This window comes from Phodopus roborovskii, unplaced genomic scaffold (genome assembly GCF_943737965.1).
Source record: "Phodopus roborovskii unplaced genomic scaffold, PHOROB, whole genome shotgun sequence".
In the NCBI taxonomy this organism is placed as follows: domain Eukaryota; kingdom Metazoa; phylum Chordata; class Mammalia; order Rodentia; family Cricetidae; genus Phodopus; species Phodopus roborovskii.
Window position 1 is genome coordinate 2,799,284 of NW_026126517.1, and position 72,089 is coordinate 2,871,372.

Genomic DNA, 72,089 nt, shown 5'->3' on the forward strand with positions numbered 1-72,089 from the left:
CTTTAGGGTAAAATAATGGAAAAGTGTATTAAAAGTGAATGGAATTAAGAAACAATATCTTGTAAAATAAACTGAAAGCCAAAACTAATCATAAGAGTTAAGTGAAGGACACTTCATACTCATTAAAGGAGAAATTTGCAGCAGGATATTGCAATCCTACACATGAATACACCAACCACATGGGCTTCCATTTTCATGAAAGAAACATTATTAGATCTAATAACAGTGACTCCAAAACAGTAGGAGTAGAATATTTCAATATCTGCATTCACTAATAGACATGTTATCCCAAAATAAAATAAATGGAGAAACCATGAAATTAAGTGACTTTATAAGTCAGTAGATCTAATAGCTAGCTGTTTATAGGAGATTCTACCCAAACACCAAAGGATACACTTTCTTCTCAGCAGCTCATGGAACTTTCTCTAAAACTGACTACATACTAAATACATAGTAAGACTGAACAGATACGGCATAATTGAAATCACATCATGAATGCATTCTATATGGAATAAAGCTGAATATCAACATATCAACATCAATAGAATCTATGGAAAACATATAAACACACAGAAACTAAACAATTCAATAGTGGATGATTATTGCTCTAAGGATAAAATAAAGAAAGTAAAATGTTCCTAGAACTGAATAAAAATGAAAGCACAACATAACCAAAATCTAAGGGACACAATGAAGATACTCCCAAGAGAAAGTTCCTAGCAGTAAGTGCCTACATAAAAAACTTTGAGACTTAAATTTATTATTGATGCACTTGAAGACCTTGAGGGAAAAATGAGAAAACAGCTCTCCCGGCACCAAATAGACAGAGACAATTAAAGTAAGAGCTGAAATCAATAAACAGAAATGAAAACAACCAATATACAAAAAAATTAATAAAACAAAGAATTTGTGCTTTGAGAAAAATAACGTTTGACAAGCCTTTTACCAAATTAACCAAAAGAGAAAGGATTAATGAAATTAGAAACAAAAAGGAAGACATTACAACATACACCAAAGAATCATGAGGACAAATGGAAAAAAATGTATCTTACACCACACTGGAAACAAATCTAAAACAAGTAGATCTATTTCTAGACATGTATGGACTGTTAAAGCCAAGTCAAGATGAAATAAACAATTTAAATAGATCTATAGTATCCATTGAGACACAAGCAGTAATTAAAAATCTTCCAACTAAAAAGAAGGTTGCCCTGGGAGGTGGTGGCCCACATCTTTAATCAGGAGACAGATGCAGGTGGACCTCAACGAATTCAAGACCAGCTGGTCTACAAGAGCTAGTTCCAGTACAGCCTCTAAAACCACAGAGAAACCCTGTCTCAAAAAACAACAAACAACAAACAAACAAAAAACCCCAAAAAACAAAAAACAAAACAAAACAAAAAAGAAGGTTGCCGATGGATTCAGCAAAAATTCTACCAGATTTTCAAAGAAGCATTTTCAACAATCCTCCTCAAATTATACTACAAAATAGTAAATGAAGGAACATTTCCAGTTTTGTTTATGAAGCTAGCATTACCTGATGCACAAAACTAGATAAAGACTAATGGAAGGAAGGAAGGAAGGAAGGAAGGAAGGAAGGAAGGAAGGAAAGAAGGGTCCAGTATCTTTAATGAACAGGGGCATAAATTCTTAATAAAATACTTGCAAACCAAATTCAAGAATACATAAAAAATTATTCACCAAGATCAAGTCAATGTCATCCCAGAGATGAAGGGTGAATCATTATATACAAATCAATCTGGCAAGACTGGCACACTTTTGCAATAACGGCATGACTCCAAATAACTTATTATTAGGTCAACTCAAGGGCATTTGACCTTCTCAAAGAAGCTTCCTTTTGAACTGGACAGAAACTAACAGAGCTCCACAACTGACCAAGGTGCAGAGAATAAGAAACCATAGACTGAAGACATTTTCTGATGAATTTTCTAAGCTGGTTGTTAAAACTGCTTTGCAGTTTTAAACTATATAATCTTATAGTGGAATGCAACGTATTAAAAACAAAGGTAAATATTACAAATCATACTTTGTTGATTTTTTACTACTACCTAGGCTTCTGATATGCTTTTTATTTATTCTATTTGTAGGATAGTGATGTTACTAAAAAATGGCACTGACGGGGTATTTATACCACAGAAATGGGCAAGTGTAAACAATTCTGTTAATTGATTTTTGTTATTAGACAAAGTCTGTAGCACCTGCGCTACAATCTGTTCCACGAATAGGGCAAAGGCCTAGAGATTGAAATAAAGACAAGACAGCGGGTCATTCGTTCAATGGCAAAGTCGGAACACCAAATGCCAAATGCCATTTATTGAGGGGCAAGAACGGGCTTAAATACCGATTTATAGCACAGTGGAAAATTTCAGGAATTTTTTGGCTTAGCTCCTCCCTGTGTTGTCACGAGGTATGGTTGTCACCGGGTGTGTGTCACAAGATGTGTTGTCATGAGGTGTGTGTCACGGGAAGAGTACCAACAAAAGCCTTGGGGCAAGGAGTTCCCGCCAACAGCTTCAGGCTAGCTCAAGGTGCCTTGGGGTCCTACAAAAGTCTTGTTGCAGACTGACCTTGAACTGACAATCCCTTTGTACCTGCCTCGGGATTGCTGGGGTTAAAGATAGTGCCAGTGATTTGATTTATTATTCTTGATAGCTAGAATATAAAAAGGCAAAGTGGAAATGTTAATAATACATTTTGAACTTCCATTAAATATCATTCTAAAACTTACATTTTGAATAGCAAAACCCAAAGAATCTGATGAAATATCCTTCTGATACATCCTGATTCAAAAAAGTCACACCATTGACAAACAAATGTAGCTCTGATATATGTCACCACTATTTTCTTGCTGGCAGAAATAAAATCAGCCAGTATTTGTTTCAGACTATGTTCAGTTATCAGTTGGTTGTTTATCAATATACAAGTCAATGAGAGTGTTCTGTGAAAAATCATTTTGCTATGTGGAACTTAAAAAAAGAGAAAAATGTATGTCTTGTTTTACTTTTATGTTGAATTCCACACATTCATTATATCAGTAAATATGTATACATAAGATTATATTTTTTTTCTGGACATTCTATTAAACACCCAATCACTGGATATTTGCACAGTCATTCTTAAACCCATAATGCTGTGCACTCATTGAGTGAAGGGTCTTCTTCTCCTGCTTTTTCCTTTCCTTTCCTTTTCTTTCCTATCTTCCTTTCCCTTCTTTCTTCCTTCATTTTTTTTTAACTTATTTATAGGGTTTGTTAGGAGAAAGTAGAAAATATACATTGGGGAGGCAACAAAGGGTCTCTGCAATTATAAGGTCTACCCAACTCCAGCAGAAAGCATGTAGGATAATGCATGTTTTCAATATTTTAATATGAATTAACCCCTGTGTGTGTGTGTGTGTGTGTGTGTGTGTGTGTGTGTGTGTGTGTGTGTGTGTGTGTGTGTGATGCCTGCATTAGTCAGAGCATTGTGGCTATGGTCTGGAAGGTGATGCTTCTGGAATTATAGAGCCACCCACAAACTGCCCAAAGTCTGGGAAACCTCTTGTTTATTCACATTTACATAAATGAGCCTACCCAACCTCCCTTCTCCTCAGGGAAGCCCCTTAGATTCTTCTGACCACTGCCTGTGCCTCTTTGCTCACTGGCTAAAGATCTCAAAAGGTGAGTTTCCATTGGCTATTGCAACTTGTTCTCCTGTTCATTTCTGGTGCAAATGCCAACACTGAGAGTCTGAAGTGTCTGGCTAACTTGCAACATTCCTCATTCTTTTGACTCTGGTGACAGCCTTTGAATTAGCCAGTCCATATGGTTCTCAGGGAAGCCTTTGGGTTTAACTGTCTCCTGTTTGTTTTGTCTTGCTATTTTGTCTCCATAATGCCACAATACCACTCTCATTTTTCTGTTACATTCGTCACTGTTTGCTTTTTGTTCATCTAAAGCTTACACTGATGTTTCCCTCAGGATTCCTATTCTTTCTCCTCCTTTTACTAGGGGCCATCTTTCTTGTGTCACTCTGGAAATCTGATCCTCAGGGCTGTCTGTCCAGTCCTTACCTTCCTCCTTGGCTTCAGCACTGGCTGCATCCACCTTCATCTATGACTACAGTTGCCTTAAACTTAACACATCATTTTTTACCTTTCTCCATAGATACCATCTTTTCAGACTTATTACAGTTAGTGGAATTGGTTTCTTGCAGGTCACCCAGGCTAAGGCCCCTAATGATATTCTGACTTCAACCTTCCTTATAAACCAGTTTCCTGGTGCCATCTATCTCTGATTTCACCACCATCATCCCCAGTATGTGTTTCATTTCCACTCATTTACACAAGAGGTCAGTAGGAATAAACAATGTAGGCTTTAAGAGTCACATTCTTTGTCACAATCAAACACTGTTCCTGTAGCATGAAAGCAGTCACAGGCAGCATGTAATTGAGGAGGCCTGTTTGTGAACCAGTAAAATTTTATAAAACTGGTCTTCTGGTCTGAACTAGCCTGTGGATCATAGTTTTTCATCCTCTCCTTCAGGCCATTGTTATTTCCACCTATCTAATTTTATCAGTTCAGGAACCCATCTCCCAGTTCAAATCTTATTCTTCTAACCAATTCTTTTTATCTCTATGTTTAAAACACAGATTTGTTTGGTCATGTGTCTTCTGAAAATACAAACCTGAGCAGATGCATTGGACACTAAGATCTTTATAAATGCATTGTCTTTGAACATGTCACCTAATCATGCTCATAACTTCCTCTAGCTATGTTCTCTAGCTCACAGTGCTCTTCTCTGTACCTAGCATTTATGTCCATCAATCCAAAAGGCACACCCTATAAGCATTTCTTCTATGAAGATCTTCATATGTCCATTTCCAGTTCAGAACTCTCCTTTCCCTCTAATACAGGCTTAAGTACCAGCAGATCTTTCTGTGTCCTCTGTAATTAAGATTTGCCTCACACTGCGGCTATGTTTGCCTTCTCTTATCTCCCTCTTTAAACCAGAGCTTGTTAGAAGGCAGAAAGTGACTTTCTTCAAAGTCTCTTTTATTCCTCAACATATCACTTTGTTCAAGTAAATGAGTCACCTTATTTATAGAGTCTCTAATTGTAGTAGCAAAATAAGCCCATATATAATTTATGAATGTCCAAACCCTGCAATCTGGAGCAAAAGCAAGCTTACTTCACCCACTGTTCGCAGATGTCACTAGGATTGGTCACTTTAGCCTCAGCTTCCTTTTTCCACTTGTTTACTGAGTCTGTGGTTTTTTAAACATTAAACTATTGTGTAAAAAATGGAAAAGATGTTGAAGCCCAATAAGATGAAGTCATGTTAAGAAAGAAAGAAAGAAAGAAAGAAAGAAAGGAAGGAAGGAAGGAAGGAAGGAAGGAAGAAAGAAAGAACATTTTAGGAATGAAAGGTGCAGGAGAATGAGGTGTTGTGTGTGGCTTAGGTTGAATCTGTTAGGAGATGTGAGTCTAATAAATGAATCAGGACAACTGTAGGGTGCCATGTCAGTGTGATGCCAGTACAATTTGCCATAAGAAATAGAAAAACATTTTAAAGATGTGCCTGGCTTGAGCCTTTTACAGTAAGGCAATCATGTGTAGCTATTTAAGTTTAAATAATACAAATTCAAATAAAATTTAAAATATAACCCCTCAGCTCCACTAGTCATGTGTTTCTAGTACTTGATTGCTGTGTGTAGCTAGTGGTTGCCATATTGGACAGTACTGACTTGGGATAATCCCATCATCCCTAAGAATTAATTGGATAGTGCCATTCTGCTGTATTGAAAGTAAAGTGCCTTGTGGCATAAAGTTGAGTCCAGAAATGGAGGGTCATTCTTAGAAAAGGTAAAGTCCGAACATTTCAATGAGACTCTGGCCAAACATTACAGATGGTTTCACAGAGTAAAGGTCTGTTGGGAATCAGCTAAGCCCACTGTGAAAGTGGTGCTAGCCAGACCTGAATACATTAGCCCTGGGTCTCAATAGTGCCAGACACTTATGAGACAAAGTGTTTGCAGACATTTTTCAAAATGTCAAAAGGAATAAAGAAGACTAAATATATAAGGCTGTAGGGAATGTCGTAATGGCAAAGACTGTTTGGTAAGATTCCCATTTGTAGTGAACTATGTAAGGAACAGTATCAGTGTACGCCCCATCCATTGTGTGTGTGTGTGTGTGTGTGTGTGTGTGTGTGTGTATTGCTTTTCAGAATACATTAGTAAAAAAAGTGCAAAGTATGTCTGTCTAGTTTAAATTATATATATATATGTATATATATAATATAATATAATATTGTATTAGACACCCCTTCTTTGCACTGGGCTGTGCCTGGAGAACACAAGCTACATGTCTCTATCCCAGCCTCTCCAGCCTAAGAAACTGATTTTCCTTGCTCTTATTTTGCAGAAATGTCTTCTTAACCCCTGGTAGTCTATATCTCAGAAGAAAGTTGTTTTGTGCCCATGTCACAGTAGAGAGCTCCTTACCAGAGACAGCCTCATCTGACTGACCAGAGGAATGGCTGCATGAATCATGCCAGCAACTGAGACTGTGCTTGCAAAGGAGAGAAGCAATACCAGAAAGCAGGGTGTGTCCCCTACCCACACAGCACAGCAGTCACCCTTCCACTTGGCAGAGACCAAGGACATATTACATTTTGAAAGAAGAGAATAATGCTTGTCTTATTCACATATTAATATGATTTATTTAAAAACCCTGATCCCAGAGCCTCAGAGTGACTTATAATTCTCTGTTTATCTCTTGGAAGGCTGACAGCGGCCGTTCAGATTTCTCCCTCCAGCTTTCTGAATGACTGGTTTTTGGAGCTTAGCGCTTACTATAGTCACCACCCTATACATTACATAGAAACGTGGAAGCCTTGATTGCTGACTTAGACCAATCTAATTAAAAATGGAAAGAAAAAGCCCTCAGCTTAATGAAAAGTCTTATGGATGGCCACCCAAATTCTCTGGAACCCTGAAAACTTGATTAGTCACTTTGAAAAATAACATTGATTACTTATAATTATCAAAAGAAGTTCAGTTGAAAAATTCTTTCCCCAGGTTAAACAGCAAGTCAGTTCTGACTGAAATAGATACTTCTTCTAAATTTTCAACATTTCCATGGGCAAGGACTTTTACTTCAGTGGGTGTAGACATTAACTGAAAGTTTGGAAGCAATTTTCTCAAAGGCCTTTGGATGGATGAGCATTGCCCGATTCTCCCACCCTGGTCTTTTTACACTCACATTCCTTTTTTAAAAACATGGTAGTTGGCAAAGTTTTCTTTCCGAATGCTCCATGTTCATTTGTCCTCCATGAGCTGCCATATCAATGAGGCGGACCCAGCAGTAAGTATGTCAGTCCTCAAGTCAAAGGACCTAACCTTGGGCTCCAGAACTTGCCTTCCCAGGGGCCTTCCACATGAAGGTCTGTGAGCACCCACATTCAACAAGTCTGCACTTGAGTTTGCTTGCTTCCTGCCTGAAAGCCCACATCCTCTGGCTGTGATCCCTATCTGGAGATGGCTTAGGCATTTTCTACCTTTTGTAAGCCAGAAGTTCTTGCAGATTTCATCAGCTCCAGCATTAGAATGTTATCAGCTCCTCCTCAGAAATGCCTATTCAGTCTCAGCCTCCCCTGCAGGGCCAGGGTGTGTGTGGTTGGTGGGGAGTGGAGGGATGTGGAGGGGGTGGGGGTAGCCTTCCTTCAACTGGTGAGACCACAGCCCCTCTGTGTCCCAGCTCCTCTTTGGGCTTCCTCTGCATAATCTTTCTGGAAAACAGACAAATTACTGCTACTGTTTTGTGTGATATGTGCCTGTAACAGCGATTCTCAACCTGTGGTTGAGACCTCTTTGGTGTTTCGAATGACCTTTTCATGGGGGTCACCCAAGACCACCGGAAAACACAGATACTTACAATACAATTCATAACAGTAGCAAAAGTGCAGTTATGAGAGAACAGTGAAGATTATGTTATGGTTGGGGGTCACCACGACATGAGGAAGTGTGTTAAAGGGCCACAGCATTAAGAAGGTTGAGTGAAATCTCTCATCTCTCCAAGAGAGTCAGAAACCTTTCCCAGCCCTGGCTGGGGGACCCCTCAAAGGTGGTGTTTTGGCCCTGCAGGATTTCCCTCCAGATGCTTCCAGGGTAGCCACCTTTGTTCAGACAATTGCACCTTAAAAAACCCTTTCCATGAACCAGTACCAGGTCATTTGCAATTACTCTGAGGACTCCCTTGCAGTGCTGAGGCTTCCTATTTCATCCCTTACAGTTCTTTGATATTGTCTCATTATCTACGAACGTGTGCAGCATTCATTAGAGCTTTTCTTGCAAATGTTTCTTGATCTTCCCCAATCTCCATATAGGGTAGAGCTCTTAGTCTCCTGTGGTGCAATGGGGCCAAAGATTTGAGAGCAGGAGAGACGAGTATCATTTCTAGGGTGGAACACTTTTGTTTCACTAAATCAGGATAGGATTTGTCTTTTTTTTTTTTTTTTTTTTTTTTTTTTTTTTGAATGAATGAATGAATACGTACAGCAATGAGGTATTTATTATCAGCGAGATAAAGAGAAAGCTCAGTGTTTCCACGTCTGCTAAAAGCAATGGCCACTCGGAGAATGTTCTCCAAGGATTCAAAGCTGTTCTCTTTGATAACAATTTTCAGTAGGTCAGTGATGTTTTGTATAATGCCTGTGGACCTTGCATTGCCAGGAGAGGGACATTTGCTAAAGAAGTAGTGTGAGAAGGACTTGTGTGGTTTGGTAAAGCTCTGCCTGCTTATATAATTGGTCCTAACAGAGCATTTGTACTTGTAAGAAATAGCACTCCATACTCTGAGCAGTCAGGCAAACCCTGGAGCCTGGCCCCCAGAAGTTAAAGGACTGGCTGTTTGGAAGCAGTGTCCAGCAGTGGGAAATGACATGGGGCTGCCCTTGTGCTAGCTGTGTTAATCTTTGTGAGTGACTAGACCTCAGGCAACATGCAAGCTGATCCTTCTTCCTTGGGACTGCTTCCCATCTTCCTGCAGAGAGAGACCAACCTTAGGAAAATGGTGATGAATGGAAAGAAAAAAGAACCTTTGGAGGCTTATCTAACTGGGAAGGGCTTCAAAGAGACCTTTGTAGAAGCCAGAGAAAAGTAAAATATAGTTCAATCAACCAAGATAAGATAGTGAGCAAAGTGGACAACACAGATCCAAGGGATGGATTCCTGGGAGGAGTCATGGTTTTTATTGTGTTTCCATTGAACACATGCAGCAACTATAATCCAGGCAAGGGACTCCAAAGCCTTCACTAGCCATGAAGCCTCCCTCAGTATGACCTCTATCTAAGAAAGGGTAAGGGGGAGCTATCCTTAACACAAGAGAATCCTGCCTTGGCATCAGAGCCACCTGACTGGTGAGCTACCCAGAGCTCATCAAACCCTAGAGCACCCATCAGACAAGATGCTTTACCTCCCCACATCTCAGCTTCCTCATCTCCAAAATATGCTTCTTACAGCAGTTATGAAGGTTCACAAGATAACGAGAGCAAGGGCAGATACTTATTAAGTGTACACTGAACTCTCTGTAGGTGGGGGTACTCAGTTCTGATAGATGTATTAAGAAGTCCTTTGCTTAAGAATCCTGGCCTACTTCCTAAAAGGGTTAGGGTGGAAATATTTATGCTGTGAGGAGGGGGTAAGGGACGGATCATCAGAGGAAGCCATTCTTGTGGGCTCTTGTACTTCTGATTCCCTGTAAGGAAACACCTTGTGTAGCAGCCTTTTGGGTTCTCCCGTCTTTGTCAAATGCAGCAAAGGCTCAGAGTTGCCAGTTTCAGGTTGACAGTGACAAGCTGGTAACCCAACAAAGGCCACAGTCTTTGGCATCATGAAGAAGCAGAGGCCCAGGGCCTGTTGGATTTCTTCGAAGGCTGCATTTGAGCTTTGTCAACTGGCAGGGCTGAAGTTTCTGTTCACTTCCCTTATCAGCCACCCATGGCAGACACATGTTTCTTTGCTCACTGAATGGCAAGACTTCAGGACTCCCCATTGACAGAACTAATCCATCTCTCTGCCTTTTCCATCTAGAAATAACTGTGGGGCAGCTTATCAGGTAACGTGGAAACAGCCATAATGTCTGGGTGATTTCTCAGGCAGGGATGAGCACTTACTTCAAACAGTTCTTCTCACTGAAAACTTTTATCAGGATATGTCAAGGAGGTGGCTCAAAACACCTGGGTTTATTTATAGTGATGGGGAGGGCGTTCTCATAGGTATCTGAGTGTACTCTACTCATAAGCCCTCTAAAAACATTGTCTCTAAAGGAGGTTCAGTGTGCTGAGGAGCTCAAGACATTGTACATTCCTCACAACTCTTGGAATGGGCTATTACCTAGATCAGCCATTGTTGCTAGAGCAGGGATGGGGCTGCTTCTGGTCTCCGTAATGAATTTCTGGATTGCCATTACTCAAGAACTGCCACGCATGCCTCCAACATTTGCAAGGACTTATCAAGAACTCTACTATAGGGTCATACTTGTGTGGTTAGACCTAGTTCAGGAGCACTATTTTTCTTTGACAACAGAAAGTCTGGGGTGGGAACGTGTTTCTTCCCCATTCCCCACACCCATTGGATCATTTTATTTAATAAAGCCCCGAGGATCATAAGACACCAAGTAAGCCTACAAGCAAATTAGAGTGAAAGGTAGCTTTCCTTCCCATCGAGGTAGCATCATGTTAGGGAACTCTTATATAAAATAGTCCATGAGATTAGCAGGAGAGGAGTTTGTATAATGTAGGAGTATCCTGATAAATGTGGATATGCAGCTTGTGCCAAAGACCAACCTATTTTAGACCATCTCATGAGACCACTCCAGGGGTTTCATTCATGTCACAGATCTTATGAGTGTTGCAGTGTATACTCCACACAGCAGGAAACTACACAGCAGAAACAGCACTGTGACCCTGAGCCTCAGTTCCCACAGGTCAGTAATTCCAGACTCTTGTGCTGATGACACAGATTCTGGAGAGTGGTATTAGGCATGGTCATCAGGTTTTTGTTTGTTTGTTCATTTGTTTATGTTTGTATTGTCATCAGTAGCAACTCACAAACATTTTCAAAAGTTCTGCTTTCTTTATTATGAGTTAAAGAAATTTTCAGTCATCAGTAGGTCACTTACCTCAATGAGGTTTGGAAGCCAAGTGAATTTTATCCTTGAGGTAAAACAATTTAGGAAAAAAAAAAGAAAGAAAGAAAAAAGAAAAAGTAGTCTCACTGATGCCAGGTATTCTGGGCACACATTTAATCCTAGCACTTGGCAGGCAGATCTCTGTGAGTTCAAGGCCAGCCTGGTTTACATAGTAGATTCTAGGCCACTGAGGGCTGTACAATAAGATCCTGTTTTTTTTTTTTTTTTTTTTTTTTTTTGTTTGTTTAAAGTCAGATTTTTATGTTATAGGACAGAAATACAGCTGCATTGAAAAATACAGCTGTATTTTCAAAAGTGTTCCATGATCCTGACTAAACCAGTAATCAATTTCTTGGTAAAGATCCTCTTTCCCTCAGGGCCAACACGTGGCTCAGTAGGTAAAGGCATTTGTTGCCAGACCTGAAGACCTGAATCTTGGAACCTAAATGGTGGAGAACCTAACCCTGAAACTTGTTATCTGGCCTACAACCTATACACATGCACGCACACATACACACACACACATACACACGCACACGCACACCTGCATGCACAGAGAGACAGACACAGAGACAGAGGCAGAGACACACAGAGAGAATAAATGCTAATTTTACAATTACCCCTTTTCTTATGTGACCAGTCACTGGTACAGCTCTTTCCTTACCTCCATTACCTATACACTTGAGGAATATTTGGGTTCCTTTATGATGAAAATTCTGAGTTCCTTAAGTGTCTCTTAGTGGTTCTTCAGAGCATACTCCACCCCTAAGTGAAGGCAGGACTCCCTTCTCATGTGAGACAGTCACTCTGGCAGGATCCTCTACAATGCTTCCGTTTCAGTAAAGCTCAGTCTCTTTCCCAAGGCTTCTTATGGAGTTTACAACAAAGCCTAAAACCCGGGACACAAATCCAGAACACACTCCTTCCTTTCTTTACCACATAAAGAAAAGCACACAGAGCATCGGCCTATGGAAATGCCTTATGTAGCCTGAGGCAAGGTGCTCCAGGATGGACAGCCTTCCCCTGGACTTCTCTGGGATCTCACTCTTTCCAAAACTTGGGTCAGGATTTAAAGTAAAATTCCTATTTCCAGGTTAATGGTTAATTTTACGGTTGATTTATTTTTGTGGTTGCAAAATAGGTCAATAAGTGTCTAAAAACCAAGACATTTAGAACAACCTTCTCTTTAGCCTCAGCTCTTGATCTGCCTTGTGTTGTCACTTGGTAGGGGCAAGACTGGGAATGACTCTTGCTCCTCCTCATCCTCCTGATCCTTCTTCTTTGCAAACTTGTATCTGTAACTTAGTTCTGAAACATGAACACAGTTGGGACTCCATTGTTAAGTAACTCTCTAACTCTAGTCTCTTCTATTGGACTCCTCATTTTTAATTCCCCAGTGGTCCAACAACCAAGTATCTAATGAATGACCTAAGAATAATCATACCTTTCTGGCCTTACTGTCTCTACTCATTGCAGATTGGGGAACAATAATAATACTCTTAGTCTTCTTGTGTTAATTTAATGAAACAGTGTTGTTTAAGGTAGTAAATTCACAATCTGGCCAGCCAACTGTGAGCTCTTGCCTTCCTTTCTGCTCTGATTAACATGGTCTAATAGAGGGAAGAGCAGAGATGAGAGAGGACCCCATGAGATCCAGCGCTTAACTGAGAAGCCACTGTCTGCTGATGGCTGTTGAGGGCAAAGGAATCATTCTTCCTTTCAGTGTGGGTACTGGTAGGTTGCCAGTACATGAGTGTACCAGTCCCACATCCGAGCACATATGGGTAGCATTAAACAGACCAAATGAGTTGAAAGAAAGAAAGGAAGACAGAAAGAAAGAAAGGAAGGAAGAAAGGAAGGAAGAAAGAGTGAGGGTGGGAAGAGGGAGGGAGGAAGAAAGAAAGAAAAATGAAAGAGAAAAAAAAGACAGACAAACAGACATGACATGAAGGGAGGATTATAAGCAGTTGGGAGAGAAGGTGAAATTGATACTACCATATTTTACTATATGAAATTCTCCAAGGAAAAAAATTAAAACCCTACCTGTGGTAATAGCTGGCTTTATACACCTGTTAGCAGAGTGAGAAACAGCAACTCATAGCACTAAATGCTTGTGAGGATGGGAAGCAACAGAAGCTCTCACTCATTGCTGATGGGAAAGCAAAGTGGTTCAGACTGGAAAATAGCTTGGTAGCTACTAATAAAACCAAACATGTCCTCAACACATGCTCCAACAATCATGCATGCCCCTTGCGACTCTTATAAAGGAGTTGAAAACTGACAGTGAGTGTGGTGGTACACAACTGTAACCTCAATACCCAGGAGTAGCGAGCATTAGGAGCTCAAGGCCAGCCTTAGCTAAGCAGTGACCTGAGGTCTGCCTGGGCAGCATGAAGCTTTGTCTCAAAAACCAACCAAACAAAAAGAATGAAGGAACAATAGAGAAGGTTGAAAACAGTCTGTGTTCACAGAAAATCACACTACCTGTCAATAGCAGCTCCAGGCATGATCTCCTTGGAAGCAGCCACACATCCTTTACTTGTAGAACAGATTCCTAGTCTGTGATACAGCTAGACAAGGGCATATTATTTAGCTCCAAAAAGAAATGATCTATCAGAACATGAAAAGTGTGTGAGAAACACAAGTGCTCATTGACTGGAAAAGATCCCCTGCAACATCGAGAAAGGGGAGACAATGAGAGATGATCTCTTGCCAGGGCGCAGAAGTGGAGAAGAGTTGAGCACAGAAGATTTTTAGGGCAGTGCATCTATTGTCTGTCACAGTGCGATGACAGTATTTAGCAATACTAATGGGGTGTGTAAGTCCAAAATCATCTCCAGGGCAGATGATGGCCTTTGAGTGACAGCAGCTTGTTTAGCTGTAACAACCCCCTCTGCTGTGTGTGGGAAACCTTCTGTAGCTTGTGATTAATTTTGCTGTGAACTTTAAAGTGCTCTACAAAATTTAGAATTCACACTTCTCTAATTCAAGCTGACCTTTCTCCCAAGAGTTCCCCTGGAGATTTGTACATCCCTGTCAGGAAATGGGAGGGTGCCATAAGTCCCTTGAAGGTAATTCCCTCCTTCATGTTCCCGGCACCACACTCATTTTCCTTTGGTAAATCCTTGGGTGAACTTGGTCCTGAAGAAATTGTGCTGCCTGTGGTTAAGGCAGACATCAACAGTGATTGAAAAGAAGCTCGGGTCTATGGCAAATACAGTTTGTTCTCAGGCAGAAAACACAAACCACAGCTTTCCTAACCACTGGAGCAGTGGCCACCTGGACAGACTCAGCCAGGTGGGGCCTATTGACATCTTGCTCACCCAGCTTGGTCCCTGAGTTTCCATTCTCTAGTCTGAATCAAGATACTAATCGTCACTAGAGCTCCATCCTGAGAGTCATTCCAGCTGGGGTCCTTTTCCAGACGAAGCAGACTGTAAATGAATGCCTATGTAAACTGTAACTAGCACATGCTTCTGATGGTAGGCTCTTACTGTTCCTGTTGGGAGGGTGTTTCTGTGTTAAACAGAAAAGCAGAAGTACCAGGGATGCCAGAAAGCAGTGATTCTCAATCTGTGGGTCACCTCCTCAATGGAGTTGAAGGGTCTTTTCACAGGGGTTGCCCAAGACCATTAGAAAACATAGATATTTACACTATAGTTCATAACACTAGCAAACTTACAGTTCTGAAGTAACAATGAAAGTAATTTTATGTTTGGGGGTGGGTCAGCACAATATGAGGAACTGTATTAATGGGTCACAGCATTAGGAAGGTTGAGAACTACTGCGTAGCAGCTCCCAAATCATGTCGTGTGGACTTGTTATTACTTATGAATGCTCTGCCTTAGCTTAGGCTCATTACTTTCTAGCTCTTATAACTTAATTTAACCTGAGTCTCTTCATCTACATTTTGCCTTGGGGCTTCTTATTTTCCTTTCATTGTGTATGTCCTACTCTGTGTCTGTCTGTCTGGTGGGTGGCTGGCTGGCCTGGGGCATCTCCCATCTTCTTTTCTCTCTCATTTTCTCCTCTTTTCTCTCCTACTTATTATCTCTGCCCTGTCTATCCCTCTACTGCCTAGCTATTGGCCATTTAGCTTTTTATTAGGAGGATAAGGTGCCTTAGGCAGGCAAGGTGAAACAGCAAGACATCTTTACATAATTAAACAAATACAACACATCTTTACATAGTTAAACTAATATTCTACATCACTGCTCTAAAGGGAATCAGATGGTTGGAATGACAGGAGTTTACATTTAAAACGTGTACAACTTCACATACCTGTTTCTTATTGTGCCTGCCTCTTGTACAGCCATGAGTTCTTCCCTAAGCAATAGGGCGGGTGGGCAAGGACAGCAATGATGAGGAGAGAATGTTCTTCCTGTCCCTACTCATGGAGTACCCAGACCACTTGTTTCAAATGTTCTTTACTAGGAAGCCAGGAGAAATCAGTCCTGAGACAGGAATTTGGTTCACATGGTGGCTTTTCCATGTTGACTACATCCAGATGCACCCTTCGCCTGTATTAAAAGCCATGGGTTTCAGTGAGTCTACTTGCTTATATTTGGGTTCTTAGGGAAGTATGACCAACTTCAATAAAAGAGTTTCTGTTTTCTTTTTCTTCACTAAGTATACTGACAAACTTGGGGAAGCCAGTCAGGAATGTTCCCCAAAGCCATGGATCTTTAGTGGCATCCACATATCCTCTCCCCAGAATGCCTGATGCTTGTGGCTTGACCTCATTGAACTCTAAGGCAATGGAGTTTCCCAGTGAGATTTATCTAGGACCTGTGTGTGTGTAAATGTGTATGGATATGGCAACAATCCCATTTCTACTGGAGATTGGGTCTCTTGCAACTTGAGAATCTTCATTTGTATTGGCGTTCAGTTTTGGGTAAAAGTTCAACCTGATCTTGTTTTCCTTCGGAATGTTCCTGTCCATAGATATCCTGGCTTATGAAGCACAGTCATATGATCCAACTTGGCAGATGTTTCACTGACGTCAGTAAGAGTTTTGCGTGAATAAGGACAGAGTAAGAATTTGGGATTAACGTCGTTGATTCCCAAAGGTGAACTAAGTATTTGAGATCTTTGTTTAAGAAGTCACATCCAAATTGCCAACTACCATCTGAATATTCTACAAAAAAGAATTTTATTATTATTATTATTTTTAGGCCTCTCTTCCTTAGTCCACTTCTAAACCCACATAAAAGCAGTTTGGGACTGGTCAGGGCCCCACAGAAAGAAATTGGAGAGGGAGATTTTTGGATAAAAATTTTCCCCTTTTTATGAAGATAATTGGCAATAATAGCAACTTTCAGCATAGACCCCATATCCTTTATCTTGATCAGAAAACATTTTGGACGGGGTGATGGGGTGGGGGCGCGCCTGCCTGCAGTCTTCCTCTTAGGGGCTCTGAATAGGACATTCATTGGCAGGAAGGCCTTGCTCTCTGTGAGTGCTGGGGGAAGGGTGGAAAGCAGGGAGTGAACCAGGCTTGGGCTCCTTCCTCCTCAGGGCAGCTATTTTTTTTGCTTTACATGCAAAGAATTGCTTTGTACAGCCAAGTTGGTCTAAATCTTGTTTACATAAAAGAAATCGAACATTTACTTTGTGCTTTTTTTTCTTCCTTTGCCAGTCAGAGGGTCCTAGGCAAATCAATAAACAAAGACCCTGCTCTGTTTTCACTTTGTGGCTGGGGATTTAGACAGGGTAACCCTTCAATGACTGGATTAGCCATTTCTGTGGGGTCTGAGTTTAGCTGTGAGTGACACACTTGTCATCCTGTGGACCTGGTGCTCCAGAAAAGAGAGGAAGGACATGCAAGGCCTCTGGAGATTGGAGGCTGTGTGGCAGACAGCGTAGGTAGGAGAGGGGAGAATACACAAGTGCTTGTTCTCACAGACCAACCAAATCCCTAAGCATGTGGTACAGCTTCTCAAATCTTAGCCCAGTCAACAGCCAGCATTGTTGTTGGCTATTAAATCAACCAAAGTGCTTTCAAAAGCTGAGACCCTGACATTTGACTCCATAGCATTTCATGATATAGAATCCCATAGAGGAGCTCCATGCTGTGGGCAAAAAATATTTTCTTAATTTTTTTTCCTCCCTGAATTTACCTGCTGTGAACTTAGACTGACCCTTTGTTCTCATTTGGGGACAACTGGGAAAATAAAGAAAATGTAGCCACTGCAAAAGCGTTTCTCTAACCTGTGTTGAAGCTGCTTGTGTTCCCTCCTTAAGCTCACCTTTCAGAAATCCTGACCTTTTAAGGTTCTGCTTAACTCCCCCTAGCTTCAGCTGGAGGAGCACAATTGGGGGCCAGGGAGTTTTGTTGAGAGATAAAGCTAGAACTGTATGACTATTCCAAGCCTTTCTAGGAGATGATCTTTAGAAAAGGCCTAGGACCGCTATAAACCCCATCTCCTGTCTAAAAGACGGAAGTGGTAAGAACTTCTAGAGATGGTATCTGTAAAGCAAATAATACAGTCAGTACATGTGAGTCACAGCAAATAATAATGACTACTAGTCTTATTCCTTAGCCTTAGAAGTCTACAACAGGGGCCCTCCATGCAAGAGGGCTCAGAAAACAATACCCCAGAGTGTGGCATTTTGACATCCAGTGATGTTCCTTTACCTAAGTACCAGATCTGCCGAAAAGAGCTCAGTCTTATTACTATGGCTTTACTAACCAGAGAAAATGAAATTTATAACCACAGAAAAACAGACTAAAAACTACACAATCATGCCTACAGCCCAGAAAACTTAGTTCTAGGCCATTGTCAGTTCTTAGGGCCCATCAGTCTGTCCTATCATTTGTACAGACCTCTGTGAAAATGTGCAGGGGCTTCTGAGTCTTCTGGGTTACTGGGTACTGACTTTCCTTTCCTCAATGTCCTCAAGAACATAGATATATCTGTTGACTTTTTTCCTACTGTACAGAAATTCTGTTTCTCTCTAAAGGCAAGCTGCCTTTAGGGAAGGAACCCCTCTTCAGGCACATTAGGCACAGGTTGGATCTATGATAGCTCCAGAGACCAGACAACTTCAACTTCATTATAATTCCTCCTGCATGCTACATTATCACCCCCATCACCATGTCAGTTGACAGTTGCATGGCAACAACCAGAAAGAACTAGAAAAGATGAGCTGCCCAAATTCTCAGAAAACCTCTGCTAATTCCCAGAAAAGAAAGGAACACTTCCTTTTGCTAACTTCTCTTCATTTCTTTCTTTCTGCATCTATAACCTCCTGACCAGGGTAGAGAGGTTTAACTCCCACTTCCCCTATAATATGTCTCCTTTCCTGCTTAATTTTGTTATTGGTTCTATAGTTCTGACAGAAGAAAAGGACTCAAGCTAGGAGTAAAATTAAAAAACAACAACAACAACTGGTAGCAGAACCTTCTGAAAGGGAGTGAAAATTTCCCTTCATCCCTACACACTGGCTAAGTTTCCAGGTGAAAGCTGGTTGCTAGGCAAACAGGCTGGGATTGGGGACAGTATCCAACTATCTCACTGTACTGCCTCAGTTTTATTCTACATACAATGAAACAAGCAGTCTGTCTTTCTCCTCTAATTATGTCCAATAAGAAGAACAGGTTGCGGCTCTTGGAAGTGGGTGTCTTCAGGGTCTTGAAGCCATTGCCATGGAAGCAGGGTGCTCAGATTCCAGGTCACCTTTGACACAAAGCAAGTCCATTGGCAGCCCTTGCATTTATGAGTCTTTCCCAAACTCTCCAAAAGCCAACCCCAAACTCTCTAAAACCTCTACCAGATGAGCCATATATGACTTTCTACTGGTGATGCTCCATCTGAAGGGCAAATTGAACTGAAAATTGACCTCATTGCACTTGTGTTACAGTTTCAAATTAATAATATGCATGGCCGGAAGCATAGCTATGTAATTTATGAAAAGATACAAGCTTTCCACTAAGTCCCCTAAGTCATCCCTCCTACCCCTCTCCCCCATCAAAATATCTTTGCCCATCATAGGAAGATTTTAAGCATCCTCAGTATGGTCTTCACTCCCAAGGCACCCATCCTTTTCCCCAGCATGGCTACACCTACCTCATCTTCCTGATAAACACTTTTCTAAATGACCCTTTGCTTTTTGGCTTTCTGTGTCCTTTATTGATGATCTGTCAACATCCCCTCAGACAAAGGGGTCCTAGAACAATCTTGAGTGGCATGATTACTTACACACAATCACACACAACATATGTATTCTGTTCATGTAAATATCAAATATGTTACCCAAAACTTCCTTCACGAAATGAACATAATTTTATTAATTAATTATTAATTAATAATCCTTCCCTTTTGTTAGAGTTAGGTATGGCTTCTTACTTTGAGCATATACATGTTTGGGAAAGCTTAAAAATAAAAGAAAAATGTAGATTTGGTTAAGATTTATGAGTTTAGATCCAACCACTTCCTAACAGCCCATATTTTACCAAAATACTTCTCAGCATCATGAGAAAAGGCAAACAATCAGTTAATGTTTAATGAGAGTTCATCACAGGCTGATGTCACAAACTATTAGAGAGGTCAAACTCACTTAAAATGACTTGAAACCAGCCTAACTGGCTGATTCTTAGCCCCATTTTACAGATGAGAACACTGAATCTCAGGGATATTAAATGTCTTTCTCAAGGTCACATAGATTTAAAGTTAAACTAAAATTAATATAGAATGCCTCCAGTAGCATCCTTAGTATGCATTTCACCTGTGTGAGATTTGTGTTCACATTGTAAGATAGGTATCTATTGTAAGATAGCTTACAAGGCTTAGTTCAAGTAAGGTGCTCATAGCAACTTGAATGTAATAGAAAAACATTGTGAAATGACTAGGTTAGTGGGAAGTCATAACTCATGAAAGGGTTAGGTATGGTAGTCATTGCGAAGGGTAAAAATCACAGAGTCAAAATTAAGATAGGAAATCTTTCTATTCAGGTTCTGTTCAGGCTACTTCGTGATCCAGGGTGTTACAAGCACTAAACCTTGAGGCTTTGGGGCTTCTCCAAACTCTCATGGGTCTTCTGCATTTCCAGTACTAGCCTTTCCCTGTCTGAAATGGCAGTATTGAAATGGGTGGTTTCAGTATTGACTGTGTAGAATTGAAATAGCATTCTTTTATAAGCAGTACAGCCCAACAGGACTGCACTTTTAGCTAACTCAATGTCAATTTGTGCTGTCAGGCCCTGTGGCATTTTCTACCTTCAGATGTGTTATGAGGATTGAGAGAAGGTAAAACATGATTTAAGTGCCATTAAATAGACTACTGCTTTACTAGAACCATGCCTCGGTGCTTCCAATCAATTGTCCTTTGAGGTCTGCCATGCTCAGCAACCTTTCTTTGCTCATGACTATTGGAGGTGAGAAGCCAATGGCTTGCTTCTTTTCATCTGTTTTGCTTATTTGGCTGAGTTCCCCTTCTGTCCTGTCATGTAGTGTTCAACAAGGATCAAGACACCTTTCTTAAACTGTGACTTTCTGTCCCTGTCAGAACTCCCACTTATTAGTTCAAAGGCACAATCATCTACCTAGAGTTACTTGTGTACCATGTTCTGTTTGCTGCAGTCTTTACCTTTGAGAATCTTGCAATGTGCGACCTCCTTCACTTTTTCTGTTAGGAGGAATGACATCTCCTCCTTCTCCCCATTTGTTTAAACCCAAACTGGCCTCCATCTTGCCTTTCTGAAGTTACTTCTTGATGATTCTGTTGCTGGAAGTGCCTCCCCTCATGGATAAGCCATGTAACCCAGCCTCTCTTAGAGGTCTCCTCCCTCTTATCTCAACAGCTCTAGCCTGGTCAGAAACATTTGTGGGTACCTACGGTAGCCTGGTCTCAGGTGTCTCTCTGGTTTTATTGGATGTTTGTGTCTGTGAGGTTGGTTGTTCCTAAAAATTAGTGCATGGTTTCCGAGAAAGTTAAACACAGCCTGGGTGCTGCTCACTGACTCATGTGTGCCCCCTGTCTCAGTGTTCCAGGATTCTGCATGGTCTACTACCTGCTGGAGTTACACACATAACCTTTGCCCCTGCTTCTGCTCCTGTGCACTCAATCCCTGCTGGAAGTTTAATGGTTCTCCAGAGAATCTGCATATTTAATAGAGTTACAGTAGCACTGCAAATGACTTCAGTTTTATAATTTCCAAAAAGTATCCAAAAGAAAAGTTGTATGTGAGTAGCCAAACTATTAAAAAAGAATGAATTGGAGACATTAACAGATATGAAATTGTAACAAAGTTGCACACATATAAAGCATGTAAAAACTATATTAGAGTAGGGTAATAGAAGAGATGATTTCAAATGAAAGAATATGTCCAGTTAATATGTAAAAAGACGGTATTTTTAAAATATAAAATAATAGTTTAGCCAGTAAATGATGCTAGCATTATTTTAATTAAACAATTAAATTAATTCTTTACTTTTCACTATACACTAAAACAAATTTCAAGATAATATAAAAAAAACCTAGAAGTTAATTATTTATATATTTTGTGTGTGTGAAGTCTTTAAGCATTAACCTCAAGGCCTCAATCATAAAATGTTGGATATGTCACTGCATAAATATGAAATTATGCACTAAAAACTATCATAAACGGAACTGAAAAGCAAAGCGTAAAACTGGGGAAAGTATTTATAACATTTTATAATAAACAGAAGATTAATATGTTCAATATGTAAAGGATCGTTGCATAGCCTACAAGAAATAAATAAACTCTACAGTAGAAACAAAGGAGGCAAGACCATAAGCAGAGAATTCATAGTGAAGTAATATAAATAGCCAGTAAGAATTTGAAACATGCTTTTTATTATTTCTAATCAAAGAAATAAAACTTTCTACAGATTATCTACAAGGAGTAGAACTGACTTTATGTATCCTGCCTTTCTTGAGTTTTTTTTTTTTAAAGGACACTCAAATAAAATAAAAAGGATAGAGTGTGAAAATAGTGTAAAACATGTTCTTAATGGCTTTGTCATCTTTTAACTGCTTAAGAGTGATCTGTTAAGATTGCATTCATTGAAAAACTATCTACCATGAATACATTTTAAGGGGAAAAAAATGTAGCCTGCAGATCAGGATTTACCATGTGATGCCATTTTAGAGAAATGTGTGGAAATACAGAAACATAGAAGGAAATACAGATGGCATGAAATAAAATGTTAGCAGGGCAAAGTTAACAGATACTCAGATACTTTTATTCTTGGGTATTTTTTTTTTTTTTTGTATCTACTTTCTAATGTTCTGAACCATGCATTGTCTTTAAGGATAACATCAGATCAGTGACTACACACTACTTGAACTGCAACACCCATTTTGGATTCATTTTCTTTTCTGTAAGCTTTTACAGTGTGGATATATCAAGAACCTCTAACATCAAGAGATGCCTTTCCCCAGCCAATGGACATATTTTGAGAGATGCAGTTCAGCCCACTATGTCAATGTCACAACCATGTAGGCCAATAAATCAAACATACTAGTGCCCTTACTAATTTCCATCCCCCTGCACCACTCTCTCCAAAAGCAAAGAATTTTGTACATGTTCCTAACCTGTATTGAACAGGATCAGGTGGAATATAGTCCTATTTTATTCATCATTGTATTTTAAAAATTTGCATTTGTTGTTGTGCATTTGTTCATTGTATATGGATAAAACATACATAATTCATGGTATGAATCAAATTAATCTTGCTGTAATAGGCACTTACACTGCTTTGAAAATGGAATTGTTAAGAATGATGACCTTTTGAAAATCTTACAAATTATTTGGTACACATATAACACCTGGATTATTGCCATCGCCTACAATGCCATCTGCCATCTTCAGTCATTAGCAATCTTTTCAAAACAGAAAAGTCATGGTCCCACTATCTCTTTCAGTACCAAGTGCTGTTGCATATGTGCATACCTCCATAGTCATAAGCACAAATGAACCACCACTTACACCATATTTCAAATTCAGCTTCTCTAGAACACAAAGGAAAACTCAAGAGCTAATTCTTGGCTAGAGGCTTGAAACAAAACTCTGCTACAAGAGAAAGGATGGGGAAAAGGGAGAAAATGTGAGGTGGTGATGTGATTGTGAGTCTGGAGGTGGTACAACCTGTATGTCACTAGACTGGACATCGCACAGGTCACGAAGAGCCACCGGCCCTTTGAAATTCCATTGTAGGAGGAATGGACAGCTAGAAGAGCTGTCTCTTATGTATGCATCCCCTGTGAAACTTAGACCCTGGTTCTTAGACATGCAGTTTCATGCGACTGAAACTGGTAGGAGGCAAAACCTCCAGTGGGCCAGGTACACAAGCAGGGGCAGTGGGTAGTGGGCGGTGCTGGGGTGAGGTAGGAGCCATGTGGTCCCATCATCCAGGGCTCATAATTAGTAGGCAGTCAAGAGGCAGGGAAAGGACTGAGGCAGACCGGTTTTCTCTTACTTTTTCCCTTGCTCTGTTTCCCTCCTACCCATTTGCCTGGGGCTGAAGTTACATTTACATTTTTTTCCCCCTCCTGGTTCACTGAACTCATGACATCTTTCGCTGCTGACTTGTTCTCCCTGGGATGTGTTTGTCCCTGTTTCCTTTCTACTCTCAGCTTGTCACTGATTCTTCTGATGAGCATTTCCGGTTATATCCTCCCTCCTTTCCCAAGCTTAGGTGGTACTGTGCCTCTGTTCTATCCTCACTTGAAGGAAACATGAAGGCACTAATCTGCACCCGTCAGTGATTTTTAATCAACTTTTGTCTCTCCAGTTAGAGCATGAATTCCAGGAAGCAAAAGACTTGCCTTTCAGTCCTCAGTTCCCCCATTGTTATTTAATTTCTTCCTAAAACCCGATGCTATAGCAGGTACTCATGAAATCATGAATAATTTCAATGTGGAAAAAAAAAAATGTAAGGAAACTGTGCAAATGGAGGCCACTAAGGTTACCCAAAGAAGACCCGAGTAAGTGTGTGTGTGTGTGTGTGTGTGTGTGTGTGTGCATGCGTGCTCTCTCTCGAGAGTGCACAGGAAACTTGAACTCTGGTGGTTTTCAAGAACAGTATCTTAGTTATTTCCTATCACTGGCGAGACGCCTTGACCAAGGCAACTTACAAAGGAAAGCATTTAATGGGGGACTTAACAGTTTCAGAGAGTGAGTCCGTGACCATCATGGTGGGGAGGATGGCAGACATGGAACTGGAGAAATAGCTGAGAACTTAGATATATGATCCATAAAGACTAGGCAAAGAGAGCTAGCTGAGAAAGGCTTGAGCTGTTGAAACTTCAAAGCCTATCCTAAGTGGCATACCTCCTCCAACAAGGACAAGGACACACCTCCTCCAGCAAGGTCACACCTCCTTCAGCAAGGGCACACCTCCTCCAACAAGGACATAATTCCTCCAACAAGGACACACCTCCTCTAGCAAGGACGCATCTCCAACAAGGACAAAGACACACATCCTCCAGAAAGGACACACCTCCTCCAACAAAGGCCTCACCTTCCAATCCTTCCCAAACTGTTTTTATCAACTGTGGGCCAAACATTCAAATATGTGAGACTATGTGTACATTCTCATTCAAATCAGCACAACAGTAAGCACTCTTAACTGTGGAGCCATCTCAGTTTCCTTAGTGAAATTTTCTAGATGAATTTACATCTCAGACAGGTGCTGGAGCGGATGACCATTGGAGTTGGCTGGGAGAATTTGCCCTGAATGTATCACATATTCACACCTCAGCCAGGCACGGGGCACTTGGTGAAGCTCCGTGCTTCCCTGGCACTATCCCTTTCTTTGCTGAAGAGACAACCCACCAAGCATTTGGGAAGCCTTTGAAGCCTGTCTTTTGAGTCAGCTCCACCCAGTTGGTCTTTCTTGTTGGTCTCTTATTTCTGATGGTTGAGTTTGCGATCCAAAGGCTGGGGGTAAATGTTTAATCAGCTCTGTTTATTCTACCCATTCCAATACTATTATTCAAAGAGTCTGGGTGGGAAACTCACAGAATATCAGATTCAGTCAGGGAAGGGTGCTTAGTGGAGACAGGAGAGGCAAGAGAGACTGAACAGGAGAGGCATCCTTAGCAAACAGAATCGGAGAGGCGTCTGCAACTTCTCAGCGTCTGGAGCTCAGGTATCGCCGGATGAAGATGCATGGCTCTGCTCAGAGCACCTCTGCTTTCCTGTGCAGGCTCCAGCCAGCTTAACGTGGACAAAAATCTATGATCCCCAGGGCAGGCCTGCAAGCGGCTTGTCTCTTTAAGGTTATTATTTCTGCAAAGTTCTAATGTTCATTGCTTATGCTTTGCCCTGGTGAATGCTTGTTAATGCAGTTTCATTGTTGCCTAGGGAAAAAGAACCCGAGCGACCCACTATAATAACTGCTTTCATGTGGGGCCCTGGCCTCCGGGTCTGTGTAGTATCCTTTACAAATGAGCAAAAGTGGCCACAGTTATATTAGGAGACGTTGCCAGAGGTCTATGATAAAATCTGCAGTCACTGCCAGGGACAGTGTGAACCCTGTCAGTCTGAGGATTAACTTTTCTGTAGTAACAACTAACCTCTCTCCCCACCCCCACCTCATTTTAAGGTCTCACAGCATGCCAGACTGTGTGGTGGGAATGGGGAGGAGGGACATGCTCTCCTATGCATGATTTCCTTCAGTTTAATAAAAAATATCAAGTATGTGTATTTGATTCCAGTTTACCAAAGAGGAATTTTAGGTGTCATAACCATGGTTGTAAGGGTGACACATATTCTACTCCATATATACCTTCTCTGGCTGGGAATAAAAGATCAGGTTGTAAAATTAAGGGTGAAGATCATTCACCCATTGGCCCATAGGAGCTAAGGTAGTTCCCCTTGTTAGCTATGTTGGGTGCTTGCTGTTCAGCATAGTGATGTTGGGAAGTACTGGGACACAGAGGCTGGGGATTCTAGACAGAAGGCTCTTATGAGGCAATTAATCTGGCCTCTCCCTGTCTCTGGCTTCCTACCTTCCTATGAGATGGCTGCCCTACCAATTTTTGCAACCTGATGTTACTCACCCTGGGACACCCACCAAAGTCCAGGTATACATGCCTCTTAATCTTAGACTTGTAGTCCCTAAATGATGAGCTAAATAGGTCTCTTTTAGTTAGAAAATACCCAGCCTTAGATATTTTGCTGAAGTCATGAAAAATGAATTATAATCAAATCCGAATCAAAATGTAAGGAAGTTGTGCCTCCTACTTTCTTCCAGAACATACTTGAGTGGGGCAGTCTGAAAGTGGAAGTGCTGAGTATATTAACTGGCTTTGTCTGATTTCCCCCAGACTTTGCTAGCTTGGGAACTAAAGCTCCCTGCATTCTCAGTCGCCAGTGGCTCCCTATGTCAGCTAGACAGGGACAGTGGGTCACAGTGCAGTTAAGGAAGGAGGTCCAAACCGCATTAGCAAGCACTGTGCACTCTCCCTACACTATTTAATCAGCTTTGGTACAAACTCTAGCACATTCCCCAGAGCCAGGGCAGGTGCTCTGTGCTGACAGGGTTGTGCTTCACCTGTCAGTGAGTGTGAAGCTGTGACATAAGACACTCTACTCTGTTAGCCAAGCACACAACTGACTCAGCCCCAGAAGGGGTGAAGAATCCCAGGACACAATAAGCATGGGAGTTCTCTTCCCGGAAGGTCTTTTTACTGTAAAGTACAGCCAAGTTTGAGAACAACATGTGAGCTGTGGGGCCAGCCAACCCACGTCCTGGATTTGCTGTTGATTAGCTGTGGGACTTGGGGGATCTCAAGCTGTTCACTTAACTCCTCTGAGACTTACTTTTCACATCTGTAAAGTGGCCACAGGGATGTTCTACAAATTAACTGAGATGTGTACAGGTTCCCGGCAGAGTGCCTTACCGAGCAAGTATCTGTTTCCTGTATTGTCCCTTCTTTGTGTAGGATGAGTGGGGCTCTGCCTGCAGGTGGGAGAGCCGAGACCAAGTAGAATTATTTCTTAGAGTTGGGATATTCCCACTGCGCCACCAGGATGAATGGAGAACTGCCTCTCAGGGCCCATCTGGTTTGTCTGTTTGTAAAGTCAGGATTTTGCAAAGTGTTTAGAGATGCTAAGTATTACTTCTGCCAGATCTAAAGCATGCTCAGACTCTAGAATCTCCTCTGCAATCAATAGAATAACTCTTCTTTCCCTCCCCCCTCCCTTTCTCCTCTCCTCTGTTCCCTACCATTTCCTTCCCCTCCCTTTCACCCCCCCAAACAATTTTCCTCTCCATCTTCTGTCTTAAGTTGTTAGATTTATTAGCTATGAGCACTTGGGTAAGTTTAGCCCTTTATCTACAAAACCAAAGGACAAAGCCATCTGTTTATGGAGTTCTTGACAGTTTCAATACCTGAAGACAGGAGGAATCATTCTTTTATCAATTTAGCAGATAGATATTGAATACCTGCCGAATACCAACCACAAATGAGGGAGCTACAGTTACAGTCCTAAAGCAAGCAAAATTTCTGCTGCCATGAATTTGCACATCAACAAAGGGATAGACAACAGGCAAAGTGTACACATGTGTGTGTGTTCGCACGTGTATATTTGTTCACATACACGTGTGTGTGTGTGTGTGTAGAGATAGAGAGAGAGGGGTAGAGAGAGAGAGGGAGAGAAAGAGAGATTTCCCAGGGAAATGGATATGAGAAGAAGGAACAAGCCATGTCACTGTCTGGGAGAAAAAGTCTTAAGTGTCAGTGGAAACAAAGCTACATGGCTGATGCCTACAGCATGCAAGACAAAGAATATTAAGGAGGGAGGGCTGTGTGACTCTGGGGTATGAGTCAATGAGCAGAAAGTGGTGAAGTTAGAGAAGGGAACAGGTGTGATATAGGATGGCTAGAGGAGCCCACAACCAGCTCACACTTTGAACTCAGCCCCAGTCATGTCAACCTTTGCCCAGGGTCAAAGGTCATCAGGTTATATTCACATGGCAGTTCCTCAGACTTCCTCTTAAGAATCTGTGCTTTGACTTACTTTATCAGCTGCACTAGGCATGTAGTCTTCAGAGACGGTTGGCAAAGCTAGCATAAGAGAAGTTTGTGAGGGCTAATGCTAACTTGTTATTCCCGGTGTTCATGGGGACAAATGCTTATCCTGGGCTATTTTATGGCCTTCTGCTTTAGCTGACCCTAAAGATTTGGCACACATGCAGTATGCTCCAAAGAATGCTCTCATGTGAGGTTCCCTGGGATGTCAGAAATGGAACACTGATGGAAAGCCAACTACAGGGTAGTGGAACTCCTACTTATGTTAATGCATCCATGGAATCTCTGCAAATTGTCCTTCACTGTCCTAAACTCATCCCCCACAGCCCATTTTTCTGTTATATAATAGGGAAAATTGCTTGCAAAATCTGCACCGGCTATGTGCCATTTTAAGGCTAAGAAGTCCCAAGATTTAGCCTTTGTTTTTCAGTTATCTGGGGAGGAATAAAAGACCATGCCAGGACCTCCTACATCCTGTGAAAGCTATGAAAAATTAATACCCTGTTTGTCAGAGTGCACCATGAAGAGATTGTAGACTATTTCTGTTCATGTGTTGCCAGCCTGTTTTTCATTATAAGATCTGTGACGTCTATAACAAGCTACTTGGACCCTGACACATGTGAAACCATCTCTATACCTCTCATGTTCTGGAATTCTGTGCTCAACAGGAGGATGTTTATTCATTTTTGAGTGGCTGCAACACTCTACGAACAACATCGTACTTTCTATATATGTCATCTCCTCTGGTCTTGGCATAAGAGTGAATAAAGATGTGATGATTCCCACTCTCTAGGTATAGCTGGCAAGGCTAAAATTCACCCTCTCCATCACATAGCTACCAAATGGAAGAGCCTGTATGTTTTCCTTTTGTTACTTCCCTTGGAAGGGTCACTCTCCTGTCATCATGCTAGAAACCCAGCTAGAAACTGGCTGCTTGATCCATGCTCTTCTGCCTTCACAAGCCAACTGTGTTCAGATAGATGTCTGGGAAAGATATGGTATCATGGAGCCACTGTTTAGACAATGGGTTTTCAACAAGGATAAGCTGGACTTCTTGGGACACCTGCACCTGTCTTCAGAAATCAGAGCAGAAAGATAGTTGTCCAGATCTTGAGTTGTCACCTTGCAAACTGACACTAGAGCTTCCTTGAGTCTTAGTCAGGATGGGTGTCCTAAGATCTCTGCTTATTTTTCCTATTGCCCTTCTTTCTGTAGTGCTTCAAGGGCTCTGGACACATGATGTGATTGGCTGGCTTGCCCAGTGTTGGATGGCTCTTAAGCTCTGGCTTTAAATCACTCAGGTATTTCATTAGCCAACATGCTTTCCTCTTGGGTTTTGGCAGCATAGGACTTACTTGGATAAATATGGGTTTGGTGCCCTGCTGCTTGTGGGTAGGGGTTGTGAGCTGCTCCTGCTGACCCGAGGCTATTTGTTTGGAATAGAACGCATCCTGTATCTGCCTGCTGAGAAGTTAGTTGGTGTCATTTTTTGTCTTCGTGGATCCATCAACTCAGTGGCACACAGGGAAAATGGATTCATGTTGAGCACCCACATGAATCAGCTTTGTACATTGTCTCTGTAAAATCCCCCTGATGCTGACAAATAGGGGCAGGGCCAGCAGTTACACGTCCCTCAAGCATTGTGTATTAGTCTCCCCATCATGGTCCTTGGCCTTGGTAGATTGGACACTGGAAAAGGGATGAAGCAATTAGTAAGTGTACACGTTTCAACTGTCTTTTTGTTCACTGTGACTTTTCAGTTATGCTTACTTCATGACAATGTGAAGGGCACTCTCAATAAAAACAGATGAATTGGTGCATGGCCTAGACATGATGGGTAACATGGCTCAGGCATTTTGGACAATGTATAAACATGATCAAGTTTCTGTTTGAACACAGCAAATTATATTGCTTTTGTGACAAATATTGGTTTAGGGGGCTATGAATTATATTAATTTAGGAAAATGGTTTGTCTGGATCTCTAGCTCATATTATTAGGTAGGTTGGTAGATTAAAGAGTCATTTAATGGACATTATTTCCTGAAAATAAAGGAAAGGGGATGCTGGTAAATTTGAGATGAATGTCATAGGACAGGTAAGTAGAACTATTTTTAAATGACATTTATTCCCCAATGAAACCAAATTCTGTAGACTGTCTGTTCTGCCACAGGGATTAGCTAAAGAAATGTCAACCATCTCCCACTGTCATTTTTATGAGTGAGACCATTTATGTATTGCTAATGTGGAGAAGCCTATTATAGTCATTATAAATTATGGCCTTTGATCTTTTCAGAGAATATGACTTTTAGATTGGATAGTATTATCTTCTGATAGTCTATGCTTTCATTTTCCTTGACTTATCCATTTATGTAGCAAGTGTTTCACTGGACATAAACTATATGACTGCGGTGAAAACCTAGGTGAATACAAAATGTAATCAATGTTTGTTCTCTGCCCCACTTTGTTCTCTCTCCACTGCTGTATAACACCATGACAGAAAGCAACTGGAGGAAGAAAGGATTTGTTTGTCTTACACATCCCAATCACAGTGCATCATAGACAGAACTCATGGCTAGTGCATGAAAGCGGGAACTGAGTGGGCAGTCCTGGAGGAAGGCTGTTTATTGACTCGCTTGCAGGCTTACATTTAGCTACCTGCCCTGTACCTCCCAGGACCACATGCCTGGGGATGGCACCATCGCAGTGAGTTGGACCCTCCCACATTAATCTTTAATCAAGAAAATGCCACACAGACATATCACTAGCCAATATGATGGAGGCATTTCTCAAAGAGAAGTTCTTTCCTGTCAAATGACACCAAATCTAAGCAGCAAGTGCTTTAAAAGGCCACTGTCTATGATGTCAATCACAGAGACGTTCCAAACAGTTTACAAACAAGAGTGAAGTGAGCCAGAGTGATAGAACTTGGAGAGGACACACTGCAGAAGAGGGCCCAGTGCGGCAACAGTGAGATCAAATAGGCTCTAGAGGAGGCCGCGGTCCTTGGAAAAGGAAAATATTTCAGGAGGGAGTGTGGAATTTTTTTGGGAGGCAATTAGCAATTCATACTTGGGACTCAAGATGAAGTTGATGTAATAGCCATCTTTTTACCACTGTGGAAAAAAATATAAGCAATAGACTTACAAGAAATATAGTCTTATGCTGAGTATGTTGGCATACTTTAATCCTAGCACTTAAGAGGTAGTTTGAAGCTATCCTGGTCTACACAGTGCATTCTAGGTGAGCCAGGGCTACTTAGTGAGACCCTGTCTCATTCATATACATAAAAAGAGGTTAATTTTGATTCAGAGTTTTAGAGATTTCCATGATCATTTGGATGAGCCACTTTGAGCCTCATGATGCAGAATGCTATGGTAAAAGCATGTGGAGAGGAAATGGTTTAGCTCATGGTGCCTGGGAAGCAAGTCAGAGAATAAAGGGCCAAAGTCTCAGGACCTCCTTCATGATCATCCCTCCAATGATCTAACACATTTTCACTAGACCCCACCCTTTAAAGGGTCCACCACCTCCCTATAGAGGCAGGGACTAACAACTAAGTCCTCAGCATCTGAACCTTTGTGGACAACACTTACTAGAAAAACTCATAATAACTGGAAGGAGAGACACGGACAGGTTGTGTCAAAACTGAGTTGTGACATGTTAGGCATTTAGATATCATCATGTGGGAATAAGGAGCCTCTAGAAATTCTTGAGAAGAGATATGAGTGAACTTGTGATACTGTTGATTTAGAAAGGATGTTAGTTTGGTAAGAACTCCCAGAATTGATCTGCAGGTGAGGTGAGACAAGCGGCCCAGAGACCCTGCAGAGGAGCATTATCACAGTCCTAGAGTGACATGAGAAGGAGCTCTGTGGGGCTAGAGAAGGGTTTTATATGAGAAGCAAAGAAGCTGAGGTGTGAGGGGCTGAGATAACAGCTGCTATTTTGGGGGAGCTTCTTAAAGCTCACCAAATACTGGGTTTTTCCAGCCTTTGTAAAACCTTTGTGAAGTAAGAGCGCCAACGGACCAGCTTCCAATGAGAAAACAGGAGCAGAGGATCAATTGACTCTGTTAACGTTGCATTAATGTTGTAAGATCTGAATGTTCCCTCCCGACTTCTAACCCTGTGTGTCTCCTCCTACTGGATTGTTGTGTGGATCAGGGAAGAGTGTGGGGAGAAGAGGAAGTGACTTTTAAAATCTATTAGTAATGCAATGTTAGAAGAAATTTTCTTTCTATTATTTTCTTGGTATAGGTTAAATAGGTAGTGTGAAAAAGAAATGACTACATTTCCACACAGAAACAAAATAACTCTGTGAAGTGAAAATGAAAGTTAACTCAAAATATCATGATTCAAAAATAGACACAAATTCCAGTGTTTATCTTAATTCTTCTTGTGACATGTCTCATACATACAGTATTGAACAACAAGTCTGCCTTTGTGTACATGTGCATAAATGTCATATAGGGATTGAGTGAATTTAAACTTGATTCAGGCTTGAGGTGAAAAGTGGCTGTAATTTTGACTTTCAAAAAAGTATCTGTTTATTTCCCTTTCTTTGTTGATAACTCTTGGTTGTAATACTGAAATCTTAAAAATATGGCACAGTGAACTTGCAAAATGGGCATAGTGTTCTCTGGGCAGTCTAAGTTGAACAACACATAATTTGGCACAATTTGGCAGGTCTCCGCTTAAGACAAATACACACTTGAGAAGCATAGAGGCTTTATTATTTCTACATGAGTTCATGTAGTGTACAGGGGTTGTGCTGATCAGAGCCCCATGTCCCCCCCCACCCCACCACATGTTTTCATAAGTGTGGTATTCACAGCACAATGTTTCTGCTTCCCAAATAGACAAGTTGTTATTTTGAATTACCACCTGTACTTGGGTAGAGCCATGAATGCTGTATCTTATTGATCTCCTGCCCCCTGCATCCCCCCCAAGCCTTGGTAATGTCTCCCAGAGACTGCAAAGGCAGAGAGAACAAAGCATACCTCCTCAGGCTACTTAGGAAAGGAGTTAGGGAGATAACAAATGGGGATTTGGCTCTCTAGTTTTAATTCTTCCACCAAGAAAAGGAAGGTATAAAAGCATAATGGCTTGTATTCTTGATAGAGAAAAAAATTAAAGAAGTGAAAAGGAAACCAAGACCTCTCAAGAGCCTATACACAAGCCACCATATTGAATGAGCCACATCCAGCCTCTGCTTTTCCTGGATGGTCTAGCCTGGTTACTGTAGGATTCTTTCAGTTGTTTTCTTTTTGAGGAGAACTGGATTTATCCTCAACTTTCATACACCTCTCTCACCCAGGCCCTGTGATTAGGGAGAGAAAGTTCAGGAAATGAATGAGGAATTTATGACCAGGGACAAGACTTTGGTATGAGTTCAATAACTACAAGGAAAGTAAGATACTTGTGAAAGAATGGGACCTAGAACAGTTTTTGCCTAAGGTAAAGTCAGTGGTTGAGCCAATCCATGTGCCAGTCAAGGAAGCAGGCAGCACTCTTAGGGTCAAGTTTCTGCTCCATTTTCTATGTTGTGGGGTTTTTTTTTTTTAATTAATTAATTTTTTTTTTGTTTTTGTTTTGTTTTTGTTTTTCAAGACAGATTTTTGTGTAGCCTTGGCTATCCTGGGACTATGTCTGTAGACTGGGATGGCTTCAAACTCATGGAGATCCACAAGCTTCTGTCTCCTGAGTGCTTTTATCCAGTGTCTGATTGACAGATATTAGCCAATCACACAAGACTAAGATCCTCTCAAGTCTTTGTGTATATATACACCATGGAAAGCATTGCAGAGGATGAGAACAAGATGCCTGAAATCTAGAAACTGATTTCTTCATCATTTTTAGTGGCTTTGGACATTGGGATTATCACGATTTAATGCAACCGCACAATAACCATCTGCACCCACTGTCATAGGTGAGAAGTCCCTGCATTAAGATCTTTAGATTAAGTGACCTCTAAAAGAAAATAATAAAACAATAAAGGAGATGGAAGAGGAATTAAAAGTCAGAGTCACAAACCAGAAAGCAACTTGAAGGCAACCTACCTACTGCAGCACCTCCTATTGGCCAGGAGGACTTTTTGAAAGCATGATGGGCTCCAAGGCCACAGGAGAGGTAACCAGAGTGATGGCAATCCAAACCTCATTGTGGTGCTCTGCCCACCAGCAGGGACGTTTCTCTTTGGTCTTGATGCCTTTGAATTCATAAAGTTCATGCTTTAGCAAAGAAATGGAGACTTGGGTCCTCTAGCTGGAGTGTAAGGCTACTTTACTCGGGAGAGAAATAAAACTGAAGGGACAGAGAACACACTGAAAAGAACTTAATCACGGCAAATGAAGCCAAAGCTAATAAACAGGGCTGATGGTCTCTCCTGGCCTCCACCAGTGGGTGAGGATGGTTGTACGAATGCTTTAAATCATGCTAACCCCAATGCCAAAAGCCGCTTTGAATGATGAAGTGGAACGGCCTTCAATGGCAACCTGGAGGCTCCGGGTTACTGCCCCAGCAGGGTGGGGTTGCTGTCAACCCTCAGGCAAGCTCTGGATCCTGTCTGAGGGGCCTCGCCGTCTTTACAGGAGACTCGCAGAACTGGCAGGTTTCAGTTTGGTTTGGAGTTTTGTTGTGTGTTTCTTGGCAGGAGGTGGCAATGCATCCGCGGAGCACCCTGTATTAATGGCTGAAGTAACACCTACTGGCCGGTTCTCGAGGTAGCCTTTCTTCTACTGACTTGTGAAGCTTCCTGAATGACTGCCTCAACTCTGTTTTGTGGGCCGGTGGAGGTTCCTGCCCTAAAGTCCAAATTTACCATTTCATGACATGAAAAACACACAAAAGAGAAGGTGAGCCCACATTCACTGAGTGGAGCGCATGCGCTGTAGGGAGGAAATAATTTTGTACAATAGTGAATCAGCCTAAAAAACACAACTATCTTAAGGTGTTTAGATGGCTCAGTCCGTAATCGTGATTGATGCTCGAGCCGGATCCTGATGGCGTGAGTTACAGTCCTTGATGCTGTGTGGAGGCAGAAGAAGAGAACTGACTTAAAAAGTTGTCCTGTGACCTACACACACACACACACACACACACACACACACACACACACACACCATACCACACATAACCCATACCACAGACATACACACACATAACATATACACACTCACACCACACACACACACACCATACCACACACACACACCATAGCACACACAACCCATACCACAACCATACACACACACATACCATACACACACACACCACACACATCACACACACACCATACACACACATATACCATACCACACATAACCCATACCACAACCACATACACACACATACCATATACACACACTCACACCACACACATACCATACCACACACACACACACCATACACACACATATACTATACCACACATAACCCATACTACAACCACATACACACACATACCATATACACACAATCACACACACACCATACCACACAAAACCCATACCACCACCATACACACACATACCATACACACACACACCACACACACACCACATACACACACGCCATACACACACATATACTATACCACTTATAACCCATACTACAACCATACACACACATACCAAATAAACACACTCACACCACACACACACACACCATACCACACACAACCCATACCACAACCATACACACACACATACCATATACACACACCACACACTACACACACACCATACCACACACACACCATACATACACCACATACACACACACATCACACACACACACCATACATACACAAAATCCACACCACACACACACACACACACACACACACTTAAATGTAAAAAATTAAATCTTAAAAAACTTTATAACTATTTTCTGTATAAAGTTTCAAAATGGGTTGATTTAATTTGGGGCATAGCAATGACTTGCTATTACTTGTAGAGTATTTGTTTATATCATGGGTAGGCATTGAATGATGAGAGCCTTGTTCAATTTGAAGCTATAATATCAAAATCACAGGCCTAACAGCACTTGTTGAGTCCCCTCATCCCCCGTTAGAACAATCTAAAAAACCTGAAAGAATGGAAATTAAAAATGAACTTCATTTCACTTCATGTAATACACAAAAAGGCAAGGCATGTAATTGGAATTGCCAGGAGCATCATGTGTGCATGTGTGTGTGTGTGTGTGTGTGTGTGTGTGTGTGTGTGTTCACACATGTAGAAGAGTGAGAAGTGAGAAGACTGGACTGAGGGGTCCAGGCCTGAGGCCTAGAGACTGAAGTGTAGGCGGATGCTGCAGTGCTATGACGGGAGGGGGTCTGTATCTGCCAGAGTTCCTTCTTTTGTGGCCCAGGATTATTGGGAGGAGGAACAGTCACCATAGTCTGTGAGTTTTTCCGGAGGAAAAAGAACCTGGTCCTTCTTTGTCTTCATTTCAGCTCTTAGAGTAAAGAAAAGTTGGGCATTTAAGGGAGAACAGAGATTCACGACAGTCTCTAAGGAGAAGATTGAGACCCAGCCCAAGGCCAACTGCTGCTCACCCTCCTCCCTTCTCTTGGCCAAGAACAGTTGGCACCAAATGTGTCCTGGGTTCCCAAAGGGACACTTGTCTGATTGTATGCTCGAATACTGTACAGTCTGGGGAAAAAATTCGTATTTCTGTGGCAACTTACGTCTACGAAAATTTCCCCTTTATGGGCCACCTTAAAGCAAGGATCACAAAAATGTCAAACCACCCACTGAAGTTAATTATTTTTCAAGTGGCTAAGACTCAAAGAGGAGATCGGCTTTTGTGTCACCTTCTTACCCTCCAGGAGTAGTAGCGGTATGAGGATGGTGGGATTTCCTGTGCGGCCACGTTTTGGGGAGAAGAGTCCTGCTATAGCACTCTTGGCGTTAGAATTCATTCCAGCGCTGACCAGGGCAAATTTCCATGTCCCTGTCCCAGGGACAGTGCACTTTTAAAACTCTCAAAGACATTATTTATAACAATGTCTGACAAATGGTGGCATGGCACCAAACTGTGTAGCCGTGGAGTTTCCTCTTGTTGGCTGTTTTGCAATTTGGAGCCTTCCAGGCACATGGCAAAGTCTTACTTCCTACCTGAGCCAAAAACTTGCATCAGACTGATACGGCCTGAAAGAATCGAGAATCAAGGCTCTTCTGTGCAAAAGTCAGTCGATACATATTTGTTCAACTGTTTCTATTTTTAATTAGTAGTTGAAGACTGTACGGAGAGATGCTTTCTTAAAAAAAAAGTATTATGAGAGTTTGTCCACCCTCTTTAATCCACTCTTTAAATCTTAGCAGTGCATTGTCAAGATGAAATCCAGTAAAAACATAGTTCCCAGTTTGTGCAATGGGCTGGGAAAAGCCATATTCCTGTGTAGCCAATTTGAACACAAACCAGGATGGGCTGATGAATCAAGGTGCTTGTGACTGTAAATCGAGGGTTATCTTAAATCCATGATTTGTGTAATGAATATAGGTACAAGGAAAAAATGAGAAGTTAGGAGAGGGACGCAGCCCAATTGAAAGTGTGGTCTGGTAGTTCTTGCCATACATACTCTGCAGATGAACCAGTTTTCAGGACTCACAGCATGGGTAGGGATAATCTCTCAACATAGCATTAAATGAAAAAAAAAAAAGCAGGGATGAAATGAGAACTAATTCAAAGTTTTTGGCAGCTAAGAAACACACAGGAAAAAGCCTGGAGGAGTGTAGTAACCAATACTTCTGTATTTTCTCTTCCTGGCAGGATTATGTACATTTTTCTTTAAGCTTACTATTCAAGTGGCACAGGCAAACACTATGCTTTATAATGAATTACTCTTCTGATTATAAAGTCATTAATGTAATTTTTGCTTGAACAACTGATTAATTTGTGAAAAGCCATAACCCGGAGTCATGTTTTTTAATTAACCAGGCCCCTTTTTATCTTCAAATGTTCATGGTGAAATGATTAAAAAAAAACTCAAAGGCCAGAATTAGGAAAAAATGAATCTGAGTGCCCAATGCACACAGACCTACCTATGAAATGGAGGCACAAAAAGACAGTGGCTCCCAGCATTGGCAGCAGCGTAACTCTGGACCTCCTTCGAGGAAGCAAAGGCGTGCTTGAAAGACACTGATCTGTGATTTACCCAGCACAGAGGAGACACTTCTATTCCTAAAGGTTTCTGTGGCCTCCCTCAGTGATGGCCCATGCTAGACCTCTAAAACATGATTCAGCAGGCAGTAATATGAATGTGTTTTCATCTCTGTTCTTTGAACTAAGACAGAGTCCAGAAGACTTGTGGGAGCACTTCCCCTTGAGTGCTGGCTTGCCTTGTGGGTGGCTTCTAATCAAGAGAGCACAGTACACAAGACAGGATATGGGCTCCATGGCTCCATGTTAAGAAATCATTCCTAGAAATCTGCCTTACTAGCATACCCTCTCCCATGCCTATTTTGATGAATAAACTGCCTTATTATAAATGCCCACATAAGCTGGGTGTTGGTGGTGAACACCTTTAATCCCAGCACTCAGGAGGCAGAGGCAGTTGTATCTCTGTGAGTTGGAAGCCAGCCTGGTCTACAGAGAAACCCTGTCTCAAAAAACCAAATAAATAAATAAATACCTGAGGACAGACACATCAACCAGAGGAAGGGCCTATGCTGGGGGAACACAGAGGCACTGAATCCAGCTAACCATGGAAGTGATGTTCAACCTTCCCTGAAGCAACAGCCCGAGAAGTTCCTGCCCTGCTGAGAACCTGACTGCAGCTGTGTGACAGAGCATGAAACATGGTGTCTGGCATAGCCACGGCTGGAGTCCTGGCCAGTGGAAACCATGAGATAATAGTGCACATTATTTCAAGGCCCTGGGCTCGTTGTGATTTGTTACACAGTACTGGATGACCAAATACAATCATTTTCTTCAGATCCTAGAGCTTAAGTCTTGGATTTCCTGAGTCAGAACCCATGCTATCAGACACTTCTCCCTAGCTTTGCCCTTTCCTCCTTTAACACAGCTTTCTTACTGTGCTAGATATACATGTTGCTTAAGGACAGGGATGTACATGGACATGGAGTGCCTCACTAGGTAACTTTATCATTCTGTGTTATTCACGGACTGTGGTCACAGGAACTGAGAAGGGATGGTCTCTTCTAAACGCAGGCTTCAGGCTCCAGGCCTCTACAGCAAATTGTTACGCTAAATACTGCAGGAAATGATAATACAGTGCTAAATGTTTGTGTTCCAGAGCATTTCTAGATGTAAGGAAAGACACGGTGAGCACACAGTGTGAGAGAGAAAGCACACAGCTGTCCAGGGCAGGTGGGTGAATAAGACTGGCAGAGCTGGAAATCACTGGGTGAGTCAGTGCGTGGATGGTGAGTGTGGACAGGCCCAGGACACTGGAGCACACTGCAGACTTGACAACAGAGGACATTTGTGCCACTCTATACTTATTATTAAAGTAATCTCCTTTCTTCAGTGAGAAGTTGGTCTTATTTTTATTTTATAAACTTAAAAAAATTGTTTGCATGTCTGTAATAATACCTTGCTTTAAAAACACAATGCATAGTTGTGGAAAATACTTTTCTTATTTATTTATTTATTTATTTTCTTATTTATTGAAGTGCTGAGGATGGAGCTTGGGGCTTCATGAATGTTAGGCAAATGATCTACCACTGAGCTATACCACCAGTATAAATTTTTTCTGTATGCCATTACTTTATGAGCTTGCTGCTTCAATTTTTTTTCTTAGTATTTGTTATTGCTAGAAACCATAATATAAACACACACATCAATCCAGGCCTACACAAGGTCAATATCATCAGCACTACCCTTCAGCATCTGGTCCCCTTAGTAGGCTTCAAAGACAATGACACTTTAGGGAGCTGTCATTTCTAATGAGGCCCTGGACAAGGCACTCTGGGCTATCACTCTTTTCAGAACTGTCTTCATGGAGGCACGTGTCTTCCTTTACTTCATCATGGATGTGCTTGTAACTGGATAATGAATTGTGGACAGCCCCCCCCCCATGCTGTAAACCTGGAAGGGTGGCACCTGTTTTCTCTTTTTATTTAGACACAGAATGCTCCACTAACACTTGTTCTACTGAATGTCACACTGTGAATTTTCTTGGGATTCTTTTTCTTTCCCTGCATATCCCCCTTCTTTTGCCTTATCTTCAGCTGTCTGTTCTTCTCCTACTTCTGTTATAATCTCCTGGGGTTGACTGAGTTATTTTTATGTACACCATAATTGTAATTAGCACTATTTGTAATCTTATCACTATTATTTAGATACCTTCCACAGAACATTCTAATTTTCTATTCAGCTCTACCTCTTGTCTGAAATTGAACAATTTGGGGTTAGGACTGATTCTATTCAGCAGCCCTGGCACACAGTCCAGACCTGACACTCAGATTCTATGGGCATGTTTATTGAGCTAAGAAGTCATGACTTTGGAAGGCAGGGTAAACAAGTCAATGATTCAGTTGTGAAGATGTTTCATTGATATCGGCAGTGTGGCAGACATTGAACCAGACTTGTTCAAACAAGAATAAGTCATTGTTTCTTAAAGTTGCCAAAATATAGAAGAGGAAGAAGGCCCACTGAAAAAGAATGACAGTAATAAGCAGTTTCCAAGAGCTGTGAATTTGAGCTGTAGGAAGTGGCTTTCTGTGTAGGTTAGAGACAACTGAATATGGGGTCTTATACAACTCAAGCCATTCAAGATTATGCTGCCAGACAGACGACAAGGTAGGATAAATAGTGGATCTGGTGCACTCTTACTCTGCAAGGGCTTTTAATTCCAAGGCTTGGAAGAATGACAGACATTTGAATCCATAGCAAACAGTAAAGAATACCTTGAGCAGATAAATCTGAGAAGTGATTAGCTCACAGACCAGCAGGATGGCTGCTAAGCTAATGGAAGAGAGCAGTGAACATGGATGAGGGTTTTGGCTGCCAACTTCAGAAGAAGAAAGAGCTTCTTTTAAGACCTCTCATTTCCTGTTCTAGTTGTTATCAAAATAAATTTTGAAAAAAAAATTGTCTCATGAAGTTCCAGCTTAAATGATGCTGGTCATTATTTAATGAGCAAAATTGTAGTTTCCAAGTGTATTTGTGTCTATTTGTATCACATTATCCATAATAACATTTTTTATCCCTCAGTTTCTTCAAGCCATGAATCTGGGTTAGCTTAGCTGGCCCTCTTCCAAAGTATCCCCTGGGAATATAGTCATCTTGCAGTTGACTGAGGCAGGACCCACTTCAAGACACTCACGTGCCAGGAACAGGATTCATATTCTCATGGCCTGTGGATCAGAGATGTTCTGGTACTGGTATCTTTGGTGTAAAACCACCTGTCTTTTTCATGTAGGTCTTTCTGTATTGTAGCTCCTATCACAGTAACTTAAGGCCCACACAGCAGAGGAAACAAAACAGGGTGATCGAAGTGGAAGTTCCAGCCCTTTTCAAAGTATCATCCTGTCACTTTTGCAGTGTTTTGTTAGATTTTAAATCAAGCAAGTCAAATAAAATTGAGGATTTGTCACCTTAGAGGAGAAGGGAATATGCAAAAGCATGATCCAGCATATTTCCAGTCAGCTATACACCACATAATTTCCCTTTGTGTCCTTGATCAGAATCATCCCTCCGTTGGTTTTATTTTGTTTACCTTCTGCTCTACTGTAAGGAGATATTTTGGCAATGGGAAAAGGGATCAAAGGAGGAGTCAGTGACTTATAACCATGTGCTTAGAATCAACTCATGGCCACAACAAGAATTTATAAGGAGAAATAAGCCAACATTCCTCCCCCTTTGCAACCCACATACAAAGGAACAAGCCAGAAGACCTGCTGTTCTGGTTGGGTCAGCATAAGATACGAGTATGGTAGACTGAAGCTGGGGTTGGATTACATCAACCTGCCCACCAGTGAGTGGTGGTGCTGGATATGGACTTGGATATGGCTCATCCTGGAATCATGTGCTCATCTATGAATGTGACATTTTAAAAGGATGGAGATACCCTGAGGATTATCTCAAAGAAGAGCTGGGGCTGGAAAAAGAAGTGTGGAGAAGTGAAGCCTTTGATCCTTGAAGAGGAGACTTCAAGTTAATGCTGAAGGCACCTTAAATGCAGGAGTATATGAATTTTCTCAACTTTTCTCCAAGGGAAGAGCTGGGTCAGAACAGAAGCTCCTGGAGGCTGTGGAGGATGATGGCAATCTGTCTTCATGGAGGTGGTGGGGCTGAGGCTAGGTCTTGGAGAGCTATGCTGGCACATCTTGGTTAAACAGCAGAGACCTAATTCTAACAAGCTTTGGTAAAATCTGCACCGAAACACAGATAGTGGATGTAGAAGGACTCCAAGCTTCTTCTTTGACTTCAAGTGTGTACTGGCTTTGTTAGACAGATGTAGGCTCACATCTTAGCAAATTCCTTATCATGTAGGATTGGCTCTTCAAGGTCTTTTCCCAAAATAAAAACATTAACCAGGTACCTTCCCAGACTGGGCACTGGTGAAGACATTCAGTTTGTAGCAGAGAGGAAAACAAGTACCTGAATCCACACGGAGGTGACATACTAGAGGAGCCTGGCCTACCTGCTGGACAAGGACATCTGCTTTCTGTCCTCACTGGTACCCACAGTTTTGACTCCACTGTCTTGTGGCACCACATTGAAAATCTTCAGTTTGACTGAGAACGGCCCCATAGGCTCCTACTCTTGAATCTTGGCAACCCCTCCCCCCCCCCCAGTTTGTGGAGCTGTTTGGGAAGGATTAGGAAGTGTGGTCTTATTGGAGGAGGTGTGTCATTAGGTGTGAGCTTTGACGTTTCAGAAAACTTGCCATTTCCCAGTTGGTTCTCTGTTCTCTTGTTGTTCTTACCTCTACATGTAAACTCTCAGCTACTACTCCAGCACCATGCCCCTTTGCTTGTTGACACACCTCCTATTAGGATGGTCATGGACTCGTCTTAGCTGAAATAGCTCAGTTGGGAGAGCGTTAGACTGGAGGATGGTCATGGACTCACCCTCTGAAACTATAAACACATTCCCAACTAAATGCTTTCTTTTATAAGTTGCCTTGGTTATGGTGTCTCTTCACAGCAATAGAAAAGTAATAAGACATGGAAGGTTATAGCCTTTTACACTTGAACCTTAACTTGCTTTTCTATTTTCTCTACCTATTTTGGAAAGAATATTTCATGTCAATCCCCTTGCTTTGGTACTGTGGCAAAGCTACACATTATGGAGAGAGCACATGATGAACAAAGCTTCAGTATCAAAAGACAAGGAATAAAAAGAGAAAGGGGTCCGGGCTCCATAAGTCCCTTTAGGGGGTTATATATTTGTCTTAGTCACTCTTTTATTGCTGTGAAGAGACACCATAACTAAAGCAACTCTTACAAAAGAAAGCATGTAATTGGGGGCTTGCTTACAGTTTCAGAAGTCCATTATAATGTCTATTTTTATCGTGGTGGGGAGCATGGCAGTAGGCATGACAGACACGGTGCTAGAGAAGTAGCTGAGAGCTACTTCCTGACCCACAGGCACAGAGAGAGACTGAGCCTGGCATGGGTTTTGAAAGCTCAAAGCCCACCCACAGTGACACACTTCCTCCAACAAGGCCACACCTCCTAATCTTTATAATCTTTCAACTCCCTGATGACTGTGCATTCAAATATACGAGCTTATTGGATCCATTCACATTCAAACCACCACAGTCATCAGTGATCTATGAGCCTCACCCTAGTACCCCCAAAGATTCCATCCTTTCCCTGTAGCATCAAGCTTTTAACTTAAGGACTTTGCGGGACAATCATGATCCAAACCACAGTACAAGGGGTGAAAGAGAAAAGGACAGAATGTGCCTGGGGAACAACAGAGGCCAACACTTCTTTTTAATAATTTTTTCCCAGTAGCCACTAATTAGTAAGCTCTAATGTTAATGAAGGAATGCCTCAGCAGCAGAACAGATGACCTTGCCAGCAAGAGGGAGAGCAAGCATACAAAACCCAAAACTGGCTTCTTCCATGTCCTTTTATATGGGCTCTTGCCATCTTACCAGAAGATGTGGCCCAGACTTAGAGTGCGTATTCTTACCTCAAATAATCCAATCAAGAAAAACCCCTCACAGGTGTGCCTACCAGCTTGGGATATATATATATATATATATACACACACACACACACACACACACACACACACACACACACAAAATAATGTTTACATACACATATATACATATTTATGCATACACATACATATACAGATATATGTATGTAAATATATGTGTGTATACACACACACATACATACATATATATTCTAGTGGTTCTGTGTCTCTCAAACCCTGACTACTATAGAAAGAGATGCCCATCCTTTACCCCTCGTTTGTTTCCCAGTCTCCTCATCCATACTCTTCCATCTGTGCCTCTGAAGAATTCCAGTGCATCTTGCTTTGTCATTGAATGCTTTTAACTGACAACTTACCTGCCACTCAGTTATAAGCTATTTGAAGACAAAAACCTCGTCTTTTTATGTTTAAAGATCTCCAAAGTTCTTTGAGGCCTAACCTTATTTAATAAATATTCATTGACTTGAACTGAGTATAAGCTCCTCAGGATCTGTGCTTTCAGTGAGTCATGTGTTCAGTGTGACTATTTGGAGACTGCACTACATTCCATAGACAATGTTATTATTGGAATGTGCTTTCAGGTGTAAATGACTCACACACAATGAGGAGACATCTGTCATATCATGGCTGTTGATCTGCTTCGATAATTCAGCAGGAAAACTGAATGGCAAAGCTCCAGTGCTGCCTTTCTATTTGTGTAAGAAGCCAAGGAAAGCATGAAGCCAAGCTGGTGCCTATTACCTGTGCCCGCTTTCAAATGCTTGGGCAGGCAATGTGGATAGAAAAGATTTTGGGATTGGCTAAGTTTGTGGACAGCCTTGAACTAACATGCTGAGCGTCTCATTCATGTCACATAAATATGTACTGGTGTGCTCATCTGAATCCCACCGGGCTAAATGTTGGGGAAGCAGTGGGGTAGTGGGTTAGACTGTCATTTGAATATTAATAATGTAAAGGATGTTACCGAAGCATCAGATCATGGCTGCATTTGAACCTGAGAGCTCTACAGAGCAATCATTCCACAGTGAGGTCATTATGGTGAACTCTAACCTGACAGCTCTCCTTATGAAATGTTAGATCTTGAGACAGAGGGATGAAGTCATGGAGATGCAGGGAGAATACCACTTGAACATTGTATTAGTTACTTTCATTTGTTGTGATAAAATACTATGACACAATGAAACTTGGGAAGGAAAGGGTTTATTGGCTTATACTGCCACATCACAATGTATTACAGAAAGAAGTCAGGGCAGGAGCTCAAATCAGGAACCTGAGAGAGAGAAATGAAGCAGAGACTACGAAGAAATGCTGCGTACTGGCTTTCTTATACATCCCAGGACCACCTGGCATGGCAGTGCCTGCAGTAGGCTGGGCCCTCCCACATCCATAACTACTCAAGAGAAAGCACCACAGACATGTACATGGGCCAACATGATGGGGGCGATTCCTCAATTTAGACTCCCTTTCCCTGGTGACTCTAGGTCATGCCAAGTTGACAGAAACTAACCAGCGGAAATGTTAAGACTTCCACAAGCCAAGGAGAGAAGCCTGGGGTGCAGCTTTCCCTTGGAGTGATCACAAGGAACCAACTCACCTAATCTTGAACTTCAACAGAGCTGTGAGAGAGTAAAGTCTCCGGTGTGAGGAACATTGTTGTTGCAGTATGAGAAAACTAACCTAAGAGATGGACCAAGTGCATGGGCTTTCCTCAGCCACAGATTACAGCTCAAAAGGCGGTCAGAAGCTGATCAGTCAACAGGACACAAGTTAACAGACTGATAGAAGAGGAGAGGAACTATGGAAAGGCAATGAAAAAACCCAACCTTGCTCTACATACTGAGATATGGAGGGCAAGCTGTGTCAACTAGGTAAGGGAAGGCACTGGCCCAGTGCAGACTGTGGGAGGGGTCCAGATAAGACTTTGCTCAGATATACCACTATCTTAGTTAGGGTCCATTGCTGTGAAGAGACACCATGACCACATCAGTGTTTATAAAGGAAAACATTTAATTGGGTGGTTTACAGTTTCAGAGGTTGGATCCATTATCATCACGGTGGGGCATAGTGGAGTACACACACGGTACTGGAGAGATGCTTGAGAGTTCTATATCTTGAGCAGGAAGCAAGAAGTGAACAGAGACACTGGGTGTGGCTTGAACATTTATGATACCTCAAAGCCTGCCTCCACAGCAACACACTTCCTCCAACAGGATCACACCTACTCCAACAAGGCCACTCCTCCCAATAGTGACACTCCCTTTGGGTCCATTTTCTTTTAAACCACCACAGTCCCCTCTCCCAAGGAAAAGTTAAAATACCAGTTCCATTTAGCAGTGAAGCATTTTAAAGAAAAGTATAGAAATACCATTTCTTGATCCATTTCAAACATAATGATAGAAAACACTCCAAAGTTTAGTTCAGGGAGTCCTGTCCTGGCAGGCAGGTATCCAGTTGATTTAATCTGATTCTTTTTGTTTGTTTGTTTCTGCTCTTATAAACTCCTCCTCATTTTCTTCCGACAGCTGAAGGGGCTGTTATGCCTCCCCTCGGCAGGCAGACATGACCTTTCTTTATTAAACTGATCATGCAGGGATAAGAAATTCTGACCCTTAAAATAAAACATGGTGACATTTAAAGCAAGATCCAAGTTCTTCAGGAATTTTCACATTCTGAGGGAGAGATGGTTGTATTAAGAGGTTAGACCTGGGTTGAATTTGCTGTTTGGCAACAGGGCAGGCTCTTCCTCCCTCCCCCTGTAGCATTATTCCAAATGAGGAAGCGCAGGCACCATCTCTCCAGAAGATTTCAGAAACCATCTTGCTCTTCTCATTCAAGCCCCAGTGTTGATAGTTGACTCTGTTGGCATGTGAGTCATCTTAGATGCAGCCTTCCTAAAATTTAACGCCCCAAATCTTGGGTGCTCACATTTCAGATGATTGATCTTCAAAATCTGGGAAATGTGTCAAATGGTTTCAGTGAGCCAAAATGCTTGCTTTTGTTTTGGTTTCCTGCAAACTGCCTCAGAATGGCTCAAGTTTGGAGCCACTGATGGCCTCTTTTCCTGGTGTGTTACTGAGTCTGGTTTGTTGGTAACTCTACGCTGTCTAGACATAGGTATCTGTCTGGATTGCAGCCAAGGTCATACTGGGCAAGTCGGCCAAGTTGGAACAAATGAATGCTCGCTCGCCCTGAACTCTGAGATCCTGACTGAGCAGCTCCGTAGACAGGAAGCGCCATCCCATTCTCTTCCACATTTCTCTACTCAGAACTTTCTGCTCTGCCACTTTGGCCAGAGTGTGCTGTCAGAGTCTGTGGCAGTAGCAACAGCTCTGTCTCTGTAAGTGTCCCTTTTGTTTGCTGCCATCTCCCTTGAATGCTGGAAACAGGTTTCCATTTGAACTCGGCTTCACATCTTCTCGTGCAGATTTTGTGAGAGATGCTTTCATGCCTGTTTCTGAGAGTCCATCACTCTGGGAAACACATCTGGGGATGAGCCCAGTGATCCCAGACTGCCCTGTTTTGTGTCCCAGTGTCTGTGTCACCAGTCTCAGGGCAAGCTGGGGATCTTTCTGAAATGCAAGCAGCATATTTGGGAGTAGATTGGAGGGTAGCTGAGGGCAAGGACTCCTGGACATTGTTAGCATGCACAAAGACGTTGGTGCCAGTCTCTTGTCTAAGGCAAGGTTTCCAGGTATGCAGGTGTGCTTTAGACAGTAACCAACAATCCCGTGGCATCTGAGATAAAGCTTTGCCAGCCCAAGGCAATGAGATTGCTAGGAATTCAGTGCTAGCTTGAGCTGCAAATTGAGACAAAGTTTCAAACAACTCAAAAACAAGACAAACTTTTCTTGGAGAGGAATGATACCTACCACAGGCTAAGAGTCTGCTTTGTGGAACCTATAAAGACTGTAAAACAATAATGGGGTTGATGTGTTACACACACACACACACACACACACACACACACACACACACACACACACACCTGGTATTGAGGTGAGGTGAACAAAAAACTTGCCCTAGGAACAGTATTTAACAGAATACTGCAATGTCAACTTGATTGGTTCTGAGTAGGTTCTGAGTTCTCAGTTTCTCCAGTGAGAGGGCAGCCATTGTTGAATTACCTAGTCCATAGTGTTTACACTAATCAAATAATACCCTTTTAACATGTAGTCATTCTGTACATTCTGTTCTAGATAACGCTAATACAGACGCTAAAAGCCTACAGTAATCTATTGGTAACAAATATTTTAATTGCAATATTTTCATATGTATTATTAGTGTGTATGTGTGTGATATGTATGTGTGTAGTCATATGTGAGGGCACACACATGCCAACATATGCTGTGGAAGTCTCACAACAAGGTGTCACACCTTGCCTTCTCCACATTTTGAGGCGACATCTCTTCACTTTTTAATTACAATATTTTTAAAAATCAAAAATAAATAAAAAACAAGATGGACAGAACATAAAAAGTGTATTGATTATTTTCCCCCTTTACTTCAGTCTTCAAAGTAGTTCAGCACATGGCCAGTTCTGTCTTTAGCAAAGTTGGTTTTGTCCATTGTGGATTTTCATGTTAATTTTTATTTTTAAAAAAAACCTATTGTATTCAAATGATAAAGACTGAAATCAGTGATCTCTATTACCATGGTTTAGAATTCCCATTCAGTTCCAAGTAGCCCGTTCACTTTCCATATCTCTGGCTCTCTAGACACGAGTCAGACAAGCACATGTCTACCTACTTAGGGATGTCATTTTTATGCTGTATTCTGTCATCTTTGTATGGTGCTCTGAGAATGCTGCCCCACATAATGTCCTCTTGTGAGATTTACCTCCAGCAGCCCCTTATCCAGTCAGTTCACTCTCCTTGGTTTCCATTATCTTTGATTAACTGCTATCTAGTGATGTGTGGGAACTTTAAAAAACAAAACACTGAGATATTTTGAGACAGAGGCTACAGTATCCTCTGTTATTTGTAGTAGTCATTAGTAACTTCTTACAGTTCTTAATTTATAAGTTAAACCTCATCCTAGGTTTGTATGTAGAAGAAGGGCCACAGTGTCTGTTGGCACTGTCATGGTTCCAGGAATCCACTGGGGACAAGGGAGAACTATTGTATATTGTTTCCTTTTAATTAATAGTATTTTATCGGCTTATATGCAAATAGTGTTTGGTTTTCAGCAACATTTTTAAGACCTTCTGATTCAAACTTACCTGGCTCCACCACTGAAAGCTTCTAAGGCCTCAAATGTGTGACATGCTGCCCCACAAACTCATCATCTCCACTGCTCCAAGTCTCTAGCACAGAGCTGTCACTCTTCATACTGGAACTGGGAGTCCCAGAGCCATGTCTGTTCACTCAGGACCCAGCATGACTTTGCTGCTCTCTTTTTCTCCCACACCCCTTTCAACCAACTTTGTGAGGACTCTCTGTCTCTGTGTCCTTTCCATCCCAACTGGCACTTCCACATTCAGGGATCCTGTCCATTTTCTTCTGATGGCCCCATCTGAGGTAACCTGTGGCACTACAGGCTGAGAGGCACTCTGAAAGACAAGCTGGGAATATCACCTGCACTGGTTTCATGGTTGGCGCTGTTAGTGTTAAATGACTTCCTGTGTCTGATCATACTTCAGAGCAACAGAAGAGGCACTGGGGTGGTACCTAGGTTAATGGGAATGGGCCGTATTAGTCACCACCTTGGACCTACTGTCTAAGGCAAACCACAGTTAATCCATCTCCAAATCTAAGTGTTAGGATGTTTCGAAACCCAATAGTTAGAAGGCCAGAAGGCCAGTTAAGATGGACTCATTTACCACATATCCATATGCCGATTAGTTTCTAGATGCTCCTAATTCACTACTGGTAAACCAGTATGGCCTGTTCAAAGGGGCTTAGGGACTTCCACTTGAAGAAAAAGGAGGAATGGTTTGATATATCATGTTTGGCTCTGTATATGAAATTTTTAGAGTTTAATGAAGGTTGAAGTTTGGTGCCACTGCTTTTTAGTACATTGTGTTATGTTATAGATCAAGAATCATATATCATATCTTCAAAAGGACCACGTATCACTTGCACCCCAGTATTTTATTGTAGTCCTGACAGATACATATGGAACAATGTAGGTGCTAAGCACCATATTTAAGCATCAGAATCACTTCCAACACTTCTCTATTCATTGGCACAGCAAATGGCCTGCCAACATCAGTTGGCATGAGCAAGAGTTTCAGAGCTGGACAGGGTTCCTAAACTCAGAGAAACCTTGAACCTAAACATAGTTAATACCTAACATGTCTTTGTGTAACTGAATGTGGGGGACATAAAAACCTTGTCTGCAGGAAACGTTTTCTGAATTGTCAGCCATGAAAAATTAATCCTAAATAGGAAGCATAATGAATCTAGGGTGTTTTTGCTATTGATAGCTCTTTTTGCATCGAGTGATTTAACTGCAGACTTAGTTCTGAACACACTACATATGCACTTTACCTTGCACACGCCATCACACCACACACCACTAATGAATACTGCTTCAGACACCCTGGCTGACATCCAAGACTGTTGCATGTTATGAATCAGAGTGTTTTTACTCTCCATCCAAAGTTCTTTGCTCTTCTATGAACACATGATTTAATTATGGAGAACAAAGACTTCCAGTATCTTCCTACTCATGATAATGTAAGTATGTAAGTATCTAATTAGTCTATCTCTGGAATGCATTGGGTTAGAGCATTTGATTGATTTTAAAATGGTTGTTAAATTGGTGACTTGAATTTCATTAAAAAATTACTCAGTAAGTTTTTGTTTGGGATTAGATCAGAATCACAAATTATTTCTGAAATGGACCTAAATGCACACACACACACACACACACACACACACAATGAGTGCAATTTCATCCCTGATAATTATTAAAAAATTAAAATGTCAATCAACTTAAAAACGCTAAACATCCTCTGTGTCCTGCAAGGTTAAGTATTTAATCAAGAGTTAATTCTTCATAAAGCAAAGAAGTCCATCTCATTAGTATGAAAATTTGATTTCTTCTTTAATAACTGATAAAATTATATGTGCACCAAGGATTGTTTTAAAATAAATGCCCTTATGATAATTGTTACTACATGTTCTATTTGTGGCTCAAATGTAGCTATATCCCTGTGGTCAAATGCAAATTACTCATTTGAAAGGAGTCCCAAGTAGAAAAACTTAAAGCATTCCTACTTCAATCATCCATAAGGGTTGTGTCTAGCCACCTTGCCCCAGAGAAGACCTGGTTAAAGCTTTACATATGTGGTTGGGAAATTTCCTTGGGGGATTAAAGAACTGATTTGACATGGTGGTGGGGATCTAGCCAAAGACAAAGGGATGCCAGGAGGTAGAACCATATATGTATATATGTATGTATGTATGTATATATATATATATATGTATGTGTATATATGTGTATATATAGTTTTCCCATATATATACATATATGTATATATATATTTCCCCCCCTAGAAGACTTGTGGTTTATTTGGTCCTAAATTACATCTTCAGACCTACTATAGTTCTTAGCACATAGTAGGTGCTTAGCATAGCTGATGAATAATTGGTGGAAGCCCTTTAATCTAGTGGTAAACCTAGGTATTTTTATTTAAGTAAGATTTATTTTGTTCAAAGATCAAATAGTGATATAAATTCTTACCCTGTCTTCATTACAGATGATTGCTAGTGCTTTTGAATCTGTACCAATCAATGTAAGTTACTGCAATTAGATTTCCCCTGTGGAAGAAGCATACTGCCTTATGAAAACCATAAAACACATAGCAAATGTCAGAAGGGAAAAAAGTGTCCAAGATCAGGACAATAAATCCTTGTTGAACCTGGAAGTTCAGAGAGTAAGATGTCCTAAATAACTGAATTTCAGTTAAGGAGATAAACAGGAAGTCCTATATTTCCACTCACAACCAGATGCCACTGTCTTGCCCTAGAACAATAAATATCAGGACATCCCATCAATGGTGAGGGTCCTGTTGCACAACATGGGCCTTCTTCTGATCACCCTGTCTTCAGTATCTATGGACATCACTAACTTCAGGACAACGTTGGATGACATCTCTCATGCCATGGGTAGACTCGTGCTTGATCAGTACACATATTAGAAACACAGAGTGTGGGCAAGTATGGAGAGAGGCAGAATATTCCCATTGTCAAATAACTTTTATATGATGTTAGGTTAGCCCAAAACTCAGACTCCTAAACCATACCTGTTGTTTTGTTTTTCAGTCAATGCTATGGTTTGGAATGTGTCCCTAAGGAGTCATGTTAGAATCTTGGTCTTCAGGAATGACAAGGTTGGGACATTATTGGTTGGATTGCTGAGAGAATGGCCCTGAGATGAGGTTAATGCCATTCTGGTCCCAGTTAAATTTTGCTAGAGTAGATTGTTATACAAGAGCACGATGGGCCCCTCTATACTCATTGGCTTCCTGTCTGGCCTTGTGATCTCTCCCTCTCACATGTGTCCTCTCCATGATGTTATCAAACCATTATATAATGAAGCCAAGTCAGCTGTCACCAAGGATCAAATTGCTGTTGCTGTCCAAGCTTGGATTTTCTGCTTCTAAAAGTTGAGTTAAGTCTACATTTCTTAGACTGGCAGATGGCTCAGAGGGCAAAGGCATTTGATATGCAAGCCCAAAGCCAGAATTCAGTCTCCAGAATTGATCTAGACAGTTGGCATACATGAACCTGAACACACACACACATACACACACGCACACACACATCTCAAACACAAACACACATATCACATACATATGTAATTTTAAGCTTTTTAAAGTAAACAAATACATTTTTCTTTATAAATTAGATAAGTTGATATTTTACAATAGAGGCAAGACTTGCTCAGCTTGCATTCTGTCAAGGAAGTAGACACAAACCTGTTGGGTGTGTCCTTGATTTATGAGATGATGTTATTCTGGTAGGCCAGCGTAATGTGGTTCTGGGTAGTGGGCTAAATCCAGGGTCAAGCCCCAGTAAGTGCAGAGCCAGTTGCTTTGAGTTTTTCACAAGGGCTCTGGGCTCTAATAGGGAGTAGAGTCAGGAAAGTTCAGACACACAGAATTCTATAGCTTTGGCCTTGACCCTGATATGTGGCCAGATATGTGGACCCTGGGCACATCATACACAATGGCTCCTCAACTTTGCTTAATGTCACATTCATTCATTCATTCTTTGAATGTCATTCACCTCACCTGAGATTTGGAGAGTATAATTCCTCTAGTATGCTCATCTGTGTCTTTACAGATTACCCAGTAGGTGGCATGACATTTGTTATTGTTGCTGTTTTTTTTTTTTTAAATTGAGTTTACTTAAATTATATTTTTTCAGTTCTCCTTCCTTATTTTCTCATTTACCAAGAGATATTTACTGTCATTGTTCCCACTGGCCATCTCCTGACTCTTAAAGCATCACTCTGTGACACATATTTCTCATTCTCATTATGTGTGAAATCAGTCAGGGTAAAGGGATGAAGAGGAAGTAAGGCAGAAATTGTGGATGCCCTTGGGACACAGTTTTGATAATAAGAACATGAAAGCTGGACTTGATTTCTATAAAAATCATGTTGGAAAGGATATACATGCTTGAATTTAATATACTCAATTTATTGCCTTCATTAGTAAGTATTTTGAAAGAAGTCCCTCATGTTGAAAATGGAAAAGATATATTTTCAAATATACTTTTTGTTTTTTCTATATCAAACTCTGTTGGCTCTATTCCAGATTCTGAGAGGCAAGGAACACCTATCTATGCTCCTGAAAACCTTGCAGGCCATGTCCTGTATTTGGATTTCAAATACCAATTGACCCTGCCCTTCCTATTGGCATTCCACTCTTGGATTTGGAGGAAGACCCTGTGTGCATGGATCAATTCCAAGGTTATCTCTTAGATTATAGATCTAAGTGTTCCTCTCTACAGTAGCTCATTGTCCTGTCCAAGGGCAATCATGTGCCCAAGAGTCAAGTGTTGGATCTAAGGACCATGTGTATGACCAGTTCAGTGGATCTGAAACCACTTATGGGATTTTTCATTCTCAGCATATCAGAAGATAATGATGGTAATCCTCAACAGATCAGGCTGCTAATACAGAGGGTGGCATGTGCCTTTTTGGGCCCACACTCTCATTGGCTGGCCTTCAGAGGGACTTTTGTCCTGTCATTGCCTAAACCTGAATGCCAGGATCTCTCTGACTCTGTGAGCATGTCCTGGCTCTTGTCCTCACATCCACCCTCTGCTCAGGATAGTAATAAAAGTTGCTTGGCTCAATCATCACAGTCTCCTTTCATATTGCTACAAAGGAAAGCTGGGAGGGGAATGGAGGGAAGGAAGGAACTTCTTTCTTTCAAATCTCTCTTAGTAGTTCTACACTCTAGCAAGTCATAGATTTAACAGAGGATGCAAAGAAACCGAATCTATTTAAGAGTGAAAGCTAGAAAGATCATTGGTTAGGAAGAACTTCACAATCCAGACTCTTTTTCTGCTTTATCTGTTCTCTGAAATTCTCTGCTCTTTAAGAGATAAAGGTGTCAGGCCATCAATATAGCTCTTTTCATTGGCTTTACTGACTTTTTTCTCTCTTTTTGCTGAACAAACTTCCCTTTAGAGGTTATTTAAGTTAATACTTTAAAGTGTGTGCAAAGTGCTGAGTTATTGAGGTTTACAAAATGACCAGTACTCATGTGACAGGAGCTGGCCCCAGATGGAGTCTATCATGAACTTGCATTTGTATTGAGTGAATCAGTCTCCTGTAGAAGAGAGTAGGAGGTACTATAGAGGAGAAAGCATTGGTCATCTTTTCTTGTTTAATGGTTCTTGGCTGCATCCTATTCCAAGCCCTGTCATTCTTGGAAGATACGGTTTCTGAAAATAAAACAGCAATGTGTGGAAGAAGGTGAGGATGGGATGGGACCCAAGTGCCATTCTTTTGAAGTCTCTCTGGTAGAATTAGTTCTGGGATCAGAAGGGGAAACATAATAACCCAAAGTGAAGAGCTTTTTCATTCAACATAAACAACTTTAATTAGAAATTGTGGAGACATTGTTCAGGGCCAGACCCAGGACCAGGTGCATTGGATATGGAGATGAAAGATGAGCAGTTTCTGTTCTCAATAACTTTGGAGTCTGCTATAACCTCTAAGTGCAGCGGTAAGAAATTTATATGATAAATCACTTCACACGAGGGGTGGTATGTGACTTGAAAGAGGTGGCGTCAAATAGCTGTGTCACTCCCGGCATGACACACTTTTCAACTCTCAGTATAACCGTAGCCTGCCCCTCGTTGATTGTGGAAGTTAGCCAATGAACTTGCGAGTCAAAGACAGAAGAAGAAGACGGGGTAGCAAGTGTGAGAGGACGAGCAAAGCAGAGAGTAAGGACAAGGCAGGGCAAAAGACCAGAAATTTGGGGAAGTACAACATACTGGGAAAATCTGGGTGGCTTTTTTTTTTTTTTTTTTTTTTTTTAATCATCTTCTGGGCCTTGGATGATTCTAGTACAACAAAAGATGATAGAGTTGTTGTTGCTGTTGCATGTCTGTCTAAAGTTTATAAAACTTTAAACAAAAAAATCAATTATTTCATAACTGTCTACTTGCTTTAAAATTGTTCTTTACTACAGCACAAATACAATTGACAAAATAGAGTTGAGGATGGAATCTCCCAGGAAATCTAATTCCGGAAATCTAGAGACCGGGAGCTACCGAGTGACTTGTGGAGTGAGACATTAGTGACAGCACTCCTATCTGGGGTACCCTTGCCTGTTGGCACACTGAGGCGTTTGGCAGACGCTAAATATTTCCATGTTCTTTGTGAGGAGCGTGAAGAAGAAACAACTGTTTGACCTAGAACTACAGTGTCCCTCATACGCTACACATGTGATACATTCAGGAATTTGAGTTCAGGAAAGCTGGCCTGAGGAGAGAGGGGCCAGACCTGTGTTTAGACAGCTAAGTGGAAGGAAGACAGGAGGAAAGAGGAGTGAGTCATACTTTCTCATTGGAGTTAAAAACAATTCCTGTCTTCTTTAGCATCATTTGCCAGCCAGCTAGCAGACAACTCAGAAAAGAGCTCCCCTCTGTCGACTAAGAAGAAATCACTTTCAGTTTATAAAGAGAAATAAACATTAATCCTCTGAGAATTTTCCAAGCTAGAAACGTACCCTGATAGTACAGAGAGCCAAAGCCCTGAGCACTGCTTTTAGGAGGTTGAAAAAGCCTTTTCCCTTCCCCAGTGACCTGACACAGGCTTCAGGGAAGTGTTGCTTTCTAGAGGGGGAGGATGGGCAGCCACTGTGCTGTTCACTGAGACTGTGGAGTTGCTTTGCACAGCCCTCATCTATCTTCCTGGCCTTGACTGGCCTCACTGAAAGCCGAAACATCACCCAGGTTACACAGGAGCAGTGTCTTCTAGTGGTGCCCTATTTCTATGACAAGAGGCTAAACAATGCCCCCTCACACCTGCCGTTCACATCTCAAAGTTGCAACCCCCAGCATCAATCTGTATGGAGACAGGGTCTATAAAGAGGTCACTGAAGTCATTCGTCATAAGTCACATAGGATTGATGTCCTTGTAAGAAGAAATATCATTGAAGAGGTCTTCCCGAATAGTAGGGCAATGAGTGGTTTTTATTTTACAGATTGTGGACACTTTTGTTTTACCCTCTCACCTCCTGTAAACATAAGTACTATTTTCAACAATGAAGAGCATGTCTTCCTTCCTCTTGCAGAACTTAGTGCTCAGATGCAGCACAGGGGAAACTGGAGGGCTTCCTGTATCAAAACATGGGCAACAACATTGGAGCCTTGGAGACCACAGAAATAAATGGCAGGCGGTGACCCTGAGTGATCTCATTATAGGCAGCTGGCATGGGGAAGGGGTTCAGTTCCAGGCCTAACTGGGCAACATGGAAATGTTTACCATATAGAGCCTTATGGTAAAGGGAGATGGTCATTAGTCAGAGTACCCATGGCTCCAGTACCCTGCCTGTGTCTCTGTGCTGAATTTCAGGACAAAGAACTCTTCTTCAGCCTCCAGTAAAGCCAGAGACTTAAGGAGTGGCAGAAACAACCTGCAGAAGTGTACAGTAACTCAGCGAGTCTGCCTTTGTCCAACAGCACAGAAGCAAAGGTGCAGTCCATGTTTGTGTGCTCAAGAATGTGTGGCCAAGATGGGTGGTGCACTCTATGGTGCTCTTGGCAATAAGCTCTGTTCTTTCCTTATATCTTCTGAAGTGCCAGTTCTGGCAAAAGCACATGGGAGAAATACTATATGTTGAGGAAAAGGAAATAGGAGTGTTTCCATTGCCTCCCTCCCATATTCATAATGAAAAGTATGAACAGTAGAGAGCTAGGGTTTCTTATAGGAAAAACACGATGAATGAAAGCTGTTTTTAAGTGTGAGAATATTCTGGAGGAGACCTTGCTAATTAGAAAGTCAAAGAGCTATTGTGTTCTCTCCAGGGGAATTTTGGAAGCAGGTGGTGACCTGAAAAGAGTAATGTTTCTAGAAGGTTCCCAGCTTACAGACAAGGCTCCCCTCCTAAGTTGATGTTGGAGAGGTGTCTAAAGGGATGATGTAGTCTCTAAAAGCCCAACTCTATGTTCATTTGTCTGCATTTGCCTGAGGATTTTGTAACTGTTTGCAACACCATGCTTGCTTGCTTGCTCCTCCAGTAGTGACTGAGCAGCCACTGATATGAGCAACTCTGTGCTGTACACGGAAGCGACATAGAAACATACTCTACGCATGCTCACTACATGGAATAGTAGTCTGAGTGTTAGCTGACAATGATCTGTCCCAGAGCCTTCACGTACGACCTTGTTTAGAAAATGTCTTCACGGATGGCTTCTTGTGATGAGAAAATTGTTTTGGATCTTTGTATGAGATATAGCCATGAGGAACAGAAGAGAAGACAATGTGATCTCAGAGGCAAATTGGAGAAAGGAGGACAGGGTAAGGAAAACTGCAGCCACCAGCAGCTGGGAAAGACAGGGACCGGCCTCTGCTCTAGAACTCGAGAGTGAGTGTGGCCATTTTCACGTTCTGAATTTCCACAGTTCGCTTTAACATAGAGAGTGAACATATTTGTGTATCTTGAAGTCACATAACTCTGTGGTGGTTTGTTATGACGGGAAACCCAGGCACACATACACAAGTACACATATGTAGCTTCATATGCGAGAGACACAGATGTAACAGTATATGAGGTTGACAAGAGTGTGTCCAATCATATGGAACAGAAGATTCTCCAGGGAGGACCGACATTACGCATAGCACTGGAACAGTGGTGAGGGCTGTTTTAAGTGAGGAACTGGGAGCTTTTGAGCTGGAAGACACTGAGACTAGCAGAATAAAGTAATCTGTCACCTACTCTGCACACAATAATGTGCTAGGTTCTTCACACAACTGCCTTATTTAACCCTTTCAGGGAGGCACAGTACTATCTCCATTTTACAGATAAAGGAACTGAGACTTACAGAATGGATTATTCCACCAGGTGTCAGGGATGAGCCAGTCCTAAGCTGACTCAGAAACACCAATCTTCACATCTATCTCCTCTTCCTTGGGCCAGAGATGTCAAGACCAGCACGGAGCATGGTTTTCTAGGTGGAATTACCCATCACTGTGAATTTGGATGTGCATCAGTCTGATTGTGTCTGGGATATACTGTTTCCTTGCAGTCATCCACCATGCCAGGCTTTTAGAATCTTTGTTTCCTCTTCTGCACATTGTCCATTTTTGGGTTTTGTGTTAATTCCCATTTACTGCAAGAAGTCTTTCTGATGACAGTTCAATGAGGCACTGGTATATGAATATAGCGATATACTATTAGAAGTCAAGTCATTTCATTGCTATGTTTTTAGCAAAATAATATTAGTAGATTTTTCCCAAGGCCCATTTATGTTTAGTTTATGTTCTTGGCCAATTTAGCAATGTCACTATTGTACTAGTGTATCTTGTAGACAAGCCACTGTTGTAGGTCACAAGGTTTGTAGCTGTGTGAAATTGATGATTACCGTTTTCATCCAGTAGCTTGCATAGCACCTTCCAGCACCTTGAACTCTAGCTAGGAGGAGTGAAGCTTCTCTTGCATACCAGCTTGACTTCTTCATATTTGATGATCTATGTAAGTATTTCTTCAGCGCTAGTACCTTTCCATCAGTTGTGGGGAACAATAAATATTCTTGGCAATAGCCTGTGATATTTGGGGGTAAACTATAGTTGGCCAATCACTCAGCAAGACATTCTTAGTACTGGAGGTTTTACTGGAAGGCATATAATGTCTAGTCAGGGCATTGTCTCCCCATTATATAGTGACTCCACTTAAATTGCTTTATATATATGTATATATTTTAGAATAGTTCTACAGTGATAGGTTTCCATATAGTTTTTCAAAAGATCTTTAATGTTAGTTGTACCTCCCCAAATTTCTCCTTTCATTTTTTAAAAGGACAGCTCATAACCAAAGAACTAATGTCTTTTATAAACCAAGTCCTCATCTGGGATTTTTTTTCCAAGCTTGACACTGAGACAAGCATGCTAGGAAACACTGGTAGGAAAGTGACACATGGAAGGAAGGCCATCCAGGTGAAGGGTGTATAGTCAAGAAATCTACTGGTGTGGTACCTGAAAGCTAGTCCTGCAGAACAGCTGTAGAAGCTAGTGTAGGGCTCAGCCTAGAGGGAGATGTGTTCAACCTTGTGGGTGTATCCCCACACCAATGCCTGTGAGCTTTGTGTTGAGTGATGTTTGTGGTGATCACAACTCTCCCATTCTTTGATCTGCACAGTAATGGTCAAGGCCTTCTGGCAGAGATATGTAGGCACATTTCCTCAAGAGTGTGTAATTTGGTAGCAGAATTTGGTTAGAATAGGCCAGAGACACCTGGCATCTGTACAGGTGATTTAGGAGGGTTTATCTTCAAGGTCCCTGGTTCTGTAGCAGCATATGGAGAAAGAGGCTTAGAAATTTTCCTGGAAATCTCACACTTCAAAACTGGACATACTGTCATCCACAATGACTGAATCTCCCTACTATAATCAAAATTCAGTCTCAATTGCCCTCTACTGCTTCTTCCTTTGCTTATACATTATGCAATTGAGTTAATTATGGCTGTTTCAGTTGAGAGAATACAAAGAAAACAAGAGCAGTGATGAGGGTCAAGGTCAGTGGATAAGACAGAAACATCTAAATAAGGACAAAGGTCCTTCATGTGGAAGTCATCACAAATAGTTCCAAATTCTGTGGTACATACAGATTAGGCATTGGGGAAAATGTGCCAAATCTTTCTTTTGGGAAGGTGGAGTTTAGGGGAAAGCAAAGTCAGGCATCTTCCAGAACATCTCACCTGTGGGGAAGAGCCTTGGAGGTGGTCACCTTGGCCCTCTCAAAACTGCACACCATGCTGTCTTTTTTGTGTCAACAATGGTGACCAAATCAGCCCAAAGGAAAAGGGGAGGTGGAGGGACCACCGTGGGGGAAATAGATCCCTTTATCCTCTCACAGCAGCAAGAAGGAAATAAAACCCCAGCCAAATTAGTTGCTTAGGGAAGAAGGAAGGGAAATATTTTCTTTGCCAACTATTTTCAGTAGTTGCTGAGGAATGTCTAGAGAGGGAGGAATAACATCTTTGCCATCCTCCCCAGGGATGAAATGAAGCAAACTCCAAATCTTTAGAAGAAGCAGAAACAGTCATAAGAAGCCTGAGAAGTTGGTTCTCAACCTTGCAGGCCAGAGGTCCCAGGTATATGTCAAATGCCAGAATTGCCAGATGTCAGAATATTGTTAGTGGCCTTAGCAGGTCTGAGACAAACTGTCACAGTAGGGAGCAGGGCACACTTATAGCCTCAGTGAAGGCTGTGAAAATGAACTGACTGCTGAGGAACTGCCATGAGAAGGTGTCTAGGACCAGGATGCATTTCAAAATAGTATGATGTGTGTTCTAAGAAAATACAAACTTGTTAAGGAGAAAATTGCAAATGAGAAGAGGGATCTTGAGACAAGAGGATGTGCCATGTCACAGGGACAGAGTGGGAAGTGTCTTGTCAGCCTGGAGCTGCAGGAACAGATTACTGTGGGAAAGACCTATGCTCTAGTGTGCTTTCTGTTGCTATGATAAAATGTTCTGATGAAAAGCAACTTAGGGAAGAAAGTGTTTATTTGGCTTATACTTCTAGATTACAGTTGTCAGGACAGGAAGTCAAGCAGGAACTCAAGGAAAAACCACGGATGGACGCTGCTTAATGGCTCACTGCCTCAGCTAGCTTACCTACATAGTCTAGTACCACCCCCACCCTGACTTAGGCATAGTGTGGCCCCACAGTGGGCTGGGTCCTCTAACATCAATCATCAATCAAGTCAGTATTCTGAGCAAGGAAATACTTTAAGTAAGGTTCCCTCCTCCCAGGTGACTCTAAGTTGGTTGTGTCAAATGAACATAAAAACAAACTAGGACAACCTGCATTGTGTTTCCATGGAGACTTACACAGGTTTAGAATTGACAAGCCTCAAGAGGTTCAGGGGAACAGGAACTGTCCTAGTTTCTTGGTATGTGGCCTCTGCTCCTTAGTGTGCAAGATGGGTAGATAGAAAGCATCATTGGGGCAACAGTCCAATACAAAGACATTTGTACCATGGGCTCTGAGGGACATTTGAAAAACAATGCTGAAGATGGCAGAAATGGCACTTGAGAGACCAAAGGAGGTTTCAAAGAGAGGTGCAGCTGGAGGAGGATGAGTCTACAGAGTGAGCAGTATCTCTGGAACAATTTTAAAAAGATGAATTTTAAAAGTGGTTTCATGAAATTGAAAAAAAAAAAAGATGGCTGAACGGAGCAGCACTTGGTGGAGAGCAATAAAGGCTCAGAGGTGGCAACAGGTTCGCAGCATCATGCTGTTGCTGAGTAGGATGGGTCCCTTGGGCTGCCAGGAAGCTCGGGACACCAGCACACCCACCTTGCCCAGTGGCCCCTGCTAGGCCAGATCACCACCTGGCCAGCAGGCCCCACCCATGGCACCTAGCCACTGCTGCTGCTGCTCCCACAGCTTTCCCTATAAGAGGGAGGGGGGTTCAGGGTCTCAGCACAGTGGTCCTGCTTGGGGAGCCATCAGAATAGCCAGCAAGGAGGTATGCCTGGCCTGGAGCTCCCACAGGGACCATCCCTGAATGTGCTGCCTAACCTCACAATCACCCTGACTCTGAGCAACCAGATATCTGAGATGAAGAGTGCTTCATTTTCTGGCTCCCTGAAAGACCTCTGTGGTCCTAGCTGCCACTGGAGGCTGTGTTGGCATCCATGATCACTCTTGCTGATGAGCAGATGTTTATGGTCCCTGGTTTTGCTGATGGACAACATATTGATGTCAATGGTCTGCATTGCTGCTTGCTGCTATGGATAAGGTAGTTTCTTTTGCAGTGGTATCAATGGCTGGAGACTCATAAATGAGAATGAGAGACATTGATTGTCATTGAAGACTTCCATGAACCGCCCCCCAAAAAGATACAATCCAGCCAGGAAGCTATAGAAGAGAGTCATCAAAAATTGTAATAAAGATGCTGAAGTATAGGTCCTCACAGTTGATGACTTCTAGCCAGGGTTGGGAAGGTGAAAGAGGACTCAGTTTTCTTTAAGGGCTAGCCCCTGGGAGTTTTGCCATGCTCCAATGATTTATATGGGCAGCATAAAAGTTTTTGATATATTTTTTATTTTGTTTTGTTTTCTTTGGGGGAGAAGATAAGAGGGAGGGTATAAGTTACAAGCATGGAAGGGTAGACTTGGAAGAAATGGGAAGCAAATGAACACTGCATGAAATTCCCAAATACTTCATAAAAATACTTTGTTGGAAAAAAAATAAAGCATCACCAAGGGAAAAAAGAAAGGCAATGCTATGAGCTATTCGTGTGTGTGAGAATTTGAAGAGGCAACCCCAGCAGGCCCTGACATCAAAGCACAGATGGCAGAAAACAAAGGACAGTTAGGACAACAACATGGCTGTGTAGTAGGTAGTACCGTTTTCATAAAAGATCAAAATTATTTGCATTTTCAATTATAGCCTGTAATGGGCACATAAACTGGCCTACTGTGTCTGTGGCTCTCTTAATAGAGTAAGTTCATATATGTGCCCCATGCCTTACTTGGAACAGAATTGAAAATCTTTGTCTAGAGAAGGGCTCATATGCATAAGTACAACACCTTATTCATTAGTAATAAACCCAATGGAGACTTTTAATCATGTTTTAAAGAGCTGCCATTTCAAAGTAACCCAGTGGAACCAAAGTCTTTATTATTTAAGAGATGCTTTTATGCCAAGACTGTTGTGTTGATATCACACTTTGAAAGTGAATTAATGATGCGCTTGCATACTCCAGACAAGCAAAGCGATGTCAACGAAAGTCCCCCACTGAAGAATGGTGTGTAGAGTGGTATAATGGGATTCCTGTCTCAACCCCACATGTTGCAGCTCTGAACTCTGGTTCCCCTTTCTTCTCTTGGGTTGTCCTGCCAAAAAGAAACAGAATTACTCATAGCACAGGCTCATAATATGTCATTTTAAAATTATATTTTATTTGCTTATTTGTGTGTGTGTTTGGGGAAATAATTTAAGAGTCTTTTCCTCATTTAGCTATCTCACTAGCTTACTATAAGTCATCATTTCCATTTTCAGGCTGATTCTCCAGTAGGGGCTGACTGAGAACTCCTTGCCTAACACCCATGAGTATGGCCAGAAGCAGCAGGTGGATAGGATGGCCACAGATTCTGCATTGGACTTGAAACAACAAAAAAGCAATGGCTACCGACCATTCTTAATCTCAAGGAGCTTTAGACCCTGGTTCCAGGGCTTGCTGCACCAGCAGAGTCTGAATCACTGAATGAGGCCCAGAGAGCTGAGCTTTTGGAAGCAGAGTGCATGCTTTCAAAGCCAGTGCTGGCTCCTTGGAGCTCAGGGTATCCCGGTGCAGCACAGTGGCCAGAAAACAGTGCCAACAGCCCACTGGTGCCCAAAAGTCTAATGGTCATGTTGGAAAAGCTCTCTTGAACAGTCTAGTTCAAAGTGGCCTTTCTCAGCTCTGAACCCTTGGACTTGGCTGACTTCACTGATGGTAGTCTGCACCTGAGGGCCCTTTATCAGGATAAGTGATGGACAAAGTGGACTTCAGGAAAAAAAAAACATTTTCACTCTCTCATCTGCAAGTAGATATTGGAAGGCAAGGAGAGGGAGACCTGAAGAAGAGTTCATCCACTGCTCAAGAGTTTGTAGCTGGCAGTAAGTCACCCAAGGGTGTATTCACACCACAGTCATTCATCTTCAGAGTTCATAGTGCCCTCACTCCTTAGAGAGTGAGAGATGACATGCAATTTCCAACACTTTCATTTTGCCACTCAAAATTTTCTAAAAATTTTGTTTACTCACCTCATCACTTCACACACACACACACACACACACACACACACACACACACAGGGCACTTAACCACTTTCCTGTTAATTAATTATTGTAAATGCTCTCATTTATTCATTGCCTGGTAAAAAAAAATGTGGTGTAGGTTACTAGAAATAATTATGACTATGTATTGAGTACTTACTAGTACCCAGCTATCTTCTGTTCACCACTCATCTCACATTCTTTCTATTTAAGTTCTTAGTCTGCTCCCCTAGTCTCTTTCAGCAATGACAAACTATCTTTTCCATCAACGTGGATTCAGCCATAGTGCTTTGCTTAGAGTTTTTGTTGATACAGATATTAGGATTAAGCAAGGCTCAGCTGGAAAGACATCTATCTGTGATTAATAGCAATGCCTGAATGGGAATGAAGGCTGGGAAGTGGTGAGCAGTAAGGATGGATTTTGCCTACTTCTCATCTCTCTACAGAAAAGGCTCCAAATCATCTGGGTAGGTGGGGCTCTCTACAGCCTAGCTTTCCATATCTTTGCTGACTTGCCTTCTGCACCCTTTCCTGACCCTCAATGCCAGCATGTCCCCATTGTAATGGGCACACGAATTCCCACAGATTTGTTAGACCTTATGTAATTGTGAAGACTGAGGTCTAAAACTTTACATTTAGAACAAGCTTCTAGAAGCTGCTGGTCAGTTTATTACACTGAATAGCCAGTTCCATGTCACACTACCCACTCCCTGAACCTGCTGGGTGTTTGCAACATTTGTAAGTAGAAGCTGCCATCTAATCCTCACTAGGCACCAGGCCCTTTGCTAGGTAGGCATTGCACATGACAACAAGACCTTAGGTAAACAATAAAATCATTCTCATTTGTGAATGAATAAAAACCAGACTCAGGGCTAAATAATATTCTCAAAACTAGATGACTGCAATGGATTTGAAGCACATCAAGTGCTGGCCATTAAGTTGGAGGATGGGCAGGTTCAGGACCACAAGGGAACACAGTAGCAATTCAGTCACAGGCCCTGCTGGAAGTCACAGAATCAGATTCTACATTTATAGAAATCTTGGGTAATTCATGTGTTCATAAAGTAATGTAAACTATGACTTGAAAACACTGGGATTTCATAGTTTCACAAGCCAAATTTTCAAATTAAGAAGTCTTGAATCACAATTTGTGTCACATTATTATTCCTTTCAAAGATTGTTCTTTTTTTTTTTTTTTTTTTTTTTTTTATAATATTCTCAAGTCTTGACCCTAGAAGTTTGACCCTGAGGACACTTTTACTAGGTTGCCAGGGAAAGTTTTGGCTGAGCAGAAACAGTCAATACAATGACTAAAACCGCAAGCACTAAAACTTATTATAGATGAACTAGAGGGTCATGTCACACTAGTCATATTGGATTCTGCAGGAATTGGCTCAGGAAAACATTAAGCTTGGTAGAAATAATCAACATGAAATAAAACTGTCAACAGTTAAAATTACACATGGCAAAATTTATACAACAACAACAACAAAAAAAAAAAAAAAATGATGGAAGCATCAAGACTTCTTAACTACGAACCAGCAGTGCTACATTTGGGAACAATGAACTTATAAGGAGCAGTCTCCTTAAAGAGAAGCTCATGAAGCAGAGGTTACAACTTGGAAGCAACTTCTAGACTAATGAGTATGAGTGGTAGGACAGAAGCCACATGAGGACAGGAGCTGGTCCCTAATTCATCCCCAGCATCTAGAGCAGTGCCTTCTGGCATGGAGCAGCAGCTCAGATAAAACTGTGTTGCACAAGATCTTAATATTGACAGAGGAAATAGTTTGATATTAAAATTAGAAACAATGAAACTAGAAAAAATATTGAAGATGCTTTAATATGTGTAACAGATTTTGAAAAAAATGTAAAATGACTTCATAGGCTTTGATCCATAAAAATTGCCTTTTTTTTTTTCCAAGAAAGGCTATCTGAGATGACTATCAGGGTCAGTGGATTTGGATTCAAGTTTGTAAATTCCAGTCTACATTGATTAATGGAGGGAACACGTCACCTGCTTCGTAAAGGGTAAAGACAAATAGGTTGCTAAAACAATATTGTTCCTTCTCTTGCTGGCAACTCAATTTTCTTCCATGACAAAATGAAATTTGACATCCTGAATTGGGCATTAGCTGATGCAGGATTTTTTGTTACACTCTTATTATTTCTAATCCAAATATGTGTTGACTCCATTGCAAAATTTATGAAAGTCATGAGAGCTGAAAGTCTTCTCACAGTGGTAGAGAACCTTTCCAGTATCCTGGGGAGTTTCTGAAAATCTCATTATAGTATAGCTAAGGAAAAACCCAAGTTGCCAAACTATTGCTCAGTTGACAATATACAGTATTAAAGGTAATATATCAAATAAATGTTACATTGTCAATTGTATGAAAAGTTGTTTTTTAAAAGGTCTCATCGATATTCCCTATTGTTTTGTTGTTATTGTTATTATTGTGTGTGCATGCGTGCAGGTGCATGTGTGTGCATGTGTATGTGTGCTGCATGCCCTGGAGCTGGCATCACCAGTAGTTAGTTGTCTGGGTGCTGGGAACTGAATGCTGGTCCTCTGTAAGAACAGTGCGGGTGCTTAACCCAGGAGCAAAAAATTGTCTCCTATTTGCATTATTGAAAAGTTTTTAAAAATCACCCAAACAAAAAGAATTTAGGTAAGAAATACTCAATAAAGTCAAACCATTAATAGTCAAACTGTATGGTAGCATTAGTTTTGATTAAAATTGATTCAAGGATTCCAACTTATTCCAGAACTTAGTTCTAAATGTGTGAACTCTGGAAATGGGACTTCATGGAGATTTTCTTTCAGTAGCACAACAAAGCATATTAACTATCTATAATTTTCAATACTTCACACAGAGCAAGACTCTTGATTGGTTAGTTTAGAAGTCATTCTAGAATGTATATTCTATAGAACTAGCTTTAAAGAGGATGATCCTATCAAAACAAACAAACAAAAAGAGAAACTGAAATATTTGAACTACCTTGTTTAGAAAATGAGTAAGGTTCTTTCTTAGTGAAAATTCGTCTGTGCAATTCCATTTATCTAGTGAATATTTATTAGGCATTGATTATGCCTCAGTCTGTAAAGAATAGATACCGTGCTCCCTAAAGGATTTCACACTCTAGTTGAAATTATCCCCACCTAAGCATTCAGTTTTGTAGTACACATAAACCACTTGGTGAAGAATTACGTCTTCTATGTTTCTTAATTATTGGGGGGTGGTGTGATGTAGTGGAGTTAGGCCTAAGTATCATGAGCCTTTAAATAGTTTAAAATTTCTGATTTGCTATTTAAAACTTTCAAAATATGCTCTATAGATAAGTATCAAAGAGCCATATCTTAAAATGGTTCTCAAACTAATCTATAATAGAGAACACTTACCAAATACCCCTAAAATATGAGGAGCCTTTAAACTATGTAACCTCTTGATGGCCACTAGGTATTTTCCTGAACTGACCCCTGTGTAATGTTCCCCAGACCCCTTAGCAGTTTCAGAAGTTGGCGCTTGTTGCATCTCTGTGACATTTCCTTGGGTGACAGGGCCTGGGAAAAACAGTTTTCTCCTTCTGCTGTTTCACTTCCAGAATACCAGAGCCATAGTCTGTCAAACACTCAGGTCAGAGCAAGAGGCTAAATCAAAATGTGCATCACTGACAGCTTGATGTGCTGAAAGCCCAAGGCTGGAGGACATACAGATGTGAGAAGGAGGTAGGAGTTGTACACACAGCCTCAGGAAAGCATTGAACACCCTATCTTTCTTGAATTAAGTCATTCAACAGATAGATGTTGAATAGCCACAGTGCTTAAATATTGTTTTTGATGCTAAAGGATCATTTGAATACCCCCACTGTGTGTGTGTGTGTGTGTGTGTGTGTGTGTGTGTGTGCGCGCGCGCGTGCGCGTGCACGCACTAGGCATTGCCACTAAGCTATAAGATGAACAAGACAAATGTCTGCTAATGTTCCACAGCACAGTAGGGTGACTCGGCTGACCACTGAATATGCCAAAATCGCAGTGGGGAAGATTGTAACATATATACCTATTTCTTTGATCTGATCACTATACATATGTGATATATTAAATGTGAAGAAGTAAATACTGTATCTCAACTTTAAAAAAGTCTCTTTACTAAACAGATTAGGTAAATGTGTGCTTGCTTCCAGCACAGAGATTCTTCCTTCCTTCTTTCCTTCCTTCTTTCCTTCCTTCTTTCCTTCCTTCCTTCCTTCCTTCCTTTCTTTTCTTATTGAAGATTTTAGAAAACATGCTAGGTGCATTGCCTGCCTGTATGTCTGTGCACTTTCTTGCCTGCTATTGGTGAAGGCCAGAAGAAGGCATATGATCCCCTGGAACTAGAGTTACAGTCAGTGATGAACCAGAGCACAAGTCCTCTGAAAGAACTCTTATCTGATGAGTTATCTCTCCAGATGCCTTCCTCAGTAAGGTCTTGTTATACATCCCAGGCTGACCTCGAACTCACTCAGTACTCCAAGGTGGCCTTGAACTAGAATTCTGCTTCAGTCTCCAAGTGCTAGGCACATAGGCATATGCCACCATATCCATCTGGAAAACCTCATAGTAAAGGAAACTATTGAATTTTGTCTAATGTTGCATTTCTCTAACTTCCCACAGAGCACACTGCCCCACACAGCAGTGTCCCATGCTTTCTGGACATTGACACTGCACTGTTCCCTAGTGTTCAGCTTTTCAGTTCATCAGGAAAGGCTGCACTCAGAGCCAAAGCATAGTGGCTGAAATGTCCTTGCTGACTAGATCTAAACAGCCTGTAATGGAACCCTGGAGAAGAGGTTACTACTTAGGGCTCCTCGAAGGTGAACAGGAATGTGTTTGAGGGACAGTAGGATCTCTGTTCAGTATAGATCAGTACTGAGACACAATTTCCATCACACCAGCGTTTGATTCACCCAGCCCAACTGGATGAATAGCTGAGATAATGCTACAGGAAATTAGGCAGTAGACCAATTCTATGCACAAAGTCTAGGTAGTTACTGTCTTTGGCATCTGCCACTTACTTTTTCTGTCTGTAACTATTGAATAAAACCCGGACACTTGTCATAGACACTATTCTCCCACTGTGACGAGACACCACGACCAGCTCGTATAAAAGAAAACATTTAAGTGGAGGTTTGCATATAGTTCAGAGGGTGACTCCATGATCACAAATGCAGGGAGAAGGCAGCACTGGCCAGCCTTGAAACCTCAAAGACCACCCAGGGACACACTTCCTCAAAAAGACCATACCTCCTAAACTTTCTAATCTTTTCTAATAGTGCCACTCCCTGGTGACTAAGCATTCAAATGCATGTGCCTATGGGGACCATTCTTATTTAAATTGCCACAATCTTCATTGTTTTTGCTTCACCATTGTTGTGTTCCTTTAAGATTTACTTTATCTGTATTTGTCACTTATCTGTATCTGTGTGACTGTTATCCTCTCTCTGTCTGTCTCTCTGTCTCTCTCTCTTTCTCTCTTTTGTGTGTGATGCCATCTGAGGCCAGAAGAGGGTATCAGACCCCTTAGAGCTGACATTACAGGACATTGTGAAGAGGTATATGCTGGGAACCAGACTCTGGTCCTCCTGCTTTTAACAGCTGAACCATCCCTCCAGCCTCCTCATATTTTCATTCTTTCTTTTCTCCTAATTAGCATTTTATTTCTCTTTTTCCATATTTCCCATCTCATTTCAGTCATGGACCCCTCTCCAATACTGTCCAAACTTAGCTGCTCTCTTGCTGGCTTGTGGCATCTGTTTTCTGTTCCTACTTCCATCTGGCCTTTTCATTTTAGGATACTGACCTAAAAGAAGAAAGACCTTTGTTTTTCTATGTATCTTTTGGATGTTCCATGCACCATGTGTCATCTATCCATTTGTGTGAAGCCATTCTCTGAAACTTTGTTTATAATTTTATATATAACATATAACATTATTTTTTTTAATTATAACAAAAACCAAAACCCTTTTCTTTTTTCTTTCTTTCCTTTTTTTTTTTTTTTTTTTTTTTCTTTTTTGAGACAAGATCTCACTGTGTAGCTTAGATTGACTTTCCTCCCCGCCTTAGCCACCTTCGTGATGGGCTTGTAAGTATGTCATCATGCCTGCCTTATCACAAAAATGTTTGCTTAGGAATGTGAAGTAGGCTTCTATGGTCACCTAATTCATCTCTGCCATTCCCTCAATAAGCAATGGTTTATGCAAGGTGCAAAGGCTCAGGTGAGAGAAGACTTAAGAGCTTGTGGCACAGTGAGAGACATGGTGAGGAAGGCAGATGGCCTCAACAGACTCCACCAAATGTTCTGGTGGGGACTCAGAGTATCTCTTACCCAGCCTGGAAATGGTAGCATTGCAGTCTGAAGAGAAGACTCTAATTAAAAACTAGTTCAGAAAGCTTAGATTCAGTTTTATAATTTGCCAACACTTAAGAGTCATTTCTGATTCTTTAACAGATCAAAGGTATTATATAAAAGAAACTAAAAATGCCAATATATCATGGATGATGTCAGAATTATGAAGAATTGCATAACTCAGTGTAATGTTCTCCAATACATCCTGCTACAGGGTCATGCATAGATAAAAAATAAACTCAGAATGAAAGGCAGATAATGGAGTTAATGTAGCAGAACATGGAATGTTCATTTACATGGCTTCAACTTCCACACGGCAGATCACATCTAAGAGATAAATATGTGCAGAGCATTTGGATACATCAATGAAAATTATCTGAAAAGATTATATAATCTTCTTGCATTTCCAGCTACTTGAGTGTATGAGGTTGGAGTTGGTTTATATACTTAACAACCCCAAATAACATACCAAAGTGTATTGAATACAGAAGTAGAGAAAAGACTCCAGCTGTATTTACTAAGCTAAACAATAAATTTGAAGCTACATAAAGCAATTCCACTACTTTTTGTGGAAAATATATTTTGTTTATTGAAATATGTTGTTTATTTTAATATAATGTCTAAATCTAAAATTAAGGGATTACTATTTTAGAAAATTTTAGTTTTCTAGTCAGGTATGGTAAATGTACTCATTTCACTCCACACACACTAGGCTTTAAGTTCTTGGTGACTTTTAAAAATACAAATGGGTTCCCACACCACTACACAAGGCTAGAAACTTATAGTGGGTTGATCTGGGGTTTTACTAACAAGTCATTGATGAAGTCCTACAGCCCGTTTTCATTGGCTTCCCCTTCTCCATATGGAAACCCTGCCTGTACACATTGTCAAACATAGACTG